This window comes from Mastacembelus armatus, chromosome 9 (genome assembly GCF_900324485.2).
Source record: "Mastacembelus armatus chromosome 9, fMasArm1.2, whole genome shotgun sequence".
Lineage (NCBI taxonomy): Eukaryota > Metazoa > Chordata > Actinopteri > Synbranchiformes > Mastacembelidae > Mastacembelus > Mastacembelus armatus.
In genome coordinates this window covers 3,500,844-3,572,932 of record NC_046641.1, presented here as the reverse complement: position 1 = coordinate 3,572,932, position 72,089 = coordinate 3,500,844, and the positions used below count along the sequence as shown (strand labels likewise).

Here is a 72,089-nt window from a genome sequence, read left to right as displayed (position 1 = left end):
TCCTCTCAGAGAGCTCCTATGTTAGCCTTAAAAGTCCTAGCTGGGAGTCCCAGACCAAAAGTGAATTTAAGACACTTCTCAGAGTAGCTCTGACTAAGGAAAGTACAAAAACCTTTATGTTAGTGAGGAGGTGTGTTTGACCCTGTTGCTAAGGATGACGCAGCATTTCAAGGACTGATTGGTTGATCAAAAACTATCTGTAAAGGTCTTAAAATGTGCTCTTTGTGAAAATAGAATATGATAATAGACAATGAAATCATAAAATGTTTGTATTAAGAAATTGATTAATCATGAATACATGCTATTTTATTCAAAGTTTCTATTAGGCTAAATATCTTAAAGGTAATTAAAACAGCCAAATGTTGAAAATGTGTCTACCAATTTCCACACAGTAGTTACTATATTTAAGTGCTTACATTTATTTACCAGACTGATTTTATTACTTGTAATCCATTTCAGACTGATGGGAGCAAAACGGCTCATCTTTTACCAATTTACATGACTACAGGACAGTCTGTTTAAGTTGCACTTTTGGATGTCATGTAGCCAATAATCCAAGGGAGATGGGAGGAAGTAAAAGAACAAGAAAACCAAATTGGACAGAAGAGACTGGGGAACCAGAAAATGATGTTTCATGAATCATTTTTATCTTTACTAAGATTTAGTCCTAAATTTAAGGGGGAATACTTAGAAAACATCATAATGCTAAGAATTTCCTTAGAATTTCATCACTAGGAGCAACTTTTATGCTTAGGAAGCTTTATAAATACAAGGCCCTGGAGTTTACCCCTTCCTTTTGATGGCACAATGAATATACCTGCCTGAAAGTAACAACGTTACCTCTACATCCACAGCATTTCATGATGAATTACCTTTTCATAAAAATCTGTGCTGCCTGCATATTCCTAGTTCATTTGTCTTGTGACTTCTTGTCTAAGTCTCAGTGGACTTTAAATCAGTTTAGTTCCTAAACCTGTTTGATCCAAGGACCGTAGTAGTGTCAGATAACCAAAAACTACAAAACAGATAACAGCTTTACTTCTCAAGCAATGCATGCTTTCATATTTGCTGTCTTTGTTTCTTTAAATACATTATTAGAAGCTTACGTGTTTGGTGTGCATGTCACCATAAGAGACTGCAAAAGACATTAGCAACTGCAAATTAAATTTTCATAAAAGCTACACATGCACAAATATGCACACATTTGCAAAATGTGCTGTACTACAGTATGTTTACTTGAACGTGCCTGCACTCACTGCAGCTTTAAAACCTTTCTGCTTTCATTAGTTTAATGGACATGTTTATGGCTGAGGAATAGATTTTAACCTTCATAATTCATCCCCACTGTGGAAATAGAAAAAGGGTGGGGTGACACACACATATAAAAAGGTTTGACTGTCAAAATAAATTGCTTCTGAACATCAGCTAAAATACTATTAATTGCTTTTCTTGACTCATTTCAATATATTTCATGCAGGAGAATGAAAGATGATTCATCCCATTTACCTCTCACTGACTCATACCCTGGGTGTCAATGTTTTTGTGAGTCCTATGATCAATAAATATAACATAATTTATCTTGGCTTATATCTAATTTCAACTAACACTGACAGTCTAGAAATAATCTAATCCTTTCATTGAATACATCTCAGTTCCTTCACATATGTATCAAAAGCTGGTTCTCAGGGTCTGATGCAAAATTTTCTGATTAGAAGACATGAGTGCTGAAGCAAATCAGCACTTGATTTGTGGCTGGTAATAATAGACAGACAAAAGGCATTTCAGTGATTCTGAAATCATGAAATCATATTTTGATGTAGCAGGTTGAAGAGAAAATATTCTCATTTACAACGCACAAAGAGGGTTGGCTGCCAGCAACAGGAGTGCTGGTTGAATCCATAAATTAACACATGCCATTACACTGAATATTCCATGTGTGTTGCTCATCAGCTAAGACAGCTATCTTCTGGCTTGGCTGAAAAGGTCAGTCACTTGGGAAATCTCCATAGTGATGGAAAGAACATCCAGTTTAAGATGTCACTTCCTCTCTTTATCAAATAGTCTTTATTTCTGCAGTGTATCGAGAAGATTCATGATCAAACTGTTCACAGAGATCATCCATCTTGATTCAAGACCAGTCATGAAATAAATTCATTTAACAATGTAATTGGGTAAAACTTCATCCTCTTGACAACACAATTTGTGGAAAACACAAATATAATTATGCAACAAATAAGATTTTACACTGTGGGTGAATTTTGCAATTAATAGAAAGGAAGAAAGACAGATACATTGATGTTTTCAAAGCAGTGTCAAATCTGACTGCAGCATTTGGCAAAGCACAAACAGTGGATGTTCAAGAAAATTTGTTTCAAACAAATATTAAAATTATTTGTTTTCAGTAAAGAAAAAAAAAAAAGACGTTAAGTGGCCAGCCTGTGTCACATTTTAGTATAACGAATGTGGGAATGGACCCAAGTTTGCAGGAAACGGACTTCATTACATAAAACAAGAGGATAAACTCAAACTAAGGTATTTACACATAATGAGGGGAATGAGGATCCAGGAATAAACTAGGGAACAGGTGAAAATATGCACAGGGAGGAGAAGTACGAACAGGGAGACAGGAGACTGTAAATCACGAAGAGACAGGTGAGTAATATTTACTGGGTAATAGGAATCCAGGAAACATGGAGGGACAGGTGAGTACCTATAGCTGGACCAGGAACCAGGACACACAGAGTGATAGGAGAGACACTGGAGATCTTGAATACAGGATACCCAGGATGCAGGTGAGTTGACCATACAGGGAACAGGAATCCAGGAAACACAGGGGAAGGAGCCAGGAGGAACGAATGATGACAAAGACAGAGAGCAGGACACCAGGAAGCATGCAAGGCTCAATGAAGTCACAGAAAACTCAGAGAACTTGAGAAAACACAAAGAGTGGTGAGATGACTATAAGCCACAAAGGATGAAGTACAATCTGGTAACTAGGTGAACTAGAGAGCTGATCCACACTTGATGCCTATTGAGAATCAGGTGTAGTTCATCACCTAGTTGCCCAGGAAAAGACATACACACACAGAGGGAGAGAGACAAAGGGGAGAAGAAATCAGAGAACAAAGAACAACACAGGTGAAAGAAATCAAGGCAAAGGCAAAGGCAAATTTATTTGTATAGCACTTTTCATACACTACGCAATTCAAATCAAGGGTAATGAGGGCATAAAGTTGAAGGAAACTAACTACAAGTAACGCGGGAACACAGATCAATAAGTAGTGTATCCCAGGGCTGACACACACACAGACAACCACTCACATTCAGACCTACAGGCAATTTAGAGTCACCAGTTAACCTAACTCCAAACTGCATGTGTTTGCACTGTGGGAGGAACCTGGAGTACCCAGAGACCACCCACCCACACAGAGACAGGGACAACATGCAAACTCCACACAGAAAGACCTGATCACAGACTGATGTCAAATCAGCCAAAAAAAACTGAAAAAAGCTCTGTCCAGGGATGTGAAAAATAAAGAAACATCTCGTTTCTGTTCTCAATATGTCTATTTCAAATCAGAACATGCCGAATGAATACATGAGAAACTGGGTTTTTCTTTTAAAAGAAACTGCAACATTTAGAACAAAATCTATTTCATTGGATTTGAATAGCGTCTTTCTGTTCCCAGGAAAGAACAAAAGTCTATCAGAAACACTAAATATGTCTTTGTTTTAGCAAAATGTTCAAAAGGTAGTAATGTAATGAACTGGCAGGTTGGCTGGGAGATAACAGGAGGGTGCCAAGCAGAGAACCAGCTACCGCTGTGCATTTGTGATGGAAAATAGTAATCATCTGTACTCAAACCATTTTTATATTTACATTATCTGCCTTATGGTGGTATGGAAATCGCTGGACTGAATGGCTGTCCACAGAGGAGGAACATAGACAACAGCAGTGTCCTGTGCCCCTGCAGTTACTAAGGGAAGCTCTTTTTGAATCATTTGGGGAAAAGCCTGTGTCCATCAAAATGTTTAATCACTGTAGTGGAAATGTTACATGAATTAGAAACTACTACATTAATGTGGAAAGAAATAATGATGCCATTCTAATTATTTAAATTACCTTTAAATGTGTCTTCACTGCAAAGCCAACATCCATTTTATGTGTACATGAATTACATGATTTGAAATGAATGTGGTCGATGTCTTAACAACTTCTCTATACCCAATGTTGACATTTGGAGCCAGATATGTGACAAACTGACCTGACCTTATGTTCTCCCAGGTCTGACTTACTCTTTAGCAACGAGACCTGTGCTCTTTCTTTGAATTGTAATAAGATTGAGACATATAAAAGTGAGAACAGAATATTAGAGCAGCTACTTTTTATAATGGGCCAAAGAAGGAAAGACAAAATGGAAGGGATAAAGAAAGATGTGAGCTTATGGGTGAAGAAGGATAGCTGGATGTGGGGAAGGCAAGGGGATGACAAAAGAATGAATGTTGGCTCTAATTTGGCATTCATGTGGCTTCAGTCTCCCTGTCTTTTTATTCTTTTCTTTTTTAAAAATTGGATTTGTGCCCACAACCCCACCAACCCTCCTCCTCTCAACGCCAAAACACGACTGTCACAACTTTAAACAGACCATCAGACAAAACTGAGACCATGAATACATCTCCAGCTCTTTCAGCGTAGAAGAACTACAAGTCATCTCTGGGGGGGTTGTTCGGTCCTATTTGTCATGGATTGTGAACGTCTAGTTGACACATGTTTATTATCCTGTGTATACACACACGCTGTGAGTGCTCTCAAAGTTGCAAATGAAACAGTCCTTTATTTATCTGGCCTGTGAACTTATTACCAAAGAACAAACCTTAAAAAGGTGTCCAACATGTTTTAACGCTCCCATGACTTAGCAGTCCGCTCCACAAATGTGATTGTTTTTATACAAAACAAGTGTAACTCTAATCAATGACTGCTGTAGAACTACTGAAGTGATTCAAACAGAAGAACAAAGATGACAAAGGAATATGCCGACATCCGAAATTGGACATCCACTTATTCCTAATCAGGGTCACAGGGATCTGCTGGAGCCTATCCCAGCTCTCTTTGGGTGAAAGGCAGGGGTACACCCTGGACAGGTCACCAGTCCACCACAGGGCCACACTACTGGTGGAAAATCAGCCACACGTTGGTCGAAATTACTTAACTTGGAACCAAAGCTGATGACTCACTGCAACTCAGGAGAGACTAAAGGGGGTTTAAGACATTTGACGATATTACTTGTTATTGCTTAAGCTCTGTTATTTGTGGTTTGTTATGTTAGCTTTGATGTGGGGATTTTCTTGTTCCCTAGTTTGTCTCATGTTATGACGTATGTTGTGTAATAATAAGTTAACTGCAACAACCATCATGTTGCCAGTTTTTTTATGAAGGTCGTTGCTGTTTTGGTAATGTTTTGTCACCCTGTGCATAATTTTTTAATGTATTTGGCATCAGCGAAGTTTGTAGTTTGTAGTTTGTTAGAGGGACTGTGACACAGAGCCTGTGTGAATATGTGTATTCAGGGCAGTATATGTTTGTTTGCCAGTATGCTCCTTGTGTGTAATATGTACACTATACGGATCCTTTACTTCCAAGCAGTATGTTCTCTATCATGTCTTTGTTTTAATTAATATATAGTCCCATTGTTTGCAACCACAGCCACATGGTTTGGACCACAGTTCCCAGTTAGTCCAGTACAAACAGCAGCTAAGTCTAACAGGGTAGCTGGTAAGATGAAGACAACAGGAAGATATAATGTTATAGGTCTGGTTTCTACAGAAATTCTAATACACAAATTGAAGTACCCAAAGTCTGTGATGAGTTTTCTGATTTAAGAAAGTATAGTAAATGTTAATCTGGTCGGTGCCATATTAAATGTTGTACTGTCTAGACTGGATTCTAATGGCAATCTCAGTTATAGAGCGGGAAGTAAAAAATAATGTAAAAGATCGAAATACAATTTAATGCATTGCAGCCTAAAAAGCAACAGTGGCTCCATTAGTGTGTTTGCCCAGTTATATTCATTTGTACTTTGTTTTTGTAGGTGAGGACATTTATTCAGAGGCTACAGGAACAGAATAACTGAATTGAGTGAATAACATTTAGTCTTCATTGTATCAAAATAATAGAAATATAGTTCACAAATAACCATCTCTATTTCATCTATTGTTGTAGGATGGGTCAGCAGGGGTTGGGGGCCTTTGCATGTTTTTTCACATTTAAGATGGCAACTGTCAGGCCAGGCCGCTGCCAACACAACATTCAATAGACATATCTTAATTTACAAATCTTAAACTTAAGTGGGTTTAGCAAACAGTTAATTACTTTGAAATAATGATACTACATGTTTTATGTCTGGCTTAATATGCAGGTATTTTATTCCTGGATAACTGCAAACTGCAAAACCTCACAAATCTATCCAGCATAAAAAGAAGAAACACAAAAGGGAGAAAGGGAGTTTCAAATATTTAGGGACTTGGCCCCTGATATTTACTGTTGGACTCTTCCCTGCTCACAGTAGCACATTTTCATCAGTGTGGCCAGTGTGTGTTCCAAGGCCAAAGCAAAAACATTTATAAGAGGAGACTGTCAGCATTCTGTTTGTTTGACATTATAGCCTGTCCGACAAATCTCCTATTCTGGCAGTATAACTCACAAACAATGAGAACATTGTTTTTATGAGCGACATACTGAAATGAGTGATGAAGTCTTGGCTATCCTCCACACCCACACTGCCCCCATTTCCCCTTTTCTAGACACCAATTACTGACTTCTTCTCTGTACTTTACTTGTGTATAATGGAGCTGAGATGTGCAGATAGGTGGTGGAGTTAGTGGACTCCATCTGTCCATCCATCCATCCATCCATCCGTTCATCCATCTGTCCATTCATCCGTCCATCCATCTGTCCATCCATTACCTATACCCACTTATTCCTAACCAGGGTCACAGGATCTGCTGGAGCCTATCCCAGCTCTCTTTGGGTGAAATGCAGGGGTACACCCTGGACAGGTCACCAGTCCATCACAGGGTAGTGGACTCATGCATATTTATAAAAATTTAAGTCCATCTACTTTTATATTAAGAAGGCTTCTCATTCATGGGCAGTGGACTGAAAGTAGAGTTGATTCAAAACGGACAATTATAGTCAATTATAGTCACTTTGTATGTTTCAGCTCCAAGCTTCAACTTCAGAACACATCAAAAAGTCATAACAGGTGATATAACTGATATAAACCAGTCTCATTGCTCTATGCCAGTGGTAGCCCCATGTCCTGAAATATTGTGCAAACATACAACTAGTTTGAATTTTCATTTTGTTTTAAACATGCCTTCAAACATCCATCCATCCATCTTCTATACCCACTTATTCCTAACCTGGGTCACAGGGATCTGCTGGAGCCTATCCCGGCTCTCTTTGGGTGAAAGGCAGGGGTCCACCCTGGACAGGTCCCCAGTCCATCACAGGGCCACATAGAGACAAACAACCTCACACACTCACACTCACTCCTATGGGCAATTTAGAGTCACCAATCAACCTGACATACATGTTTTTGTACTGTGGGAGGAAACCACAGGTATTCCCAGGTATTCTCCAAACCCACACAAGCACAGGGAGAACATGCTCCACACAGAAAGGCCGGGTTGCGAACCCACAACCTTCTTGCTAACCACTCAGCCACCATGCTGCCCTGCCTTCACACATGTCATGGACAAATTTATTTACCTGCATTTATGTATAAATTTGTCATAATACATAGCCAGATCTTCTTTTATGAATAGATACAATTTATTTCAACAGGTAAACTAGCACAGGAATTAGTGTTCTTGTCCAAAATGAATAGACCCAGATTGAAATATCTCACCATCTATTGCATTGCCATGAAATGTGTTAAGGTATTCATGTTCTATGATGGCTGTATGGTATGATGATTTTGGTGATCGGGGCCAATGAACAATACGTTTAAACCATGATAAACAGCAGTGCCGTGGCTGAGTACTGACACTCTACAGTCACACCAGAGAGCCTGTCGTAGGAAAGCCAGTAGCTCAGTTACAACACAGGCATCCACATAGTGTCTCTCTCAATGGGACATAAACATGCATGTGACTGTCAGTGCTCCACCAGAATCTGTCTCTCCAGAAGAGAAATGTCCCATGTCCCCTGAAACGTCATGTCACACATTATGTAGCCACAAAGCCATGCATTGTGCTGCACCTCCGCGCTGCTGCATTTTTGGATATGCTGGGAGAGAGGCTTCTAGCAGAATTTGAGGTAGGAGTTACCCCTTTATGGCCCAATCTGTGATTGAAATTAAAACACAATCACAAATCACTGTTGTGTTTACAGCTTGTTTTGCTGCCCCCAAGTAAAAATCAATGAATGCAGTTTTAAGTATTTTAATAGCCTGAACTCAGCAACACCAGTAGGATACCTGACACTAGCTATGGTCTCTCCAAGCAGCATGTTATTAGTATATGAGCATATACCTACAGTGTCAGTGTAATTATAAAAAAAGGCATTTTAAAATAAAATGCAAAGTTAAAGTATGATACTGAATATACTGAATGGTAACTGCCTTGAGATTTAAGATATTCTCGTCTGCTGTGAGTCTCTGTACTTCACAGTTAAATTTGGACACCAGTTGAAAATGTAAATCAGTGCACGTCACAAATATATGACATCAGGAAAATATACAGAGTTTTGTTGTGTGAAGGATCCCAGCTGTTCTGCTGTGAGCTCACTGGTATTAGGATCATGGCCTTCACCTCCTCTGCACTCCTACAACCTGATCACTTGACATCCATCTTCAGCCTCATCTTGTGCTTGTCATTCCCTCACTAAGTCCTCTCATTGAATTGACCTGTGGTGCTGAATTTCTCTGAAACTTGCCACCTTAGCCTTGGCTCTACTAAAAAAATTGCCGTTACTGCAGGAATGTAAGAAGAGATGGGATTAGAGTCATATGTCCTACAGTTATTTATCAATATTTATTATTTATACCATGTGTTTACTCACATAATTCTCCACCATGGTGTTGATCAGGAACTGAGACTTTGAATAATTTCAACATGGACTGGATCCTGTGAAGCTGTTTCATAGGCAGGTTCTGTCAGCTCTGGATTCAGCAAATCTGTTCAGTTGTCACTCTGAAACCAGAGGTCAGGCTGTCAGCGTCACCTCCTCTGGGCTGCTGACTGATTTTTTCAAAGCTATTTTGACTCTGACCATCAGTCTCTCTCACTTGCATTAGTGAAATTCATTCTGTCTTTGAAATGGTGACAAATTCATGTCCTAGCTGTCACAGATTACAGGCTGTTATGACTGACTGTCCTGTTGTGGATATGACTGGCCAAAAGGGAAAACTTAGAGCTCATATTCACAAGATAATGCCTGCAAATACTCAGAGTACAGAAGGTTTTAGGCTCTTCATTCTTTAAGAAAGAAACTTATAAGTTTAAATTATAAGTATAATAGTGTTCATTGTTTGCGTGAAGAAAATGTGGGCAAGTTAAAGCATATTATCACCATCCAACACCTTAGGGTAATGAATAAAGGAGCCCAGGTTGTATTTCACACATATGTTTAAAATTACAGCGTTAAATAGTGAATGCATAGAACCATGCAAAACTAACCCAGACTTTTGAGGTTCTTATGAGGACTTCTTTGTTTTTTTTTTTTCATAAGCTCTGAGCTTGTGAGGTGTGTGCAGTGAGTCCACCTCTGTGTATACAAAGTGCTGACTCTACGCTCCCTCACATCTGTCTTGTTCAGGGCCATGGAGATAGTATTTGTCTTCCTTTGTGGTTCTCCACTGCAAGTTTAGCTGTAGTGTTTTCATGTACTGTATGTACTGTATTCAAGGGTTTATCATGTAAAGGCATATTAAACATGCTGTGCCTGTTCTGAGTAGCCAGGATTTCACTTCCTTCGCTAATTCAAGCAAGTGAGTCATAACACTGTATATGAATAACAGCACACTTTCATACAGGCCTTCTTGTTGTAGGCAATGCTGTACATGAGGAAAGTCAGATGTTGGCCATTGCAGAATGAAAAAAGAGAGTTTGGACACTGTTTGCTTTTACACCTCTGCACACTTGGTCAATTTCGGTCTAAAGGTAGCAAGCTTGTTCATTTATCTGCTTACTCAAAAATATAAAAAATGTCAGGGCTGTCCCATCAGATAAGGGGTGTTAGTTGATGTCAGACACTAATATCTGTCCAAAACTAGGTTGTGCTGCATCCCTTTTGCATACCAGAGGAGTTTATGGGAGAAAATATTTCATAGTTTATGTTTAAAAAAGTAAAATGTAAAACCAATAAAACAGCTGATCATACCACTATAACGACTGTTTTGAATTATCAGTTTTCTCCTGCTTTGAAGGCTACCAGTGTAGGGTTGGACAGTGTCAAATGAAGAGTCTGTATCTGACACTGGAGACAACAGCAACATACATGGGGAGTTGTCTTTGTTGTCCTTTGACTTGTTTTGACAGCACCACTCATCACTTTAAATTACCCAGTGAAATAAACTATACTAGGGTCTCCCTCCCTTATTTACTTATCCACTACATATATGATTCATATTTAAAATCAGTGAGAAATTTAAAACATTTCTCATTTTTTCTGCTCCTCCGAAATAGCCATCAATTTTTTTCACTATGTCATTCTGGTCACTTTCATCTCTTTTTACTCAGATTTTCATATGTCCTTAACAGGTACAAAATGTATCAAAAATGAGCAGATGAGTGGTTTGCACTGTTGCCTCACAGCATGCCTCATGCCTTTCTGTGTGGAGTCTGCATGTTCTCCCTGTGCTTGTGTGGGTTTTCTCCAGGTACTCTGGTTTCCTCCCACAGTCCAAAAACATGTATGTCAGGTTGATTGGTGACTCTAAATTGCCCATAGGAGTGAGTGTGAGTGAGTGAGCTGGGATAGAAGAGAGTTCTAACCCAGAATAGGAATAATGAATGTGTTAAAAATTTGGAGCTAACATGTTAACGTTTTTCAGTTAGAGTCCAAGTCCAGTCTACGGTTATCCAGACATTTAAAAAAAAAGTGGTCTTTTTTAAGAAATTTTATTATGTATACAGTGGGGCAAAAAGTATTTAGTCAGCCACCAATTGTGCAAGTTCTCCCACTTAAAAAGATGAGAGAGGCCTGTAATTTTCATCATAGGTATACCTCAACTATGAGAGACAAAATGAGAAAGAAATCCAGAAAATCACATTGTCTGATTTTTAAAGAATTTATTTGCAAATTATGGTGGAAAATAAGTATTTGGTCAATATCAAACAAGCAAGATTTCTGGCTCTCACAGACCTGTAACTTCTTCTGTAAGAGGCTCCTCTGTCCTCCACTCATTACCAGTATTTATGGCACCTGTTTGAACTCATTATCAGTATAAATGACACCTGTCCACAACCTCAAACAGTCACATTCTAAACTTCACTATGGCCAAAACCAGAGAGCTGTCAAAGGACACCAGAAACAAAATTGTAGACCTGCACCAGGCTGGGAAGACTGAATCTGCAATAGGTAAGCAGCTTGGTGTGAAGAAATCAACTGTGGGAGCAATTATTAGAAAAAGGAAGACATACAAGACCACTGATAATCTCCTTCGATCTGGGGCTCCACGCATGATCTCACCCCGTGGGGTCATAATGATCACAAGAACGGTGAGCAAAAATCCCAGAAACACACGGGGGGGACCTAGTGAATGACCTGCAGAGAGCTGGGACCAAAGTAACAAAAGCTACCATCAATAACACAGTACGCCGCCAGGGACTCAAATCCTGCAGTGCCAGACGTGTCCCCCTGCTTAAGCCAGTACATGTCCAGGCCCGTCTGAAGTTTGCTAGAGAGCATTTGGATGATCCAGAAGAGGATTGGGAGACTGTCATATGGTCAGATGAAACCAAAATAGAACTTTTTGGTAAAAACTGTACTCTTCATGTTTGGAGGAGAAAGAATGCTGAGTTGCATCCTAAGAACACCATACCTCCTGTGAAGCATGGGGGTGGAAACATCATGCTTTGGGGCTGTTTTTCTGCAAAGGGACCAGGACGACTGATCCATGTAAAGGAAAGAATGAATGGGGCCATGTATCGTCAGATTTTGAGTGAAAACCTCCTTCCATCAGCAAGGGCCTTGAAGATGAAACGTGGCTGGGTCTTTCAGCATGACAATGATCCCAAACACACCGCCCAGGGAACGAAGGAGTGGCTTCGTAAGAAGCATTTCAAGGTCCTGGAGTGGCCTAGTCAGTCTCCAGATCTCAACCCCATAGAAAATCTTTGGAGGGAGTTATAAGTCCGTGTTGCAAAGGGTAACAACAAAGGGTATATAACAAAGTATTGAGATGAACTTTTGTTATTGACCAAATACTTATTTTCCACCATAATTTGCAAATAAATTCTTTAAAAATCAGACAATGTGATTTTCTGGATTTTCTTTCTCATTTTGTCTCTCATAGTTGAGGTATACCTATGATGAAAATTACAGGCCTCTCTCATCTTTTTAAGTGATTATGTTGTAACCTTTTAACATTTTCAGTTCAATTCAATTTTATTTGTATAGTGCCAAATCACAATACAATCATCTCAAGGCACTTGAGGCAGACAAAAAACAAAAAACCCAGAAACCTAACAAATTCCTTATGAGCAGCACTTGATGACAGTGGAGAGGAAAAACTTTTAACAGAAGAAACCTCCAGCAGAACCAGGGTCATGGGAGGGGAGCTCAGTGCACCGATGGAGAGTCCTCAGGCAGTCTAGGCCTATAGCAGCATATCTAAGAGATGGTTCAGGGTTACCTGAACCAGTCCTAACTATAAGTTTTGTCAAAGAGGAAGGTTTGTACTTTTAAGTACTTTGTACTTTTAAGGTAATCTTAAAAGTACAAAAAAAGTCTGCCTCCTGAACCCAGACTGGGAGCTGGTTCCACAGGAGAGGAGCTTGATAGCTAAAGGCTCTGCCTCCCAGTCTGCGTCTGGAAACTCTGGGAACCACAAGTAGACCTGCACTCTGAGAGCGAAGTGGTCTATTGGGATAATATGGTACTATGAGGTCTTTAAGGTATGAAGGAGCTTGATCATGAAGGGTTTTGTACGTGAGAAGAAGGATTTTAAATTCTATTCTATATTTTACAGGGAGCCAAAGAAGAGAAGCCAATATAGGAGAAATATGGTCTCTCTTGCTAGTTCCTGTCAGGACTCTGGCTGCAGCATTCTGGATTAACTGGAGGCTTTTTATGGAGATATTGGGACATCCAGATAGTAATGAGTTGCAGTAATCTAGCTCATTACTATCAGGATGTCCCAGTAACAACGTTATCAAATGTTTTTGCAGAATTGCATATTTTCTTGCATCCCCTTCCTATGAATCGATAATTTCATTAGAACAAAATAGTATCATTAGCTTGAATGATAAATGGGCAACAAACATAAGCTGACCAGTTAATGGTGGAAAAGGAGTCTGTCAGAAGAATAATGCATAGATCATCTCACAGTGCTTAGGGTCAAAAGGTGTCTCTGAATTTTGCTCTTTTTGCACATGAATTGTGAACACACTGAAATCTATGAGTCCAATGAGTACAGTGTATCGTGCCGATCACATGGAGGCCCAGTAGAGATCGACAGCTTAATTTAGTCTGCATCAAGTCTGCAATATCTGTTTAATCATTTAAACACATATTTTTTTGACATTTGAGATGCCAGTTTTGAGCAAACCTGCGTTTTAATTAGTCTGTACAGATCTGTTTCCATTAAAGGGAACCTTCTTCTTACACTGCCCCTGGTAATTTTAGTGAAATCTTTAAAATCATCAAAAATGTTTAAGATAGCACAGTAACTGAAAGACTTACACAAATATATACAGCAGTGGAATAACATTATATGTATAAGAAAGGAAAACTGTTCTGAAAACTGGAGAGGTCCTACCAGACTTCAGTACTAGAAGTAAATAGTCAGGTTGACTACACAACTCAAAGATATCACAACTCAAAATATGCACCACCAGATAATACAGACAAAACATTAAATGTTAAGTACAATATGAATGAAGGGCTTGTATTTTTATTCTGTTGGACTGGTACTTTTACTGATTATTTATTTTGTTCACCATTCTAATCTCTAAATAAAATATTAAATTCACACAATAGGCCACTGCTGTTACAGTTGCCATGTTTTATCCCTTTTACAGGTCCCAGTTAATGCAACAGATTTGATCTTTACCTTCCTGCTGTAGCAGCACACACTCTTCCTCCTTTATGATTTGCACAAGAAGTCTGAATTGTGAAAAGCATTACAAGCAAAAAGACCCCAGACCCTGACTCTTTAAGCGGTGCTCCTGCTGAGCACCTCATAAACTCAGGCCTGCATGTTTTTCTCATCCTATATCAGTGCACTGTGTAGTCCCTGAAATTCCAATGCAAAAGAAAAATCACCACATTAGGAGGAGCTGTGGCCTTCACCTGACAGCAGCAGGAGATGCTCTCCTCTCTGGCAGTTTCTGCTCAGGTAAGTGCTGTAAGGCATTAATATCAGTGGTATCTGACAGCAGGTATGATACAGAATTTATAATTGTATTATGGAGGCAGCTGCTTGTTTGCTTCATTCCTTCAGCAACTTTTATTATGGATTACTTGTGTACACAGTTGTTTCTCTGATTAAGTATTTAATGCTTTTCTGTGGAATGCACAAACAGAGTAGTAAGTAAGATGGGGGAAAAATAGACTTCATGAGTGTTAACAGAAGTTTCATATCACTGTCATAACTAAATATGAAGCTGTATTTCCATCCTAGCATCAATTATGTGGGGGCATAATTAAAAAAAAATGTTACTAACTAATCCTTCAAAGCATTGTAACAGTAAATATTAAATATGAGCCTCCGCCTACTACAAGATGGGTCCTGTCTAGCCATCTACAGCTGTGGGTTTTAAAATACTGTATTTGTGATGACTTTCCAACCTCCATTTTCAACCTTGTTAAAAATAAGAAATAAAAGTGGACATACAAAGTTTTGCTCAGCAGCTAAGGTAACTATCTTAGATAACGCCTCTGCAGGTCCATTTTGTTAATCACAATTTCTTCCTCAGTGTCACTGAGCACATGATATTTTGTCTTCCTGACATGTAGCTCATTCGGTAACCCTTCCTGTTACAGTCCCCTAATTACTAAGAATTTACTTGATAAATAAAGGGAGAACGTACATGGTAAACGTTTGTGTTGAATGCACGGAAAAGAGGAAAACATATTACAAAGGATGTGGGAAGAACGCGGTAATTTCTGGAAAACAGATGAGACTTTCTTTTACAGTCCAGTTTCAGCTCACTTACCTAAATTGTTGTGTTTTACTTAGTATAAATATATCTGAGTTATTACCAATATAATGCAGTTACAACTGAAAGGTACATGATGGGTAACAATGGAGGTTTTTCGTAGTATTTCATCAGTAGTTATACTGTATTTACCTACTTCCTACAGATGGTAGTTACCCATCACATACTGTAAGTTTCCTTTTATTTACCAGGTAAATTCTTAGTAATTAGGGGACTGTAAAAGGAAGGGTTACCGCTCATTCTCTATCAGCCACACCATCTCTGCAGGGAGTTCTTTAAGGTGTTTGTCACTATTATGTACGCCGAGCCAAAACCACTGCCAAAGAAATTTGACCATGACGTTGTTGTTTTTCTTATTCTTTCTTCTTCTTCTACAAATTCCAGTTAAATGCACACATACTTGGCAGTTTAGGATCTCAATCATGTTAACACCAGTGCCAGACACATGTCAGGATGAAGTTATCTATTTTAAGGTGAGACAGATCCTACAGGAAAATTCCATGTAATACCAAAAAATACACATTCATAACAGTACTATGGTTTTATGGATGGCAGTGTTGGTCACCATTCACACCATTTCAGTACAGACTGGAATATCTCAGTAAGCCTTAGATCGATTGCCATTCAAGACATTCAGGGTTCCCAGAAGACGGATGTCACTGACTTTGCCACTCCCTTTACTTTTACGGTAGCTAATGCAGCCATCAGTTTCACATTTTTTATGTTCCAGAAACTAATAGATGGCTTGGCGCAAAATGTACTGATGGTCCCCAGAGTATACATTCTAGGACTTTGTGGTGTTTTCACTTTTCCTTGAGCAACATCATGAGACTGACATTTGTGATTTTGGGCAAAAACATTTTGACAACTAGGCATAGTTTGTGATTAAAGTTAGATCAGACATTTATGTTACCTACAGGACACATTGCAGTGGCTTTAGTGATCCCTTGTTTTCATGCAGTGCCATCATCAGGTTAGTTTTGCAGACATTATAACCTAATGTCTGTAACAACAGACTAACTAAAACTCAGCAAACATATGACATTCCCATCAGCCTCAGCTGTTTAGTGAAAATTAGCAAATGTAACCATGCTGACACACTAAACTGATGGTGAATACTGTGAACATTACTTGCTACATACATCAACATATTTGTATTGTCGTTAAGGTCATGTTGGCATAATGATATTAACATTTAATTTAGATGGGCACTTAGTTTAAATGGGCCCTTGTTCAGCCTCACAGAGTTGCTACCATGACTTTGGACTATATACTGAGGAACTGCTCAAATCTAAACATAATGACGTCAATTGGGGACTGATGCGTATTCTTTCTGGGCTGCTCTGTTCAGCAGCAGATTTCCCACAGGGTTATATGTTTTACTACTCACATATATTTCATATAAGGTATGCCACAGTGATTCTTATGAGAGGCAGTTCAAGGATGGTTTGGCTTTTTAATCTTGCTGCTGTGGAGTTATACACAAACATGTCATTTGTAGTTGTGTGTCTTAGTCTTCAAATGTTCAGCAAAAGGACAATTGGACAAATGATAAGTTTTGTATTACATGTTGTCACGTCTGTGGAATTGTTGTTCACACACTGATGAAAAAATGCAGGTGAAAAGCTGAAGTTGTTGTAGTTTATTTTACTTACCTAGCTTTAATTACTAGTACTTATTGCAGATTCAATTTAGAAACTGAAACAAGAAAAAAGACAAGAAGAGTGGAACAGTAAAGATAGGTGCAGGAGAAACAAATAAATATTGAGTCTGACAGAGGGGGGTAACTCCTATCTGGACAGCTTTTCAATGTAGTCTGTCACGTTCCAAAGTCTCCCCAGTGTTGGAAACATCTGCATTTGTCCCACCCAAAAAGTTATACAACTGTACACCTGAAACTTTCATTTTGAAAGTATAACACAGACAAATCAGATAACCAGCAGCTTCAGCTCAACAGGGCCAGTCAGTACTCACTCGACTTTGGACCAGACACATCAGGCTCTCCATCATGCGACTGAAGTCGCAAGCATTATCAGATTAAACAACGGAAGAAGATTAATCAACATATGAATTGGGAATGGCAATACCACCAAACAAAAAGCCATCAAAGGACATTACATTACTAAAGATTTTTTATGAATAATGTAATTTATATGCAACCGATTTTACAGATAAGGACAATACAACATGATGACCATTAGGTCCACTATTATTTTAAATGTCATGAATTATCTCATCAGGATAATGTCATGAGTCCCCTTGGAACTTCCTGTCAGAGGACCTTTATTTTGTATTGACTTCCTGTTTTCCCCCCCGTTCTGGTCTCTGGCAGCTTTATGTGTAATTTGTGTTCATGAGTTTCACCTGTCCCCGTTATGTTCACCTGAGTTCAATCACCTGTTGTGTTCCTCCCTATTTATACCTCCTGTCTTCCTTTGTTCCCCGCAGAAGCATTATAGTTATAGTTGCATTTAGTTGGTGTGGTTCACAAGTAGAAGTGTGTTTTTGTGATGACCGTCTCACCCGGTCTTTCATAGTTCTTACCGTTTCATCCGGTTCTCTGGTTTTTGTGTTGTCTTGAGCCCTGGAAGTTCCCAGGTGAAATAAAACCCTTTGTTGTCCTGCATTTGGATCCTTACCTCTCCTCCTTCACACCACACCACCCGCATCTCGTGACAGATAATGCTGCTCAAACAGGGAAGAGGCAGGTGGAGGGATGGAGGTGAGGTCTGTTTGCTTTAAATGAACAGAACTGAAATATCATGCCACTGTGTTCAGAGGTTTGGGGTCAGCTCCCTTTCCTTAGGTTTTATTGACATGAAAACAGTTGAAGTCCAGTGATGAAGCCTAAATGGTGGAAAGCAAAGTGGTAAACTGCCAAAAGTAAAAACAGAAAGTGAATCTAAATGTCAGAGATGAAGAAAAGGCTTTCTTCCATCTTTTCTGCAGCAGTAGAAGTAGATGAAGCCTTGAAAATGGATGATGTTCCTATGGATGTCTGTTGAGTCCTTCCAACAAACTATGTGTCTATAAAGGCTGTGTTGGAAAAGACTGTGTGTTTTGTGTTATGTTTCAATGTCAGAAACATGTCAAATTTACCCTCAAGGGTAGATTCACTTCACACCTGGTCTGAATAGGCTCGTTAGGTGAACAACAGACGTGAGCTCAGGTGAGGGTCATTAGGATCTAATGGTGGACTCATGTGACCCCACTGATTCGCCAAGAGTGTGTGCCCCCTGTAAGGCATGTGATTTGTTCCTTAATTTCCTGGGAACACATGAAAGAGCAGCCTGGTAGATTGAGGATAGATTATGTCTTAGTCCTCCACCCATGTTGAGAGAGGGTTTCTCCACTTGGACATATATAGCTTCTCTGACCCCTCTCTCAAACCATCTATCTTCTCTGTCCAAAATATGTACATCACTGTCTTCAAATGAGTGTCCTAGAGGTGCACAGCTGACTGTGATCCTGAGAAGCTCCTCCTCCTGTGCTGGGCCATCCTCTTGTAAAGTGGTTGTTTGGTTTCTCCAATGTAGAGTTCTGAGCACTGGACTGGACTCTTTTGTTTTGGGGTGAACTAATCTCAGTCTTTCCAATAGATCTACTGTTAGTTTTGTGATATTAGCTCTCTTCATTTGTTTTGACTTTATGGGCCTGAAGTATAATATAATTAATGTATGATAACCTGAATAATAATGTGAGCAGTTTACAGCCTCCCACATTAATTAATCATTGGTCATCACCGTTCAGGAGGATACTCCATCCTGCTGGAGGCAGGTAACACTGGGTGGCTGATTTCTAATAAAAACATTCATATTGGCCTGAGATATCAGTAAATCTGAATACAAACTGCTGTACACCGACCCAATGTGGGAACAGTGTGTGTGGAAGCGTAGGGGTGGTGGTGCTCCTGGTTAGCATGTGATTACGTCTTTGATCGCCTTTCAGGATCCAACACCCATGAACCCCTGGACCTTTTGCCTTTCCTTACCCTGTTATACACTCATTCACTTACTCATTGATATTTACGTAATGCACAGACTCTCATGTGAGTCTTGTGAGGACCTTCTTTACCTGCATGCTATTCTTCAGGCCGAGTCACTGCAGCATTTAAAATTAAGAATTTTAAGAAATTGAAAAAATCAGTCAGTTTACTTGCAGTGGTTGGGCAAGAAAATAAACATTTTTCTTGTCAAGCTCAGCTTTCTACTGTGAACTAACCAACAGCAGGACATTTTGACCGTGCTCACCTTTCAGGGAACAAAATGCAGGACACTATAATAGATTACACTTCTACTTGAACTCCTTTTCTGAACTTCCTTTTCCTTTTTCTGAGTATAAATTGCTCCACAGATGAGAAAAAGTTGGCAAAAGTCATTTATATGGGAAATGAATCCATTTATTCATGCTTTCTTTTATCAGCTAGCAAATTTTCTAGGTCTGAGAGCTCTTTTCTCCCTCCAGTATCTTTTTAGTAATGAAAGCTGGAGTAAACAGCCCACTATAGATGAAAATGAAAGAGCTCAGAGACGTGAAATAGAGGGAGGTGAGAAACTTCAGTCAAATTCCCACCAATCATTTTAATGACAAACTGAAGAATTAATTATAAAATCAGTCTTACTAACTAGTATATAACAGTGTACATTGGCTACGTTCACCAGGCACGTGTGTTGGGCCTGTTGTTCTCAATTGTATGAAATACACAGTGGTGTGAGAAAGTGTTGGCCCCTTCCTGATTTCTTATTTTTTTGCATGTTTGTCACACTTCAATGTTTCAGATCATCAAACAAATTTAAATATTAGTCAACGATAACACAAGTAAACACATCATGCAGTTTTTAAATGAAGGTTTTTATTATTAAATGAAAACAAAATCCAAAACTACATGGTCCTGTGATAACTTGCAATGAGTCTGTTACAGCACTGTGGAGGAACTTTGGCCCACTCATCTTTGCAGAATTGTTGTAATTCAGCCACATTGGAGGGTTTTCGAGCATGAACCGCCTTTTTAAGGTCACAGCATCTCAATCGGATTCAGGTCAGGACTTTGACTAGGCCACTCCAAAGTCTTAATTTTGTTTTTCTTCAGCCATTCAGAGGTGGACTTGCTGGTGTGTTTTGGATCATTGTCCTGCTGCAGAACCCAAGTTCGCTTCAGCTTGAGGTCACAAACAGATGGCCGGACATTCTCCTTCAGGATTTTTTTGGTAGACAGAAGAATTCATGGTTCCATTTGTCACAGCAAGTCTTCCAGGTCCTGAAGCAGCAAAACAGTTCCAGACCATCACACTACCACCACCATATTTTACTGTTGGTATGATGTTCTTTTTACTGCGGTGTTACTTTTACCCCAGACATAATGGGACACACACCTTCCAAAAAGTTCAACTTTTTGTTCAAAGTTCAACAAAAGTCTTTGTGATCATCAAGATGTTTTCTGGCAAAACTGAGACGAGCCTTTATGTCCTTTTTGTTTAGCAGTGGTTTTCGTCTTGGAACTCTGCCATGCAGACCATTTTTGCCCAGTCTCTTTCTTGTGGTGGAGTCAGGAACAGTGACCTTAACTGAGGCAAGTGACGTCTGCAGTTCTTTGGATGTTGTTATGGGGTCTTTTGTGACCTCTTGGATGAGTCGTTGCTGCGCTCTTGGGGTAATTTTGGTCGGCCGGCCACTCCTGGGAAGGTTCTCCACTGTTCCATGTTTTCGCCCTTTGTAGATAATGGCTCTCACTGTGGTTTGCTGCAGTCCCAAAGCTTTAGAAATGGCTTCATAACCTTTTCCAGATTGATAGATCTCAGTCACATTCTTTCTCATTTGTTTTTGAATTTCTTATATCGGCATGATGTCTAGCTTTTGAGGATCTTTTGGTCTACTTCACTTTGTCAGGCAGGTCCTATTTAAGTGATTTCTTGATTGCGAACAGGTGTGGCAGTAATCAGGCCTAGGTGTGGCTAGAGGAATTGAACTCAGGTGTGATAAACCACAGTTAAGTTATAACAGCGGGGCCAAACACTTTTTCACACAGGGCCATGTAGTTTTGCATTTTGTTTTCCCTTAATAATAAAAACCTTCATTTAAAAACTGCATGATGTGTTTACTTGTGTTATCTTTGACTAATATTTAAATTTGTTTGATGATCTGAAACATTGAAGTGTGACAAACATGCAAAAAAATAAGAAATCAGGAAGGGGCCAACACTTTTTCACACCACTGTAGATTCAGGTTTTAATTTGGCTACTTGACAGTGCACATCCTGCAATGCTTGAGCTTATAGTGATGAAGATGCTGCCTCAATATATTTCTAATCTATAATCTCATTTACTGTAGCTATGAACTTCATTGAGGACTGAGGACATAAGTGACACAAATGTCACTGTGGTGGGTTTTCTCCATGTCTCCACCCATCTGGTACTCAGGTGTGCAACAAAACATACAGGCAAAACTGAGGCAGCAGTTGTCAGCCCTCACCACATGTGTGGGGTTAGGGTGACTTAAGATGTAATTTTGAGAGCTAAAAAGCTGCAGGTGCTATCCAGAGACTGATGGAGGACCTGAGATGTGATATTCAGCCACCAGTGGAAGCTCCTGCCTCTTTCATTACCCCACCCCCACATCTAAAACATGCGCACACAGTATTTGTCCTGTATGTCCTTTCACAAACTTCCCTCTCTTTCTCTTCTCAGCACCCCCATTTCTCTGCCCTGTCAATTCTTTAACCTCCTGTAGAGTTTGTCATCATTAATAGATTGTCATTCTCCAGGCATCATCTCATTTAGCTCTTCCCTCTATTTTAAGAGGCAACTGCAGTGTGCACTTGTGTCTTACCTGAGAAGGGGTAGTTAACACATTAAATAAATAAGTTAGCTAACTTACATGGAACAGGTCATTATCAAAATACTGAATATGTTTAGGATGAGCCTCCCTGGCTAACACCCCATAAAGACCAAATGCTGCACAGCAGGGAGTGAAGAGTGCTGATAGTGCTGATAACCTTCCAACTTCCTCTCTAACACACTGGTTTAACATTGTCTCCCATAACATTATCAGACTCTCTACAGAAAGTGTTTTAAAGAAAGGGTCACGACTGATGCAACAGCTTTTGTGTATTGCATACTTAATTTTCTTGGACAAAACATCATGCAATTCAACTCTGTAGATTTGCATGTGTCATGCAAGTAGTGACTGATTTACACTCAAGCACTAGCTTCAAACAGGAACAGATGAGGAGCAGGCTACAGGGGTCCAGTAAGCTCACTTCTTTCCCACAAACACAGACAAATTTTCTGTCTTCAGTGCCAACTAAACACTGACACCAGCGACTCCACATGAAGAAATTTATCAGCTCCCTCTGGAGACACATAATGCAGTATTCAGCTCTTTTTGCACATATGCAGTCTTAGCCTACACCTGTAAACTGACTTTAAGACTTAGAAGAGTCGTGACATCTCATTTCATTCTGCCAAGCACATTTTACTTTACTATGAACCTTTATCTGCAAAAATCTGTTACTCGGATTTGTTTTGTTCTCTGTTCAATAATTCCCACCTCCTGAGTAACGTGGTACATACGGAATAAGGGTAAAAGGTGGGAGACATGAAGAAAAGCACAGATGGTGCTACCTGGTGGTTCTGGTTCCTCTGACAAACTTTAGACGTTTGCATGCTGAATTTCTCTCTACTGCTTGACAGTAACCAGATGCAGAGCAGTCCTGAGCTTCCCAAAGGCTGACAGCAGCATTATTATTATGACCTTTTTTTAAAAATCACACATTTGGCTGTGGTCCATCTCTCATATGATTGCAATTCCTCCCTGACCACAGCCACTGGTCAGAAAGGGTAATTTCTCTGACATGTGTCTGATCATTTCAGTCTCTCACCTGCATTATAACATCCCTCACCATGTCTGAAGGTGGTCTGGTCTCTTTTATTTTTTATTCTATTCTGACAAAAACATTGTTCCATCCTAAATATTGAGTAATTAGGAGAAAGACAATATCTTAAATGAAACTATGCTGCTGCTTCCTTTTTAAATGTTTTAATATAATCTGTCTTCCCAGGCAGCCAATTGGATTCATTCATTTCATTATCATTTAGCAGATGTTCAAAGTGAACCTCAAGTACATCATCATATTTATTTTTGCAAAAGGTACATTAAAGCAACAACTTTATTCTCCTTATTCCCATCAGCTAGATGAGACAATCACAAAATCAGGCCAGATTCCCTACAAACTCATGCTAATATTATTTGGTAAGTATAATAAATTATATATGAGAAAGGTCATCAAACAAGTCACCTTAAACATCTGATTCTAACTAGGTTTTTCAAATAACAACACTGACTTATGGAATTGTTGCGTTTCCATTTCATTTTGTAAAGTACAAGATTAAATTGAATCATGCAGTCATAGACTGTACCTACTGTATACTGTACTGTATTCACACTGATGGTAGCCGCAGGCCCATAAAGACAGCTCAGCTGTAGTTTATTATGAATGCAGTGTACTCTAGCTGAAGGTCCAGTGCAGCACACGACATGTTTTTATCTGACACCAGCAACACAGTCAGCCTCTGTTGTTTTTCACATATTTAACCAGCCTCCTGTCATACCCCCTCTTTCTCAGCTCTGTGCATTGGTAGTGCAGGTCAGGATTCACAAAGGCAGAGGGTGAGCCGTGGCACACAGATCTACAAAGTGGATGGGTTTTTGGCGTGTTCTCTCTTACAAGACAACATTACAGAAGCTGTATGGCACTTTCAGTGCCAGGTGCTTTTTCTCCATCTCTTTGTCACAACTGATGTTTGATCTGGAGAAAAGAATAAAAATAAAAATCCACTAATACACTTGTACAACTTGAAATCAACACAAACCCAAAGTGAATTAGAAACTAATAATGCAATTAATCTTTTCTTTAATAGAAGACATTAAACTTAGAACTCCGATTATGTCTAAGAACACATAAAAACACTCACTGTACTGTAAATGTGACTCCACAAATAAGCAACAGAGACAGAAACATACACAGTTACCTCAGAGCAGTACTTGAAAGCAGCATTAAAAAGATACACAAGATAATTTTTTTTTTTCAAATGGCAAAATCATGACTGAACATTTATTGAAACAAGATATTTAAAATTCTATCTCAATCTAATTCTCTTTCAGGAGTAAGTAAGCATGATTCAAACAAGCAAAATAATGCTATGGTGCAGAACTCAAACTGGCATACATGGCTGTGTCTGAAAAGTCTGTATCACATACATGTCATATACATATACGTATGTACAGTATATATGCTCGGTCACATACATGCTTAGATTTGTTCCTTTGCACACACTGTGCAGTATCAGGATGTCAGTTCAGTATATTTCAGTAACTGGCTTTCAAATGAAACACTGACTGATGTTAAAGTGCTGACTTTCATCTTACGGTTATTTGATGGATTAAAAAAAATTGGGGGAACAGTAGTAATTGTTCAATACCCTGGGGCTGTAAGTTCTAGATGGTTGATTGGATGTGATCACCCTCAAATAAACACAGAGTCAGCATCTTAAAGGATATGACTGTGGTATTTTTATTGCTAACAAATTTTGAAAAGGCCAGAATCAACAATGCATTAATCTTTTTTGCAGTACATTCTGACTTTCTGGGCCACTTAGGCCTATTTATTGTCCCTGTTCCTATAATCTTTAAAAATGAGTTAAATACATATAATTTAGTATTTTAAAATTACACAGTAATTTCATCAAATACCTGGGTAGAGTAGTATTTAGCCACCCTTCAAACAGTATAAACTGTACTTGTTAACAGTACTTGCTGTTAGTATCAATTTATGGTATATTTTGGTCTTTTTATGGGATCTGTCTAATGTCACACCTCTGAATTATGAAATGCTTATAGAATATGTTGACTGAACATTGATGAGATAAATATATCACCTTGTGCTGACTGGTTAGGGTGAGACAAAACATGAAACAATGATCATTCAGCCTGATTATCAAAAAAGTGACAATTAAAGGCAGTGATATCTAATTTTCAGACACAGCCCACTGCATGGCAAGGGTGAGGTATATGACCATTTGTACTGTAACAGGCACTAGCACTGTGAGAAGATGTCTCTTCATGGCACAGAGTTGGCATCTTTCCCCAGAGTCCAGTCTCCGAGGACACACAATCCAAAGTCCCATGTGCTGTGACAGGGCACTGTGCATCTTTTCATGGATTAATCAAGTTTACAACACAGATACAGATATTTCTGTCACGGTTCACTGAGTTCTAATTTCAGCTCATAATCAAAATATCACATTCAGAAGTATATTCACAAAAGAGACCACGGAAAAGGTTGGTATTTGTACATGATGAGGAAAACTGCACAGTATTCTAGGTAAAGTATTTTCACCAAGCAACAACACTGAGCCTGACTACAGCAAAGCACACCTCTACATAATATACTGCAGAGGCTGTTCTTCAGCTAAGTAGCTAAGTTAGTTCATATTTGCTGTGTGCTGTGTGCTGTGTGCTGTGGCTTGCAACTTAGAGAATGTCATTTTATATACTGATGCACATGAAGCTGTTTATGTTTATTTATATTAAGTGTATTCATGTATACACATTCTTGTAAATAACATTTTGCTCAAGATGTGCTGTGGACGATGCTTCATTCAGTGTATGGACACTGAATGACTATCTGCATTGTGTGTAGCACTCTCAAAACTACTTAGATCACTGTAGCAGATAAGTACACAAATGTAATTACACTTTTGCACACAAATACACACACACACACTTGAGCATGCACCCATGTCAGCAATATGGCACTCTTCATATTTTCATCCAATTTAATGCTGAGGCGCCCTCATGCAGTGTATGTGTGCATGATCTTGTGTGAGAGGTGCTTCTGCATGTTGGGCTGGTTGCCCTCTCCACTTCTCTGTTGTAATTAGCATGATTGGAGAGCTTGGGATGGTAGAAACACAGGAAGAGATGGTGCTGATGAGGCTATTCACCCTGCTGTGTATCCTGCCTGGCGCCTCTCCTCATCAACAAGCTGGCATCTTTTGTCTCTATTTCTACAGCTCTCATCAGTGACAGCAATGTGTGAGAGGCAGTGAGTGAGAGAGCCTGCCGTATGCTCATTTAAAGGAGTATGCATTGAGCAAAGTTGATTAGACATTCATTAAAGCTCCAGCCTCTTATACAATTGAATTTACTGGACTGGCTTGAGATTCAAATTCAATATGATTTTTAAATCTAAAAAAATCCTCAAGATGCATTGTACTTTGACTATAAGGATAGAATTTATTACAGGGATTTTTACAGAGTTATTTTATCCTCTTTTGTTTTACTCTTCAATTATTAAGATCAGACCAGAAACCTTCTTTGCAAAGCTTCATTCTTAGTCATACACCCTGCCATTATGTGCCTTATTTTCATTTCAGAAATTCTTGGTCTTGACTAAAACTAAGAGGTTAACATTTGTGTCTAATAATCTCTCACATTTGTATTTAAGGGATATTTATGTTTTCCTTGACTAAAGATAACATTAAAATATTAACCCTTAAACTAAACATGACATGCACTTTCCATCTCAGGAGAAATAAAAATAACATGATAATAATGAACAAAAATGAACATTACTGTTATGGTTACCAAGGCTGTGACGCATTCAGTTTTAACTGAACTAACCTCATGCAGCGAGCTGATATGGCTCCTTTGGCTGAAAAAGCAATTTCTAGAATATATTTCTAGAATCTGTGATTAGATGTCGACCAGCATCGATTTTTCTGTGGCCCATGCCAATATTTAAAAATCAGAGCAGCTGATGGCCACAGGACTCACAAAACTTTCTCTTGGTGACATAGAAACTAAGTATGAACAGGGGGCCAAAATAAATCAGCAGCTAATTCATCTGTGGGGCTGATTTAGTTTTACTGGGTATTCACATTTTCTGTCTAAAAGTCAGGGGTGATTCTAGGATCAGACTTTTACAATGTGACATTTATACAGGGCCCTATGCCAAGTGGTATTTCTGCCAACTCCATCCTGCTCTCTCCCTTTCTATTCTCCTCTCTCTCCTCTGTGCCGTCAAACAAATAACAAATATAACATCCAATTACAGAATCTATGATTTAATAAGAGGTATAAATTGATCCATATCAATTTATGACATTTTTCTAATTGAATACAGGGATGCTATGGGCAATGCAGTCAGGTAATGTCATTCTGACCGTACTTTCGCACCTGAACCTGCTTGTTATCTTTGAGAAAAAAATTGTATATCCTGACAAATATATTTCCAAACCAACATAATGCACCCCAACACACAAACCACATAAAATCATATTTGCAAAATTATGTTTTTAACACGAACTTGGTCAGTAAAGCATTTTATATTTAAACACAAGCTTCAAATGTGGAAATATAATGCTAAACTCAAGTTATATATGATATCCATGATTTTTATATCAAATTTAAATGATTTTTTTTCCGAAACTTGGTTTATCCTCATCAAACAAAAGCTAGCATAGCGTTTCAAGCCTTCACTTCCAACAGGAGTTGACAATAATGCTCAACATAACTTTGGAATTACATGCAAGGCCCAAATCAGTTTCCTTCCTCCAGATGTCTGATCTGATCTTTTCACATATTCACATATTAGATCTGGGGAACCTGCCATCTGCAACTTACGGACTAATAAAAAACAAAACACAGAGGAGAACAACGACAGCAACATGGGTTAGTGGAGAGACCTGGATGTTGCTGACCTCTATTCAAGTCACTGTAACAGAGCAGGTTTTGAGAAAAATGTGCAATTGGATGTTGTTATCCTCGTCCAAACAGGACTCAGGACTTCAACAGCTTTTACATGGAGCCAGATACATCCATCCATCCATCCATTTTCTATACCCGCTTCTTCCTGAATCAGGGTCACAGGGATCTGCTGGAGCCTATCCCAGCTCTCTCTCGGGTGGAAGGCAGGGGTCCACCCTGGACAGGTCACCAGTCCATCGCAGGGAGCCAGATACATGCACAGAAAAATCCCTAGCATTAAATTAACACCAAAGAGTGTTTATATTTGAATAGTGATTATATGTAAAAACCTTTTAGTGTTAAATTAACACTCAGAGTTGATTTAACACTGGTGATTTTGCTATGTGTCACTTACATACTTGAATGTGAAGCATCAACACAAAAAGATCACGTCAGGTTAAAAAAATATGATGTGAACATAGCCTTGGTCTTCATAAGGAAAGAAAGTAGAAAAAAGGAATCAGTCAGGCACTCCTGTACCCCAATCAGGGTCTAAGGAAAGAGGGTGCAATGGAAGAGCTACACAGCTTGTAAAGCAGTGTGATATTGGGTTATGTAGATATGATTTTTATCCAAGTCTTTACAGCATTTGCAGTTTTTACTATCCCAAAGTATATGGCGAGCCAGTCAATTGTTTAATAGCACATGCAGACAGTCTTCATCAAGACCCGGGTCCAGATGAGAGATTTCAAGGATTAAAGTCATAATATTATAAGAAAAATGTCAGATTTTGAAAAAAATTTCAAGAATTATGTGAAGGTGAGATTTGTGTTTTAGCAGAAGAATTTTAAAACTGTTTGTTTTAATTTTAATTAGGACAATTTCTTTCATGATTTCTTTATTCCCCATTAGTTATTACCATAACAACAATTATTCTTCCTGGAGTCCACAAATCAGTTTCCTGTTAACTTCCCCATAATCAGTAAAAATCAGTACACAGTCGCTTTCTGGAACTTTTCTCATAAAGAGAAAGTCATAAATGGGGTGATACATGTATGTGTCATTTCACTGTGTGCGACTAAATGAGTAGAGAGTGTTGAGTGATAATGACAGATTCTGGCTCCTTTTTGTGTCGTCTGAACGAAGCCCACTGAGCTTTAATCACTTTCCAATGCCATTACTGCACTCTTTGGCTGTGTCCCCGCTGTGCTCCAGCCTTGCTGTGCTTAGAAACTGGTCGGGTTATTTATTTACATAATTAAATTGGTTTCATTTTCATTTTAGTGTCTTAAAGTCTCCTGTGATAAGGTGCCTACCTGCAACTTTATTCTAGTAGCATTTAGATTTTATCACCATATAATTTTGTGCTAACACTGTACCAATACTTAGTAGATGTTTATCTACACATTGTCGCTGGTAAATACTTGGACCAATAAAAAAACCACAGCAGGGTGTAAACAATATGAAGCAGCCATAATCCCACCTGTCTGCTCTTGATCTCAGCATGTCATAGGTTAAACGTTGCAATAGAGGAATTATATGTATTTGAATTTGGTACATTATTGCCAGCTGTCCACTTATGTTGATAAAGTTAATACAAAGTACATTTGTTCCACTTTACCGCTGCTATTCACCACTTTGTTTACATATTGAATGTCCTCAGGACTTTACAAGTTGACAATGACATATGTCCTTCATTCTCCCTCTGCACCATATGTGACCTCCTGTTAGTTTCCATGTCAGCAACACAAAGTTTTGTGAGTTCTGTATGTAGTGAACAAAGTGATATAACATGGGTCATCATTGTGTTTTCACTACAGTCATGCTGCTCCGCATCTGCTTCTCAGTTTCATGCCAGCTGACAGTGGCATTCATAACAACAGGCTTTGTGTGCCGAGAATAGACCAGGCTGGGGACTGTGGGGCGCATGTGTGTGAAAGTAGAATGATGGGTGTCAACAGGTGATCTGTCTGTGTGTGTGTGCTTGTGTGTGCATTTGTTGTGTATGCACACTGCAAATAATATCAGTCTTGAAATGTGATTTAATCTAGGAATAAGTCAAATATATTTCACCAAAGACAGCAAACGATGATGTGAGACAACTGAACTGTGCAATAGACTAAACCTGTTCTGTAGAAATTTAGGCTTGAATAATAGCGTATGTACCATATGCAGCTCAGCCTGTGTTTTTGGTCTCTAATCACTGAGCTCACTGCAGGATGATTTTTTTGTTAACTAACTTGACTTAGATTAAATTATTTTTAAATGTACATGAAATGGAACAAACAGAACCTTTTTCTTAATGACACAATTGTGACAAGTGACTGTTTGTTTAAAAAGTACTTCCCACAGTATTAAGACAGCTGGACTATCAATTTAGTGCCACTACCTTAAACTCAAATCTTATGTCAAGCTTGTTACTTTTTACAGTGGTTTAATTTCCTGTGTGTCTGTGTGTGTGTGTGTGTGTGTGTGTGTGTGTGTGTGTGTGTGTTTACCACTTTAACAGATGAAGAAGGTTTGTCCCAGTGGGCCTGTGAACTCCATTACCTTCCTGGACCTGAGCAGAGTGATGTGCTTCTCTGCTCCCATCGCCCTTTTGCAGACACTATGCTAAGCAGCAAGGCACATCACTCCATGTCAGACAGGCTGCCTGTGCACATTCCAGGCTGAACCTCCACAAAGCCCTTTAAACCTGACACTAACATACATCTTCCATGGCTGGAGGACATTAAGATGAACAAATAGCTTATAAAATTTGAATATATAAAAGGAGTTAAGCTCTTATCACTTTCACTACCAACTGAAAACAGTGAAAAAGCAAAGTGAATGCACACAAATAAAACAGCATGTTGGAGATGCATTCTTGTGAGTTATAAATGTAATCCAGCCAGGTCGCACTAAGTCAGTGTCCATGTTACTGCCAGGTAGAGAGGCAGAGCAGCTAATGAGAGTAACATAAATATTTCACATTCTGAAAGTGGTGCTGTGCATTTAGATCCTAACCTAAATTAAAGTGAGTGGGCTACACAGACTGTTGGTCTGCTTGTACTTTGCAGATGAAATGTTTCAGAGCTGAGAGCTACACACAAATGTTTAAATTTAGTAGTGGAGAACTGAATATGGCAGTTTGGTTTTTCTGTAAGATAGTTTAGTTTTAATAGGCTTCACTTGAGGTCTGCCGTAGCTTCTTCAGCATTTGAAGCACCTCTGCGTATTAGAGATGATGCTCCCAGCTGTCAATGTTTAGGCAGATTAAAGCTGAGCCAGACACCACCAGCATTTCAGGTGATTGCCAGAACTTTTCAGCAATGCCTGCAGGGGATCCTTAGAGCAACACTTTCAGCCTGACAGCTGCTCATTTTACACATTTGATTGCTGAAGAAGTCCAGCGTGGGGAGAAAGAGCTGGCAATCTGATCAGCTTGCACATACACGTGCATGAATGTAGACAATCACAGAGACAAAGTTCAGGGTTTACACTGCTGTTTTACATCTCCAGTCACCTCTTCTGGGACAGCCTTCCAGCTGAAACCACATGTCTGCCTCGGTTTTCAACATGTATCTTCTGGGGAGAGAGTTCCTTTGAAAAGCAGGTTTTCTCCTATACAGGTGCAAAGAGTTTTCTCAAGAGGTCTCAGAGCTCTGTCTTGTCGCAGAGAACACCCCTGTTAAAAGCGAGGAGCTGCTGTGTTTCACAGCATGCTGGTCTCATGTTATAGCTCCCCTCCAAAATAGACAGTGTGAAGTCACACAGCTTGTGTGATTGAGGATGTGTGAACCTTCCCTCTACATTGAGGGAAAGCTGGTGTGAGAAGCAGTAACTGTGAATTTAGGAGTTGCCAGTGTCTGCTTCAGTTTAGCTTTTGAACTGGAATGTGCTCATGCTGTCAAAGTCCTCATCATCACTTTTTGGCACTCAACAAACCTTTCCAACACAAGTTGATCATGAACTGTGAGTAGCATTATACATTATACAAGGGCGCTGTGGGCGAAGATGGCACTCAGTGAACCGGGTCTTGGTCTCACAGTGTGTTTCTCACTGGAAATGTATTTATCAAAAATAGTCACTACCACGCAAATTCACACATTCGCCCTGTATTTCTGCATGAACACACAAGAAAGCAGCAATGTGAGCAGTCAATTCCCTCCTTGTTGTCACACAAAGTGCCACCTGTGTTGGTGGTTTATTCCTGCGTGTTGTTACTGGAGTAGAAACTGGATGTTTCCGATACTGTTTTGGAGACGCTCCGGGATGATGATCCATTTGAGGTCAGGTCTAGGGAGGAGTTTGCCCCGACCACAGCCACACTACTCCCTGGGCACTTTATCGCCTTAATCTTGGGCTGCTCCATGTCGTCTGCAACCTGGAAAACAGTTGACACGGTGCTTTCCATCCGGCTGGTCTTATATACACTGGTCTGGGTCTGAAGGTAGCGAGTGGACTTGAGTTCCAAGCCTTCATAAGAGCCTTGAGGGACACAGGGGCAGCAGCGGAAGGCTTGTTTAAAACCTGCACGAAACCTGTTCAAGAAAAGCACAGATTAGTCTTGTTTACTTTGATTTGAGTGCACATTTCTATTTTTTGTTTATGACTGGCTTTGTCTAAAAAAGATTTGCCACAGCTCACATGTATGAAGGCTTCCCCTTATACTGATTAACTTCTTTTACATTTGTCAGTATGTTATTTTAAATGTTTTATCTGCTATTTTGAAAGTGGGCAACATGATTTCAGAAAATGTAACGAGCTCCACTAGAAAACATGATTAAATCTTCAATAAGGATTACTGGAAATGGTGACACACTCAATGCAAGGGTCATTCTTTATTAGTTAAATGATGCAAAGTCACTCTAGTTAATGAGAAGTCAATAAAAGTGTAGTGTAATAAAAGTGTACCTACATAACATATGCCATATAGGTGAGGCTCCAAAGAGCAGTTACAGATCTGAGTTTTCAGGGTAAAGGCTGAAAAAGACACACTGCATGCTGCTCCAGCAGCAAAAATATGATTAGCTGGAAAATGACTAAATGCTGAGCAGACATCAGAAAGAACTTTCCAAAAAAGAAACAAACCACTAAAAAGGTCTTTCACTGGGGACAGCAGGAACAAATTGTGAACACAAGCTGACATGGTGAACCTTTTAGAAAATAGCCTGAAATGTACATCCAGCATTATGCAGCATCATTTGGAGTCATGTTTCTGGACACCTACATATTCACTTTTCTTTGCCTCTGTGTTTGGATCTTTGTTATCTAAGAAAACTATCTGGCTTTTCCAAATGTGTAGCTGCTAAATGCCCCACTGTGTTCATCAGCTAGTTTCTAATTGTGTCTTCTGTTTGCTGCAGAGCAGGCAGTGTACAATGGGTTTATTTGAGGTTTCCTCTGAAAACAGCTGCCTGCTGTGGCTGAAAGAGCAGTTTGCGTGAACCAGAACAGTAAAGCTGTGGGCTGAACAGCTAAACAATGAGCTGAAACTCGCTATAAAGCTCAGTAAAGCCAATGGGAACAGCAGAGTTGATAAGTCTCTGCAGTTCCATCACTGCAAGTAATGTAAATGTAAATGTGACGGTTATTGGTGTAAAGTTATTTTGCTAGTTTATCACGAAATGCAGTTTTTATAAATCACAGATCAATAAAAGCCAACAGCAGTAATCCTAAACCATATCAGTACTAAAATATTCAGATGATAACATTTTTTCCACTTGTGAATGCAGCCAATCTGGAAATCTTCCCAAAGACTGTTTACTACAAGCTACAGTGTGACAGAGCCGCAGCAACACATGATGGAGATGACTCACTGACACAGTTCTGAGGTTAATTAACACAAAATGTTGCACATGACATTTACTGATGACCTTTCCTGAAAGACTCAGTTTGTCAATGGTAAAAATAATTTCTTCAGAAAAATCAAAAACCACAGAAAGAAAACGACAGAAAAAAAAAACATTTGCATCCCCTCATGATCTCTTCACAAGGAGCTGGCACACACACGCGCACACACACACACACACACACACACACATTGAGAGAGTGAGGGAGGGAAGAAGTGGGGAAAGTGGTAAATGTCAATCACAAAACGCAGGAGAGAGACGAGAAAAGACTGATGGAAAGTGAGAGGAGAGGGGCACCATTGGTCACACATTTGAATTTAAATCGGCCGAAGTGACAGAGACAAAAGCACATCAACCCACATATTTTCATTCATAGGACTTAATGAATTTCAGAGGCAAAAACACCCAAGTGTGAAATCTCATTTCGCCAACAGCACAAAGACAATTAACAGGTGGCTGTGATGGAGGACAGTAGGAGATGATTGATTAAAGACAACAAACAGAGTGCACCATCTGTCTTTATTTTGCCAACCATCTTTAAATTCATTTACATATTTGTTGACAGACTGAACACCACATTGTGAGAGCGAGCAGTTGACGTTCACAGTGGGATTCAGTCAGTTTCTGAAATGCACTTTAATATCTGAAGTTTATTCTAACTTCACTTCATGTGTGGAAGTCTTTGAGGTGCGAACACAGTGATCTCTCCCGCTCCACTGTCTCGGATTTTTGTATTTTCCAACTGCTTGTCTCTGAGGCTGCAGGAGGGGATGGGATATTGCTATGTAATGAGTGTCTCTTTGTGTGTGTGTGTGTTTATTATTTATTTATTTATTTATTTTGGGTGTTTCAAAACTGTTGTTAAATTTATCTTAAATTGTCAGAGCAACAGGTTCTGAGCCCAAACTTCCAAAGGTAAAGGCTTTTTTTTTAAGTTGGCTCAGGACATTTTATGGTGCATTTTCAGGCTCACAGTCTTAGACAGCCTATTTAAAGAAAGAATGTTTAATTATCATTGTAGATGAGTATAATATAATGATCACAGTTTATGTGTACTCATACATTATACAATAAAACAAAAGTATGGACACAATAAAAGAAGAAATCCAGATTTTGAGTTTTGAGTAAACAAAAAGACCTTAGCTGAATAACAACTCCAGTTCCAAAAAAGGCTGTGTAAAATCTACATAATAACAGAATGTGATGATTTGCAAACCTCATAAACCATATTTTATTCACAACAGAACATAGAAAACATGTCAAATGTTAAAAAAGAGAAAATGTACCATTTTAAGAAAAATATCAGGTCATTTTGAAATTGATGGCAGCAACACGTCTCAAAAAGTTGGGACAGAAGCAACAAAAGGCTGGAAAAGTAAGTGGTGCTAACAAGGAAGAGCTGGGAGAACATCTTGCAACTAATTAGGTTCATTGGCAACAGGTCAGTAACATGACTGGGTATAAAAAATGAACATCTCAGAGAGTCAGAGTCTCTCAGAAGTAAAGATCTGTGAAAAGCTGCATCTATAAATTGTTGAACAATTTCAGAATAATGTTCCTCAATGTAAAATTGCAAAGACTTGAAATATATAATCACCTACAGTACATAATATCATCTAAAGATTCAGAGAATCTGGGGAAATCTCTGTGCACAAGGGACAAGGCTGAAACACAACACTGGATGCCTGTGATCTCAGATGACACCGCAATAAAAACAGGCCTGATTCTGTGATGGACATCACCACATGGGCTCAGGAATACTTCCAAAAATCACTGCCTGTGAACACAGTCACCGTGCCATCCAAAAATGCATGTTCAAGCTCTATCATGCAAAGAAGAAGCTATATATGAACATGATCCAGAACGGCCATGGCTATCATGTTAGCCTGGAACACAGTCTTTTATGAAATTTTAATTTTATCCACATCAGAACAAGATCAGTTTCATCAGCATAAAAAGTATATATGTATATATATATATATATATATATATATATATATATATATATATATATATATATATATATATATATATATATATACACACACATCAGCCTTGTAGGCAAAGCAGCTAAAAATGCACGGTGTCCAAGAGCTTTCATTTGCTGTGTCTCTGCTGTCTCACTGAGGCATTCAGATGGTTTGCTGCCTTAATTAGAAACAAAAATGAAATGAGAGACAGACAGATGCAACAAGGACCGGAGTTCAACACCAGCTGTGGTTCATTGTTGATCTTTTTAGCCCCAAGCTATGCGGGTGACCTGCAGCCACAGTTAGCAAGGAGAATAATAATTGAGGATGAGTGTGCAGCTTTGGGTAGAACATGTCCACAATGTCATAATATGATAGCTTATTACAGACACTCCTTTTTCTCCACACTATTTTGGAATAGAGGAGCTTGGAAACCAGTGTAAGAAAAATGTTTAAAAACAATTAATAAAACAAAACAACAAATAGAATACAAACAATACAAAGTGCAGTTTTGTGACAATGCGAAGTATTTAAAATACTTTGCTAACATTTTAATAACAATGTAAATGTCATTTTTCTAAAGAGAACTGTTATACCATATTGCAGTAATTTTGGTGGAAAACCAACAGGTCCCATATGCACTTGGTATAAGAGAAAAATGAAAAATTAAGCTGGGGCACAAACATGGTAAAATGTACAGCCACTAAAGCAGGAGTGCCCAACCCACAGTCTTTGAAGTCCACTGTCCTGCTTTTTTCCAACTGAAAGGTTTGCTGAAGGGTGTTCAGCTACTCAGTTGTGTTCAGCCTCATCTCAGTTTCTGATTGGCTGAACACACCAGATCCAGGTAATCAGCAGTGGGTAGTGCAGGGATGGACTTGGAAAACAAGCAGGGCAGTAGCCCTCAAGGAGCCAGAGGTGGAGAACCCTGCACTAAAGTAATCCAATAATACACCACTAACTGAATGTTAATGTGGGAAAAACTGAAGTACGTATTTAAAGCCCTTAGACACTGAAGAGAAGCTAAAGCTGGTTTTATTCTGGAATTACTTAAAATTCTAGTTGCAGGGCATGGCTAAAGCTCAAATTGAAACGGCAACAGTCAGAGATATTTAGATTTTTTACATTTAAAATTCATTTGAACTTTTTATTATATCTTCCAAGCATTTTAAAGCAACAGTCTTTGTTGTGTATAATTTTCATGATTACAGATGGTGAATAAAAGACTCAAATTTAAATGCTGGGTAAATTATTTCACTCACCACCATCTTGTATTGTACATTTAAGTCCAAAGGTTTGGCTACATGTAACTATTCACTCATTCCTAAATTCCATTTATATACAGTAACACCACGTTATCTCCAAATATCTCCATAACCTTCACCACGGTGCATCAGTTTTCAGGGATTTTCTGATAACATGAATCAAAACATATGAGCGACCTAATGATCCAGACTTCTTCTTCTCCTTTCGGCTGCTCCCTTCAGGGGTCACCACAGCGAATCATCTGCCTCCATTTAACCCTATCCTCTGTATCCTCCTCACCCACACCAACTATCCTCATGTCCTCCTTCACTACATCCAAGAACCTCCTCTTTGGTCTTCCTCTAGGCCTCCTTCCTGGCAGCTCTAACCTCAGCATCCTTTTACCAATGTATTCACTGTCCCTCCTCTGAACATGTCCAAACCATCTCAATCTGGCTTCCCTGGCTTTTTCTCCAAAACATCTAACATGAGCTGTCCCTCTAATGTCCTCATTCCTGATCCTATCCATCCTTGTCACTCCCAGAGAGAACCTCAACATCTTCAGCTCTGCTACCTCCAGCTCTGCCTCCTGTCTTTTTCTCAATGCCACTGTCTCTAAACCAGACAACATTGCTGGTCTCACCACTGTCTTGTCCACCTTTCCTTTCATTCTTGCTGACACTCTTTTGTCACACATCACACCTGACACTTTCCTCCACCCGTTCCAACCTGCTTGCACACGTCTCTTCACTTCTTTTCCACACTCTCCGTTGCTCTGGACTGTTGACCCTAGGTACTTAAAATCCTCCACCTTCTTCACCTCTACTCCCTGTAACCTCACCGTTCTACTTGAGTCCCTCTCATTTACACACATGTAATCTGTTTTACTGCGGCTAACCTTCATTCCTCTCCTTTCCAGAGCAAACCTGCACCTCTCTAGATTTTCCTCCACCTGCTCCTGCTCTCACTACAGATGACAATGTCATCAGCAAACATCATGGTCCACGGAGACTCATAAAATACAGATCTAGATTTCACATCAGGCAAAGCAGCCTGAGAGGCCTTGGCTGAGATGACCTCTATTGAATGCTCCTTCTTCCTTAAACTCATTCCTTCATGTTGATGTATAGCTTTCACAGATAACCCTTTTCTTGCATTTTCTTTCTGCCTGCCTGTCTTTTGAATCTTTCAGCTTCTCTTTCAACAAAATTGTTATAGCTGGTTGAAATGAAATTTTCCACCCTTCATCATTTTCTCCTGGGCATTTATAATTACTATAATAAACTCAGATGAAGACATCGTAATAAGATCCAGAACATTTGAAGACAGGAGGCTTGAAATGTCATTTGTGACCTCAGGTATCAGGAAATGCTTAGTAGGAGGACCCAGATACAGACAGAACACAGAGAAACCGGATAAACAACATCACATAGTTTATTAATGAAATGGGAGACATGGGAAAAACCCTACACACAAGGAAACAATATACTAACAATGAAAAAACAAAACACCAACCCAGCACAAGAGTCCATACAGTTCCAGAAACAATAATCCAAATGACCAGGCAAGACAGCAACCAGAGAACACACCGAACACACAGGAATACGACAACACAAGCTGACAACTGAGGACGAGTTGATTGGGTTTTAAATAGTCAGTGAATATGGGACAAGAAGAAAGGTGAAATCTATCAGGGCTGAGGGAAAACTCATGGGTTACTTGCTTGACCTCAGGTTTACTGGGGCTTGGTCCATTCCGTTCTGGGCCGGTCCGATTGCAGTCTGCTAGTGGGTTTCCAGGAGAGATATATGTGTTTCACAAAGTCCTCAGATGCAGGCCTGGAGATCGTTCGTCGCCTTTCCATGCTGTCCGTCTGGTCATTGCAGGGTTGTCCCATGGAGTTTTGTTGATGTAAGATGGTCAGCTGGCGGTGAGCTGTTTGCTACAGTACAGCCACACGCAGGGAGGATGTCTCTGGGTCTCTCCTCTGCATGGGCAGTAAAAGCAGTCTCTACCTCACTGTTCTGTAGGTGCTCTCTTTCTGCGGGATTTTCTCCTCAGAGCAAAAGGGTCTTGAGGAGTCTGCAGATCTGGAGATCTCTGTATCTCTGAAAAACTGAAAATCTGGAAAAAATCTTTGGGTGTGTCTTTTTGTGTACTGTCTTTTTGTGTCTTGCCGAGCTGGGCAGGGAATCCATCTGGTTAGTCATTCATTGTGCTTGACACGATGTGGTTGGTCCAGGATGTACCCCATGCTCGCTGGTGATTGGTTCACAGTCCCGACTGTGTTGGTGCAGTCTCACTGGTCTGTGTGAATCAAGAGACTAATTTTTCCTTTAAATGTTGTAAGTTTTTAAGAATGTTTTTTATTAAAATGGGAACAATAATTTCTTTTCCCACCCAGCAGTTCAAACACATGACAAACTTAGTACCTGACCAGAGGTAATAGTTCATCAACAGCATAAATGAACACCATAGTCTGACAGCGATGCTCTGTGGGTCTGGCCACACATGCTACATATTCAACAATTAAAGCAGGAATATAACAAGAACAATTCATAAATCATTGTATAGGTTTCAGGTCCTTTCTGGAAGGGAATAGTTTTACGGTATTTATGGCCAGGTGTGAGCAGGGAAAGTCTGTTTGTTAAGAGGTGTTCTCTCAGTAAGAGGCAGTGGTCTGCTCTTTGTCAAATGGAGTCTTGACAGTGCAGTATTTGGTGGAGAGGGTTTTGCCACTTCCTGTTGTTTACCTTAGTAGGTCACTAAAAGTTTTAGAGCCACAAATTTCCTAAGTGTAAAACTGATAACCTCAGTCTTGGAATGTGAACATATTCCTGACTTAGGTCCGCTACACAGTGTAGACAGTGTTTAGAGAGGAGGCAGCTGCCAGCAGAGCCATGACATGACTCAACCTAGATCAACAGAGAAGCTGAGGCTGTCTTCTGCCTCTAAACCTGCAGGTGCTGGTGAAAATAAGCATTTCCAAATAACTTGTGAGGTCCACCTTATCCTCCTCCTTAGTGGAACATTATGGCTTATGAGAATACAAGCAATGAGAGACCACATTAGTGGTTAAAGACAGTCTGAAGACTGAAGTCTGACTAAGCAAAGCTGGAGGATGTGGAGGACCTTTAGTCACTTAGTCTTTAATTTTTACAGACTTTGGTAAATTCAGGGTAAAAAAGTTTTTGACACACTTCTATTGATGGTTCTTGTCAAACTAATTATGAATATTGGTCAAACTTCTCCTTTCCAACAACCACCAATCCTGGAGAGACCGTCTGTGTAGAAGATTTCATTCTTTTTCAGATCACTGATATTTTTCTCCAAAGAGAAAGGAGATGGTTCTGTGAAATGTTTTTCCAAACAGTTCTTTGTTTTGTTTTTGTTTTTTTTTTAACATTTCACAAGCAAAATGTTGTAAACACTAGTAAATTTTTTGATTGCTTTGTATAAAGCTTTATATTTCTATGTACATTCTGGATGTAAAATGCATACTCGCTTTGCTTACCTTGATGACTTTCTTGCCACCTTTGGCAAATACCTCCAGAAACTAACATGTTACATACTCCAGTAAGAAACCACAGCTAGTACCAGTGAGAAAGCCAAATGAAGCTATGCACAGTCAGCTCCAGAGAACTGTGTGTGTCCAAAAACATCAGCTGTCAGCATGATTTCAACTTAGAGGCATCCAAAGCTGCTATCACTATCACTTCCCAAACCGACACTTTAAAACCAACCACAGCCTCCAGAAAATCCATGAACTGACCAGACCACTGGAGCTAAGAGCTAATTTTGCACACTGAGATAACAACAGGTTTATTTCAGATAAATTTTCCACTTATTACTTTTACTTTTCTTGGCATAACAACATATCGATCTCCTCAAAAGGTTTCTTTTATTTCGGCTTGTTTTCTACCCCATGCCTGCGTCTCACTGATGTTATGTTGCTCAGAAACCTGTTTCTAAGGCTGGTTTGCTCCTAGGGCTTGCAATAGGTCAGTTAGGCAGTGCACGTCTCCAGCTCCCTGCCTGAGTACCAAGTGCAATGATGTACTGAAGAAGAGTTGTGTGAAGTGTTTTAATTTTGATTAACTGCACTAAAGTTCACACCTGCTGTGTCAGTGTACTCAGAGTTAAAGCTGCATAGAGATTATGCCTTTAGAGGACGCTCTATACGTGAAATATTTGTGCTTAATGTGTTTATTTGACAGTAGCTTATCACAGGAAAAAGAAAGTGGGAATTAGTAAGAACTTGGAACAGACAAAGTTGGGATTGTTGAATGACTATTACTGTAAAATGTACACTTTATTAATTTAACAGGGAGACAACAGGAAGATATAATGTAATTGCATTAACTGTAAACTGCAGCAATAGCAAACAAAAATACATAACATATTGTCTCTAGCATTGTTTTTGGGAGCAGCAGCTTCAGTGCTCCATTTGTATCTCCATAGGATGGTTTCAGGCACAGTTTTGAGTGTAAATCTCCATTACAACAAAAGCACATCTGTCTCAGGCATGCATCAGACAGATGACTACAAATTCAGCTAAAAGCCTCCTGTGTGGATATGCCATAAGCCAGTTTCAAATAAAGACCACGGGCCATATTACAGAAAGTAGAAGAATCTATCTAGCTGTTTGGTAACTGTAATAATTAAGAAAAATCCATTACAGATAAACATTTTCTAAGTTCCCATCCTTACTAAAAATAGGCAATAACCCAAAGATAGTCTTAAATAGACTCTTCTAACTTTAGGATAACTGTTCAGCTGTCTTAATGTTGACTTTTCTACCACATAGTGTTAGCTTGTTTAGTCCAGATTGCCCCAGGCTATGATCCTGCAGTTAGCCCAGCAGCTTCCAGCTTCAAAGAGGCCAACCTGGTGGCATTAGTATGCCACCAGGTATGAAGTAATAAGACATAAAAGTTAATAATCAATGTTGGACTGAGCATTTAGGATTTTCCTGAGATAAGACAGGATAGGAAGACAGCTAATTAGAATTGGCTTCTGTAATACCAAATTGTGAAAAATCTTATACTTTTCGTATCTTAACTCAAGTGTTAAAAGGTTTCTGTAATATGGCGCCAGGGCCATGTAGTTTAGGAAGTGCATATGTGAATAATGTATCAGTATATTTCGGTATGCAGATGGGTGTTGACTAACCTGTCATTGAGGCAGCAGTAGATGATGGGGTTGTACATGGTGGAGCTCATGGCCAACCACATGATGGCCAGGTAGACCTGCTGGATGAACCTTTCCTCAAACATGTCAGGGAAGAACTGGTGCAGCAAGAAGTAGACGTGGTAGGGCAGCCAGCAGATGGCAAACGTGCACACAACCACGATCATCATCTTCACCACCTGTCGGACACATGACAGCACCATTGCTCTCTTATTTATGCTGTTTGTGTTTTTTATTTTATTCTGGATTTGACCAATAACTGTGTATTTTTCACCCTATATCAGCAAGAGTGAAGGCCGAGCAAATGACAAATTGACATTTCTTTGGCTTTATGTTGCAGGAGATGCTACAGATGGCTATTGTCAAAACAGCAGACCTGTCAGAAAGTATAACAGTACTTGCTCTGTAAATAATTTATATGCTTAAAAAAATTCCAGGAAAACCAACGATTACAACAATGTTAAACCAGGCATTGTCAGTTTTCTGCTTGTTTCGTTCTGCTGACAATGACACATACTGCGCTGAACCTTCCTTTTCCTTTAACAAGCCTGCCTGTTGGCTAAACTAGTGGCAACACACCTGTCTATCCAGAAAAACCTCAGCTCTCTTAAAGTTTCCTGTCAAAATGGAAACCTAATGCACATAGACACATCATTAGCCCTGCCAATAACAGACACTGTTCACTGACAACGGACAGAAACTAATGTTTATGGCAGACTGACAGGGTGAGGCTGCCTCATTACAGTAAGAAGTAGACCTGCAACAGTAACATGATCAATACAGAAGACTGAAAAAAAAAACCCACAGTTATCCAGTAGTTTTTTTTTCCGAAATCCACTTCAGCTTTCTACAAATGTCATAAAGTCTTCATTGGTAAAACAAAATCATGTTAATGATTTGTAGTTTTTTAGTGAAAGAATTTAGACAGATATATAATGTGACTGAACTGTGAGAAATATAAAGTGATCTAATAACTGAGGGAGCTTGTGTGCGCTTTAAGCTAAATGCCAACATCAGTATGCTAACATGCTCAGAGGAACAACACTAACATACTGATTAGCAGATTTATTCTCTACCATGTTTTCTATCAGAGCAGCAAAACATAAATGTCTGTGCCACGTTTCATAACAACACATCTGGCATTCACTGAGATCTTGCACTAAAGATCTCAAATCAGTATTGTCATTGGGATGCATCCTCTGGAGACTATGAGTGTCGGTACACATATTTATTGGGATATCAGCTTGGAGCAAAGACTTTCTGCTAAGAATAGTTTAATAAATACAGAAACTCATTAAAGAACGATAAAAAAATGAAGTGGCAACATTAAGCACAGAAAGTACTTAATACAATAGAAAGTAAAATATAAAAACATATAGAAAGCAGAGTCAGTGCTACAATGAGTCTCTCAAACAAAGCATTTAGATATTGATCTGCAGGGCTTGATCTCATTAGTCCAGAGGCACCTTAACAACCCTCATAGTATTTTCATTTTATGTTCTGTGTCACAAGTCTCTGCCATTGCCGTTACTTGGAAATGGAACTGTAGCACTGAAACTGTGAGCACATCTGACCAGCAAACCATGACTGGAAAAGTCAGAGATAGGTAGAGGAGGATAACTGAGAGCCAAATCAAACTGTGGTGGTGTGAAAAAACAACAGGTGGGCTGGAAAAGCAAAGAAGAGTGGATGAAAGGAAAGAGGGATTGGACTCAGGCTCATTGAGCTGTGATGATTATTCCATCACTGGAGGCGAAACCACAGAGAACACTGCAGCCACGTACTCTTCAGGGCTGCAGTGTTCATAACTGCAAGAGACAAAGTTGGAGTGATCTGATTGGTAATCTAAAAGCTGTTGCCTGCCATGAGAGGTCCATGTTACCTTGCGTTTGGCGGTCAGCTGCTCCTTGTAGCGATCAGAAGAGTCTCCAGGGATCTCACTTGCCCAGAGGGTTAGTCCCACCACCAGATAAGCACAACCCATCACCATCAGAGGGAGGAAGTAGATTAGGATGGCTACACACACATAGTACCTACAAGAAAAGAAAATTGTGAGGTATATTATTACCTCATTAAATTACTGTAGCAAACCTTTTTGCACACTTAGCAAACATTAACCAATAGCATTCATTCATTTGGAGTCATGTCTCTGGCTTTCTATATATTTAAGCCCAATGTTCAATGTCCTTTCAGCTCTGTTTCAGTCTTTGCAAACCCCTGTGAATATCACCAGCTAGTCTGCAACTTTGTCAGGCTCCCATTTGCTGCTGGACAGGCATTGAGTTAGGGTGCTAATTCTCTTTCACATTACATACAGTCCTGTCATTGATTATAACAGCTAAGGGTGTGGACATATGGTGGATACACCAAATATAAGTGTTGTTCGAGCAGTGTCCACCACAAAGTGTATATAAATTTTATGGGAAATTCAGTGGCAATTAATAAAAAGCGTATTAATCTATTTTCCAGCCTTCCAGTGCCCCAACCCTGAAGCAATGATGCAGCAAACTGTAAAATAAAAAGTTAGTAATTTAAGTCATGGGCTAAATCAATCATCATTACTGTGTTTGCTCCATGCATTTAGAAATGGTTCTGGTTTTCTGAGAATTGAGCGGCAACATTTAGACCTTTGCTCCAAGAACCGTCCAGTGAATTTAAACCCTTTATGAAGTAATTAAATATGGCAGTTTTAGCATTTTGCTAATGAGTTAGTAATCTCCCTGCAAAGTGTGTGCACTGTAATATTCCCGTTAATATGCAGCAGTCAGTACATGTGTGTGCATTGTGGTCTGCATGCATGGGAGTGTGCACTAATGTCTGTTAAAATGTGGAAAATTATATTATCTCAGCTGGGCCGGGTAGAGGGGTGTGTATATGATGTTTGACTGTGTGTTCAGAGAGGTGAGACCCCCTGACTACATCCACACAGGGACAATCTGTTTTCCCCTCTGCAAATGCTGCAAATGAGCCTTACAGGCCATTTCCTTGGCAATTAAGTACAATTATGTTAATTCCACTGAATACCCGGGAGCTCTCATCAGCGTAAAAATGACCACACACTGAGAAACTCACACCCCGATGCACTGCAAAGGTGTATTGCCCAGTCAAGAGCGAACATGGTATGGACAGCTGATATCATAGCTTCACAGCTTCATCTAGATCAGTCTTTAGTCTCAAGGGATCTCATGTTCAGGTAAAACTTATGACACAGACACACATCTGCCTTCTAGGCATTTTAAGATTAAATCTGTTACTGCAGTTTAAGCCAAAGAAAAATAAAGGTGTTATAAGGTGGTTTCATATACAGCATTTTACAATGACCATCTGTGGTGTGATTTGTACTGGTTGCAGGGAGTTAGACGCAGTGCAATAAAATGGATTTTATTTTCACACAAAATGAAACAATAAATATGCCTCGTACACCCTCTCTGTGGGTAAGGAGTCTTTACCAGTGTTTTTATCTTTTGAATGCTGTCACCCAAATTCAACGATTACAGCTGGCCTGCCGTTGACACTAAGTGGATGGAAAATAATGAAAATCAATTAAGTCAATGCTCTTAAGGTTGTAATGTAGGAGATTTTCTTTTGTTGTTTACAGACATTGGCCTGAAAATGTGCCCCACCAAAACTAGGTTTTAGTCTTTGCTGGGAAATGTATGGACTCAAAAAGAAAAAGAAAAAAGAGCAGACTGTGAAAAATGACCTCATCTTCTTAGATCGTAAATAGTCTTATAAGCCCACACAGGGGTTTTCAGCTACTGTGGCGGATTAGACCTGTGCCGATCTTGATGTTGGGTACTAGTGTGTTGAGGATAACATATCCATGTACTACTAAGGCTCCATCACACCAAAACGGTAACATTTTCACATTAGAATCTGGTACTTTGAGCGGATTTGGTTGTGCAAGAAAGGAAATGTGGGCCAAGTTAAACTCTGACACGCAGATTTCACAGGCAAATTTGGCCTCTGACAAGCAAATTTGTGCTGTTGACCAGAAGCATCAGCCATGTGGACAGTGCTGACCTTTCAGAGAATGAATAGCTATAGGCTCCAAATCAGAGCAAGCAACTGTATCTCATTAACTGTGTTGTGCCTTTCCACTTTTATTTGATCCTCCTGTCAAGAGCATAATTGTTGAGACAGGAGTTAGTGGTACAAACAAATCTTTAGACCAACTACATGAACAAAAAAGTAGTGTCCCTGACATGTACACCCCTTTCTACAATGCATTGTGGGATTTTCACATTTTATAGATGTGAAAACTCAAATGAATGTGGTGGTTGAGGGGGTGAAAATAGTCATATCTTGGGGGCAAACTATATTTGTTTAACCAAATCTTTAATGACATGAACAAAATTCAAACATCTAAGAGTTTTAATATGCATTCTGATATTTTGTCACTTTGCCATTACATAATCAAAACCTGCATAAAATTATTATATCAGTGGAACCCAACTATGTTTGTGTGCTCACAGCTAAATGCAACAGACATCCTTAATGTTATTAGTGACACCTGTGCTCTCTGCACTCTCATCTCACATGGTTAGAGAAGAGAACATGAGTAAAATCTAATCTCGTCTTTAATTAAACCAAGAAGTCAAGCATTTTGCCACACCGGCAGGATGAAGCACTGCCTAAAGTGTTAACCAAAGCCAAACACACACAGGAGCAGGCCACACAAACAACAGTGAGTGTTTACTGTGAGGCCGAGGAAAATCAATTCAGAAAAAAAGGGAAGTTGCTGGAATCCACTTACTAGCAGAAATGTAATTTGTATGCAAACAGGCTTGTAAGAGTAATGAGGATAGAGGAAATTTCTTAAGTAAATCCTTTTGTCTTTTTGAATATTTGTGTGGGTGTGTTTTTCAAGAGTTAAATCTCATGAAGATAGACAGCATACTGTGTATCACATCTGTTATTTGCTGAATGTAATTTAATTTGGAGGAGAAAAGCAACCACATTAATTAGATCTTTTGCTCTTACTTTGCCACCATTCAGTGGATCTGTTGTCCAAGAGATGTGATATCAGTTGTGTATGAACAGCTTGCTAATTCCCATACATAAAGAGAGCAGGTGAAACGGTTCATATAAAGGAGAACAGGTAACCAACATCTGGGATGAAGCTGTGGGCAAAAATGTCAGGATCAAATCTCTGACAGAGGTCCCCAAAAACGCTGCAGAACTAAATTTTGAACACTTTGAGTGTCCATACTGGACAGCCACATCTCTATCCCCAAATGTAACCAAATGCGTGTCCATCTATATGTTACATGCACTCTCTCGAAACTGCTGTTTCCTTCTAAATCCTCGAGACAGTCAGTCATTTAGCAGATGTGTAAATCACGTAGAGGGACTCCATGGATTAATTTACTGATCCTACTGATTTGCATAATTAAAGTGGTTTTGTAGGTGGTCTGATGGCTGGCATTAGATCCAGCATCTCAAAAAAAAAAAAAAAAAAAAAAAAGGATTTTGGCTCCAAATGAACAGAAATGTAAATGCTTTTGAAAGCATTTACTTACTAGCATTTAGTAGGTGTACTCAAAAAGTTAAATTTGCTAAAATAACAGCAGTGCAGGAGACAATTTGCGCAAAAATACATAATACAAAATACAAAATACATCCCAAAGTGGAGAGTTTTCATCTTAACATTAAAAGGGCCTTTTCTATTGATCACTCTCAAGAAGTCACCTTGGATCTAAACTACCAGACAAACCTTTGGAGAGGCTGTCCCATTGAATTGATGAGAAAGTGTCTCGAAACGAGTACACTTTGATTTAAGTTTGTAGTTTTTTTTACAGTGACACAGAAGGGATGGTGAACACTTTACTGTGCAGTTCTAACACCATCTAATAAACTCACAGGGCCAAGGCTGCTGAAACTGGAGAGGTATTTGGAGAGTCACGTTGAAGTTTGCAAAATATGGCCAATACTGTGAGCATAAGTCATTATCCGATGCAGCTGAATTTGTGCAGTGTGTTTCTAAGATCCTGGACCAGAGGAAGGCCTGCAGGTTTAAATGTCACTTTCCCCTGACCATTAGAAGCAGATATGTGATTGCACCAGCTGACCACACTGTCCTGCAAGTGCCTGATCCTGTCAGCTCTTGTAAGCTAAACAGCATTGGCTGTGGTTAGTACTTGGATAGGAGACTACCTTGCAAGACAAGGGTTTACTAGACACAGCCACTGAAGTCGCATAACCTAGTGTGGTCTTAGTGTCAGTTCCATGGCAAGTAAATGTGATAGTTGTCAGGAAGGGCATGTGATGTAAAACCTGTGCCAGATCAATCATGGGTATCAGTTAATTTGCTGTGGTGACTGCTGAATGAACACAAAATTATTGTGGCCACTCTATTTATTTGTTTGGTGTAGGAATGTTTTAAAAAAAACAAGAATGGTGTCATCTAATCTGTTTTATAGTTCAAAATTTCTACAAATAAAATATTTGGCCTACAAATGTAATTATGCTTGTTTAGTCTACAGTTCAACCTATATGACCAAACCCTGCACAAACATGAAGTAATCAGAGTGAGTTCTACATTTCTGTCCAAACCCAAAGTATCTACTTAGCTATGAAAAATATTATAATATACAGTATATATATAATATATAATATGAATATTTACTTTTGTGAAATATACTGTGAAATACAGCGTCAGTGCTCATTTTAACTAAATTTCAAATGGAAATACTAATATATAAATTTGTACTAAAGTACATTCCACCATTCAAAGTCTCCTATAACCCAACGGTAGATCTTGGCAGTGGTCTCAAACCACCAGTGTTTTTGTCCTTACAACGTGTAAGTTTTATTATCAGAGAGAAGGGACTCCATGACAGAGCCTGTCTCTCATAAATGTCCATGCAGAGCATTAGGGAACTGAAGCTGTAATATATTGCATGACAGCAAGCTGAGTCAATAAAACCTTACTCAGCAAAGGCCCTAGACACGCCAACGAATTACACGCTGTAAGTCATTTCAAGATGGTTCAATATCAATGAATAATCAATTAAAAAATCTAATCAAATCAAAAATCATTTTATTTATCTGTTAGCACCAGTGCAGATGCAGAAACATTCAAAACAACAATCTCAACAACACACCACGTGACACTGAGCATAAACATATAAACAACATAAACATTGCAGCAGGCAAAACACATCAATACAATAACATGAAACTTTTATCTGTATTATGTATTGAGATCCTTGTAAACACTTGCAAAAACAAAATTTGTGAGCAGAAATTCCAGTTAGTGGACAAGTATCAGTTTCAAGTTTCAAGTATCAGCTGATGAAATTGCTTTATTGCGGTGATTTCGTTAAAGTGAATAATTCAGTATCAATCTTCATCATGGTTTGGATTATTACTATCAAAGGAAAAAGGCATGACAAAATGTAATAATGTAATAATTATTAGCCTCAATGCATATTGGGAGGTCTACTCCTGCAGATAACTGAAGGACCTGAGTGAACTCTCAATAGTTAATTTATTCAAGTAATCATTGCAAGTCAGAATTCATGCTTATAAGTTTGGAGGCAGTCTGAAAATAAAAATATTTTAAGTTGATTAACTTGAAATTAACAGCACATATTTACCTAAAGGTATTAAGAAAAGAGGGATTTCACTATACTTCTTGAGTATTTATTCTTCTGCTGTATACACAGTAAATTATGTTGTTTTCATTTCTGGGGCTGCCACCTCTTCTCTTCCCTCTGTGGATAAATGTGCTTCTATATGTCTTGGTGGCTGGTGTGTGTGTGTAAATGCAAAACTTTGAACATCAATGCAAACACGCCAAGCAAATATTTAATGCATGGCAAGAGAGATATCATACAGTATACGAACATTAAAATGCAGGTTATGTGAAGGCAATACATGTTTACATCCATAATAGTAATTGTGCATGTCCCTGGTTATTTAAACATGTGGGTGTTTGAATCAGTATACATAATTAATGAATATGTGCTTTGAGAGAAGCGACAGCTGTTCCTTTGACTTAGTCTGCCAGCAGAGGCTAAAGAACCCTGGTAGTAACAGGACATCTCCTGCCATGCTGCCTTACTGCCACTAATCACAGGCTCATGTAGTTTAGTGGCAAGAAACACAGAGGGACAAGGTTTGCTCAGTCTGCACTTGAGTATGTGTCTAATACTGCATACATGTATGTATATCCATGCAGTATATATGTGTGTGTCTTTCTATAGTGCAACCTCACTATTCTCTGTTGTGCTCTTACTTTTCTTTTCTTACAATAATCAAACAATAAACAGAAAAATAATAAAGGTTAATTCTTAGTGCCTTCCTGGAGTAACTTATTTTGGCTTTACTGTTACATTTCAAACTTGGATCAGGAGTTATTATAGCTTGAAGGTTTAAGGCATGGGTAGAGAGTACACATTAAGACTAAGGTATTGTAGTGAGTCAGTGAAAACCCCACTGAATTATTTGCAAGATATTATTGCAACGACTCCACTACGGACCTATAACATCCTGGTATTAAAGCTTCAATTGCACAAGCTTGGGCTGCTGCTCCTTTCTTGAGAGAAATTGAGTTTTTATTGATACTGAGACGTTAGCCCTCATTTGGCATTATCTACCTGAATGTTCTCATGTAAGTAAGTAAATGTAGTGACGTATTTATGGCAACGTATACTGGTAGTATTTAAAGTAGTAATAATGTAAAATTTGCACAATTCAGTGCCATCCATCCATCCATCCATCCATTGTCTATACCCAGTTATTCCTAACCAGGATCACAGGGATCAGCTGGAGCCTATCCCAGCTCTCTTTGGGTGAAAGGCAGGGGTCCACCCTGGACAGGTCACCAGTCCATCACAGGGCCACATAGAGACAAACAACCTCACACACTCACACTCACTCCTATGGGCAATTTAGAGTCACCAATCAACCTGACATACATGTTTTTGGACTGTGGGAGGAAACCAGAGTACCTGGAGAAAACCCACACAAGCACAGGGAGAACATGCAAACTCCACACAGAAAGGCGAAGACCCAGTGCCATTCATATTTGGAATATTATTATGTGTGCAATGAAACACAAGCATCATTTTAATAATGCTAAGTGAAGCTACTGTACATTTTAACAACTTTACACTGTGCCCTACTAAGCAGTTTGATCAGTAACAGTGCATCATAGTCATCTGATCATCATGAAAATATTATATATAGTATTAATCTAACCATTAACCAATACGTCTAATTGAAAAAAATGTAGTTCGGTAGAAAATATAATGTTTGCCTCTGAAATGTAAAAGATTTTAAGTAGTAAAATAATAATAAAAAGAAAATGTAAATCTAAAGCACAGTTGTGTATATACACTATAGACTACTATAGAGGCTTGAAATGTGCATTGTGTGGTCTGGAATTAGCTGCGGTGGCTCACAGTGCGACTGTGATTTGTGGATTGGTGATTACATGTTACAGCTTCTCATTGTCTCACATGCTTGTCTGACAAGAGCTGCCTCCCACATAGCAATATTTTGCGAGTCTTCTTGCCTTCAGAAAGCTTAGCCACTCTTCAGCTATAATGACACTCAAGACTCAAGTGAATTGGTGCCCGTGATTATGTCATTTTCAGAGTTTGTTACATCAGTCTTAGTTTACATGAAAGCAAGTGAGGAAATTAAGCTACTGCTGCAGACAGCAGCAGTCTGGAGACACAAGGCAAATGTGCTGTAAAAGAGGGTACAGCAGGGTTTCTGTCGTTCAGCTTTTCTGCTATCTGGTGTGATTTGTGTGCTGGGTTTGTATGATTAATTATGTAAGTGTGCATTCACAAACAGTGCAATCCATTAATCTATTCATATTGTGAAACCTTGCTTTCGAAGTGTCTGTGAAGGCAGCAGACAGGCAGAAGACACCGTGTAAAGATTTATGGTGGCAACAGAGCAACATCCGTGAAAAAAGGCACATGTGAAGTGACCCGGGGTCAGACTTAATCAGAAGTGTCATTTACAGCTTCAGCAACTGAGCTTAATGCCTACTGCATTCTCACTCGGCCCCTGTGTACCGCTGATTACAGTTTCATTAAAAAAACTAACACATACAGCAGGCATCCCATCACAAACAAGGTCACACTATTCATAATAAACTATATTTCCATGGAGAAATGTGATGAAGGCAGCAGAAGAGGAAGCAATAGCAGGCCGCCAGCAAAAGAAACACTTTTGCTGATGAGCTAAGAGGCTGCCATCAGCAGTGCTGTGACGAGAGCCGTGTTGCTGTGTGTCTCGGTGCCTGCACACCGCATGTGCGTCATCGCGTGGGTGTTTTTCTCTATTTGCCAAACCAGTAGTATGTGTGCATTTAAGGATCTATACTGTGTTAGTGCGTCATATATATATATATGTATGTCAGCTAGTAATAAATCTTAGAGGGCTGTCTGGCACAGCAAGGTTTCAGGGTGTGCAATGGGAAAAAATAGTACATGCATTTCCTCATCTTTTCTTTGATCATAGGGCGAGAGGAGATGAAATTGATGCATTTCGGCAGCAGTGACACCTTTTGCTATTTCCTCTCCACACATAATGCATGAATACAGTGTTAAAATACCTATATGGACATTCTCAGTCATCCAGGCCATGGTATTTCCAAAAGTACTGCACAGTGGTAGACTTGAGCAAACATTACACATGACATGTACATTGTAGAAACAAACCAAATGTTTGCATGAACAACAAAGGACAGACAACTCCATCAATGTGGACCTGAAGGACAACAGTTGTCATTGGATAGCACTTTAGGACAGAGTGTTAAAATGATTTCCCCATTCAACTGCATGGGAAAGTGTGTCCAAATCTGTGACTGGAAGGTTACATTAATGTTTAGTCATTGGTATGATATGAAAGGTCTTTGGTTCTATTTTAGCAGGCCACAGAAAGCTGATATCTGGAACAAAGGTGACTACTCACCCATGACCGTCACTGAGCTTGTTGCTGACCAGATTCACATATCGACTGTAAATCTTACAAACTCCTTGTTTTAGCCTTCATTTACCCTGCTGCACCACAATAATTCAAATAGCTGACAAACATCGTGTCAACTCTCTGTGGCACTCAGAGGTTATAATTATGTGCAAAGGATGCTTCAACCTGCCAACGAGAAATGTTTCACTGAGAAGAGTGATACATGTGCTCAGCTTGACATTCTCCAGATTAAGTTTCTCGGTACTTACGTTTCACTTCAGCCCATGCATGTACAAGCATGATCTGTGCTATCATGACCAGTGTGTAAGAAAGTCACGGTCTGATAAGAAATTTACAAAATATGATATATATATATATATATATATATATATATATATAAAGTTGAATCTTTCACGTCACAATGGCAAAGAACTTTACAGTGAAGCGTCCAGTAGTTAAACTTCGGAAATAATAATATTTGCATATTCATAGATGCTGAATTTGTCAGTGCGAGAGAGGGGGATGTTACTTAAAACCTTTAACTAATTAAACTAAGCTAATTTTAAACCATATCAGATACAAATTATAGTGTATTTTTAGAGTTTGTTTAGCTAAACATTTATTAGGGATCTCTAAATATCTGTAATGTCCGTAATCTTTTCTCATAAGTCCCTCTTTTATTTCCTGAGAAGATGAAGGAAAGCAAAAATAAAAAGAAGAAGGAGAAATGAGAAATGCTATGAATATACAGTAAGACACCAGACTGTGACTCTGCATGGCTCTGAATCAGAAAAAGACTCTGTATGCCTCAGCAGTAAAATCCCCTGAACGTTGGTTACAGTTTAGAAACATGCATACTGTGAACTCTCTAAATCTGACGCTACTCCAGTGAGTAAAAATGTAACACTAGCTATGTATTTGGCCACTTAAGGGGATGATTCAACAGGCTCTTGAATTTATGGAATCAAAGCAAAATTGCAAAGTCAGACGGCTGGCTTTTAGAAAAGTTGGAATCAATATCACAGATAAACATGATTCAAAAACACACTGCATGCCCTCCATCTGTTGTGGTTTGATAAACAGCTAAAGCAGGCCAGGTCTCTATTCACCATAGGCTTTTTATACAAATCATATTCTGTTTTGGTGTTGGAGGGAGGTTTGGCTGAGTGTTTGGTTTTTTTGTTGTTGTTGTTTTCAGCTTGTAAATTGAGGGCAAAAGCCATGAACACATGTTAGTGAGAAAACATGAGTGTGAAAAACTAAGTGGGACTCACTGTTAACTTCAACCCAAAGAACAGAGATTTACAAAGAAGTGAATACACGAGGAGTCGTGGACCTGAATAGGCCAAGGAAGTGCTGATATCAATCTAACATAAAAAGCTAAAAACTAAAGAGTTTAGAAAAATAAAACAAAGGCTTGGATAATGGAAAACTATATTTTTATTGTTGACATACCTTTTTATAACGGATTTTTCAAAACCTATTCTTCAGTAGATAATTGTGTATAAAGCTGGATGATTTCTACACAGATCTCTAGTGCCCGGGTTCTATGTGTTGCTAGTTTTTGCTCTGTTAAGAGTTTGGTAAACCATTGTTGAAAAGTGTTCATGGTTTTTTCGTCACCGTAGTTGAAGTAGTCACATTTATTTTTCCCTTTCTCTTGTGCAACATGTTTCCTTTTTAGAGGAAGAGGAACACAAATCCCTTATGATTTGCCTTCAATTTGTTCACTATAAAGCACAAAAAGCTTCCTTGACATTGACATTTTCTGTCAATTCCACAGAAAGAGACTCACATCTTTTTGAAGTCACACATGGTGTATTCAGGCCAGTCAATGTAGCACACGACCCTGCCAGGCAGCTCGTCGGTGTTGGAGTAGTAGTACTGAGGGAAGGCCAGGAGCAGTGCCAACACCCAGATCACACCCACCACCACTTTGGTCTCTGTGGAGGACATGCGCTGCTGCAGAGGGTGGATAATGGCCATGTACCTGCAGAGGGTTGAAGAAGAGAGGATTCAGTGATTTTGTAAAACACACCACTTCATTTGTTCACATAGTTATGAATGTAAAACAACAGTGGATGTTTTTGGAAACACCAAACTGAACTGATTCTGATGGCATTCAGCTCAGAATGACCAAAGGTGAGCATCATTAGACTATTTACCTGCATGATTTTCAAAACAAACATAGCATTAGATAGTAGTACAGTGTATCTATCACGCTCCAGCAGAACATGTCCAGTAAATATTTACCTAAAACTGCAGGCAATGAGCTTAGCTTAGCATAATGACTGTAAGCAGATGAAAACAGCTAGCCTGGCTCTGTCTAAATTTAGTACACATCTTATTTGTTTAAGCCAGGCAAGAACTGTCCTGCAAAGCCTGATGGAGACATGCAGGGTTGAGTGTTATTTTTTTTTGTTTTTGCTAAATTAAGGTAATGATTGTTCTAAAGTATCGGGCAGCATGGTGGCTGAGTGGTTAGCACTGTTGCCTCACAGCAAGAAGGTCGTGGGTTCGCATCCCGGCCTTTCTGTGTGGAGTTTGCATGTTCTCCCTGTGCTTGCGTGGGTTTACTCTGGGTACTCCGGTTTCCTCCCACAGTCCAAAAACATGCATGTTAGGTTGATTGGTGACTCTAAAATTGCCCGTAGGAGTGAGTGTGAGTGTGTGAGGTTGTCTGTCTTTGTGTGTCTATATGTGGCCCTGCGACAGACTGGTGACCTGTCCAGGGTGTACCCCTGCCTTCCACCCGAGAGAGAGCTGGGATAGGCTCCAGCAGATCCCCGTGACCCTGAGCCAGGAAAAGCGGGTATAGAAGATGGATGGATGGATGGATTGTTCTAAAGTAGACAAACTATTCCTTTAAAGTGCTGACTTTCTCGTATCAGCAGTGTTTGAGGGGGTTCATGTCTTGTGTATGACTTGTAACTTGAAACTGAAAAGAGACCAAAGACTTTTCTACAAAAACCTATACATGGGAATCAGGATGCAAATTTCTGTTTTATTTCAAAGTCTCAGACATTAGTTTTGTTTTCTTTAACACATAATTGGCAAATCAATAGTTGTCATTTCTATGGGGTTGCCAGAAGAGAGATCAGAACGTTAACCTCAGTCAGATTTCTGTGCTGCAGCACAAAATGGTCGCCTGTCTAAATATTACAAGCAGCTTTTCTGTCACCTGAAATCTAATTTGTTTTTGATCAGGTGTAGTTTTGGCTATATAGTTGCTGCTAGGCAATCCACTGTGCACTTAACAAGGTTAAACGCTGTTCCATTCATAAGGATTTTATTGATTTGATTTGCAATTACTTATATCTGTTACATTAACTGTTAGACATAAACTAACTAGATTGCAACACTTACACTGCTCAGGAACAAAGATTATGCTGTTAAAAGAAGCATCACACTGTAAACTACCTAATAAACTAGATTTGTATATCAGGGTACTTGATTATTGTTTAAAGACTGGAGAAGAGACCAAAGAGCTGCTCAGACAAAATAATTTCACTGTTCACTGTGTGATCACAGGGTACTGTACTGTAATGCCCTTGATGCAAGAAAAGTGCAAACAACACAACCTCACCCACATAGCACGTTTTTAAAAAAATGTTCAATATGAAAGTCTGCAGGTCAAACTGGTACTCTTTGGTTTGCCAAAAGTCCTAAATAATAAAGAAATGTATTTTTGTTTTCCATATTCTTGTTCTTTTAAGAGGATGGGTTCATAAAACACTCTATAAGAACCCAACGCTACAGTTACATTAGCAAGAGTGTCTGTCATGGAGAAGAGTTCTGGCCCAATCATTCCCCTCAGCATTTTATTAATCATTTCACATGCTCCTAATCAGAGCTATGACGGAGTGCATGAATAACTTACACTGACCTTGTACATCATTAACACTGAGCCTCATCAAGAAATTGGATGAAACGTTTTTTGCTGATAGAACTCCCCTCAAAAATACAGCAGTCCAGGACGTGAGATGAAAATCACACTTATACTTTACCTCAGTTCTTTTTTTTGTTTCTGCATAGATGTTTAAGTTTATCTGAGATCAGTGTTAATTTTGACAGCAGATTTTAATTTAGTTTTAGTCATAGTCTTTTGACTAAAATTCAATTTTAGTTTTAGTCATATTTTAGTCATCTGCTTTGTTTTAGTTTTAGTCTAGTTTTAGTCGACTAAATAGCATAAGATTTCAGTCGACTAAATCTACTGTGGATTTAGTCGACTGAAATCTATTGGGTTTAAGTTTAATTTAGTAAAGCTATTGTAATATACAAAATATTCTAAATTAAAATTAAATGAAAAACAAGTTTCATTAAACATATATGGAATATGGCCTTTCCATAAAAGACCAAAAATTAGATATGTATAGTTTATAACCTGCATATGACATTCTTCATTCTTTAAAGCAAAAGAGCAACTCCAAAATATTTAAGAGAAAAACTGTATTTAGCAGTAATACCATTGTATCAAACATGAAACTGACCCATATATCTTCTCTTTGTTTTCTCCAGCTGTTTCCATTTCATTATAGTTTAAGTCAGACACAAACCCAGTGTAGGCTATGATGATGATGATGATGTGTACTCGCGCATCCCGCGTCACTAGGTGGATCAGTTACTTTTCAAATGTGTGTCTAAGAAGATTAATTCTGATTGGATCTTGTCGTTGATGAAAATTATAACGAAAATACTTCATCAATGAAATTAACACTGTCTGAGATGCAGTTGTTCAATTTATTTAACATCCCTTCACACACACATATACATAAGAGAAGAGACAGCGACCCTGTCTGTCTGTCATCATTACAGCAAAACAGTGAACTATACAGTGATCGATGCAGGAGCTGAGTCCAAGAGAAGAAAGCAGTTACTGAACTCACAAACTGAAGCGACACCTGAATGCATGCCATTGAATTGACTGTATTGGTTGTTTTGTATAACTGATGCTCTCTTAACCTAAGGTGTATTCAGGAACCTGGGCGCTCATCTATATTGCATCTGTCAAATGTATTGATTTGTTACTGCAGAACTGTAAGTAAGACACAACCTATGAAGGGGTGTGACAGCACTGAGACTGGAAAAAACGTCTGGAAAAGCAAAGCACTAACTGCAAAGAGTAAGACAGAGACAGAGCTGTGGTGTCTTCTGTGGTTGAGATCAGGTTCATAATTTGACTTGGTAAGACCCTATTTTCTACTTTTGTACTGTGAGTAATAACATGTTAATAATAAAATCATCATCCTTTACATGTGCACAATGTGGCAGGTGTTTTTGTGCATCTAATTATTTGTGCAATCTGAGCTTGGACTTGAGCTTCATTTCTATAAAGTGAATATTTTAGGTTAGCTGAGATTCAGCAGGGGGTGTGTATTGTATACTGTATAGTAATGAACATAAAATATTAACATGAGTGATAATATTTTCCTGCTCCATTTTAAGCAAAGCTCTCCATGGAAATGCTGTTCAGAGCCAAAGAGGTCTAATTAAAGGCTTAATCCCACTAATAACCAAATGAATCTGTTAAATGGACGTTCCACCCCTAATTATATCAGACACAAGAGAAGGCCTCTAAAATCATGGACTGATGTAAATGAGGGATCACAGCCTCAGCTTTAGTTTGGCTCTGCTTCACACGGACCTGGCCCTGTGGTGTTTTTTTGGTGTATGTGAGCCATAGTCGGGCTGTTGATGACAGACATGCAGAGCAAACTCCATCCATCCATCCATCATCTCTACCTGCTTATTCCTAATCAGGGTCACAGGGATCAGCTGGAGCCTATCCCAGCTCTCTCTGGGTGAAAGGCAGGGGGACACCCTGGACAGGTCACCAGTCCATCACAGGACCACATAGAGACAAACAACCTCACACACTCACACTCACTCCTATGGGCAATTTAGAGTCACCAATCAACCTGACATACATGTTTTTGGACTGTGGGAGGAAACCAGAGTACCTGGAGAAAACCCACACAAGCACAGGGAGAACATGCAAACTCCACACAGAAAGGTCCCTGATGGGTTTGAAACCAGGAACCTTCTTGCTGTGAGGAAACAGTGCTACCACTCCCCCACCGTGCTGGCAGAGCAAACTTATCTCAGCAAATTATTGAGTTTCCCAAAATGTCAAACAGCTACTTTAAATATTCATCAAAAGCATAAAAATGTCTGTTACATTATGTTTCCACAGACTCTGTTTGTTTCCTTGAACTACACAAACATTCAGTCATTGAGCGTTTTCAGATATATGATTAGATTGTGACGGGTGCAATGGAGTGCTGTTTCTTTTCATACACAAATCATTCCTATGTATAGACGGCGATTTTCAGAGAGCACCATAACAGTTTCGATTCAGTAGTAAAAAATCAGGATTCTTTAGCTTCAGCTGAAATTTCTGCTGCCAGTAATGTTGATCCACACAACAAAAGGTCAGTGCTGGCTCCAAAAAACCTTCTAATGTCCCTTGGAAGTTCAGCACAGTAGGCTCCTTTATGCTGATAGAGAAGAATGAGTAAAGATCTAAAGTTCAATAAGACATTAATCTAACCAAACTGTGTCTATAGTGGCAGATGAGACTCAGGAAGGGTTGCCAGTTTGATTCCTTGCTCCTCCTGTCTACATATCAAACCCTCTGAACCAATGAAGCCATGGCTGAAAAGAAATATCTTAAAAATTTCTTAAGCCATTTTCTGACTTTGTTATAGATGTGAAAGATGTTCATATATACAAGACACAGTTGGTTATGGAATATCAATTGATTTTAAAAATGTCTCTTAACCAGAATACTACAGAGAAAAAAGAGTATATTTTACAACACATTCAGTTAGAGAAGAAGATTATTGTTTGAACAGCTGGCATGAATCAAAGTGTAACAAAGATTTTTTCCCAATAAGTGTGGCAAATTGAATTGATGAAAAATGGAATAATAGAAAATTTAGAAAATAGCTGTGAATGCCACAAGGCAGCAATGAGGACCTAATTTGAAAGCCAGCCTGAAAAAATAAGACTTAGCTGTAACAAATCCAAAGCATTTTGTAATTGACAAACAGAGAATAATCTATAATCTTAATGTCTCCAACATAACTCTTTTTTATTCACCTATTACATTGTGCTACTGCTGAGAGGTATTTCTTTTTGTATGGGTTTGCTGGTAAAGATTGTCAGTTCCAAGCCCTTTCATTTCATAATTTGGAAAACACACCTCTAAGTCTTTGCACCTCAAATGTAGGTCTGTGGGCAATATGTGATTCCTCTCAATAGGGTACCTTGTCAGAAGGTGGCAGGCAGCATGTTAAGCCGCTGCTAGATTGTATAGGTGACGTACGCTTCCAATTATCCACAAATAGCAGCTAAACTGCCATGGCAATGCTCTTTTCCTAAAGAGATGTAAGTGATTAAGAAGCAGCTTGATAAAATTGCCTGCCTTCAAACATGTCTATGATTTTTTCAGGTGTCTTTTTTCACGTTGTATTTGATCATAGACTGTAGTAATATTATTATGAATTTATATTTTTTTTTAGGTAAAACTCATATCCACAGTTCGTATTATCCATTATTGTCCACATGCATACATACGACTCCTTCGGCTACTGCTGTCTCATCAATAACCAGAAGACACTCCCATGCAAGCCAATATTCATCTGCACACCACAGCATCGCCTCTTCCATGACAGTGTGTGTGTGTGCACAGAAATTATATTGTAACTGGAAACACTTACTGTGAAAATCATTTCCATTGTTATTTGTTTAACTTTTTTTTTTTTTTTCCTTAATGGTGCACATTTACTGTCAGGATTTTTTATTATGTGTTTGTGTCCTATCTATTGCCCCTTTACATGCTTTTTAGCACCTACTTAATTAAACATACAGAATCTGTACTTAACACGCTACAAACAGGTAAAATAACAGTCAATTGCCCTGAAGTAAGTCACATGCAGCCATTTTTTAAGGCTTTAATTGAAGTGGATTTTTCAATGACAGGAAATGACAAGTGTTGATTGGAGCCCTGTTTCTTCATTCAGAGGGGACATGGCTCTGAGGCAGATGTACAAAATGACCTCCATGTGTGACACTGACTGATGGATGTAGATGTATACATAATCTGACACTGTGTGAAATTAACACTGAAGGTTTAATGTCTTTCTGCTCACTTAGGGCAAATGTATATAAAGGAAATGACTGAATGTAATGTTACAGTGAATGCCTATTACAGGACATGTGCAGACCACATATATTATCAAAAATCTTAAGCATTATCATTAGAACAGTTGGCATGAATCAAACTTTAACAAACAAAGATTTTTTTCCTGTTGTCATATTCAGCAGCTTTCTCCATAACAGCTTGCCAGGCTTTGAGTAGTACTGGTTTATATAGCTGTGAATATGTCAGTGTATTTAATTGGTTCTGCTTTTTTTGTAGAATCATGCAAGTGGCAGGAGCTGTGTATCACAACCTTCTCTTTTCTGTGCTGTCAGAACTGCAGCACTTCACACAGCTTAGCTCCACCAAAATGCCATCAAAACAAAATGGCAGGTGCAATTGGAAATATCTCCAAATTGGAGCTGCAATCTGATGACATCTATTACTATTATTATTTGGAAGATTCCTGCTCTGTGATCTCATTTAGGGGTCACTGATTTTAATAGCAGCATCTGAGTCTCCATGACAGCCATGGAAAGCACATTTCCTGGCTTACCCAGGAGCTGTTTCTACTCTCAGACCCATTGATGACAGCATACATGCACCCATTGCATGAATGTCTCACTTCTCCTGTCCTTTGCTACACAAAAAGGCACATAAAAGTGACCACTTATGCCTCCCCGCTCTCTAGTCTGAATGATCAGCATCTGCAATTATCTCCACAGATCAAACTATGAATTGATCAACTCGAGCGTTACTAAAACAGCAAACATCACTGATTCATACAAAGGACCAAGAGAAGTTATCAGTGGCAGCCACACAGAAGACCAAAACTAAGAGGAGGAAGAATTAGTCTAATGGGACAATAATGAATTTTACTCACACCTTCCATGTTGCACTGGGCACATTGATACATGGTCAGTAACATAGCAAATTTTCAGTTTCAAGATTTAGTTCATAAAAGATTAATTACCTCAGGAGCACCACAAACAAATACAATTAATGTAGACCATTATTCCTAAATTACTGATTGTTGGTTACATATTGTAACCCAAGATTCTGTGAACTGGGCACAGCTAACCCATTAGCAAGGGTCTGTTGCCAATCACGTCCGCAGCTCTCAGATGTAAGCGATGGTTCAGACGAGCTCTTCCCTAAGAATCAAACCCACCTTTTCTTCAGCCAGCTGCGCCCAATTCACAGAATCTTTGGTTACATTATGTAACCAACGCTCTGTGTCATTGGTGTGCAGCCCTCTAGGCTATCGCTATGGGTCAAAGTGATAGCCAGAAATGCTCCATACCTCACTGGTCCTGGCATCCCAGGAGAAGAGTCAGGTACAAAAGTACTTGCAACAGACCACCTGACCCCTGTCACTTCCATGTTGGAGTGAAGCAAGCGCCAGGTGGCATGGATAAGTACAGGAATAATTAAGAACTGAGAACTAAACCAAATCACTCTTCTAACGAAGATAAAAGACGGATGCCTGCCCAGCATCCATGTAATAAAAAGCGCACATGCCCAGGACTTGGCAGTGGGATTACAACTGAGAAGCTACTGCTATTTTTGAACAATGTGAGACAGAGATGAACTCGCAATATCCTGCAAGTAGAAACACACAAAGGAACACAAGGAGGCTCATAAATGTCTTATACTGACAAGAACAGCCGCCGAGCATGACACTCCCCTAGTGCAGTGTGCATTAATGCTGGCCAATGGCTCCCTGCCCAAGCAAAGTAAGCCTGCTCAATAGTGTCGCATAGCCAGTGAGACAGATGTACCATGGAGGTGTGAGCTCAGCAAGCACTCGCTGTAGGAAACAAAATCCATAACTCTGCCGTATTCCATATAACATGTCAGAGAAGATGCGATTTTGTTTCCTCTGCAGACACATGGGGAGGACAAAAGAAACCTTCCAGTGTAATCACTCTAGATCCAAATGAGCTAGGTATGCATTTAGGCATGTATGCTGGATTGAGTCGCTGAGTAACATTTTTTCATTAGCAGGTACTTTTTTAGTAGCTGAAGTTCAAAGCATGCTGAGCTGATACTAAAATGTCAACAGACTGCGGGCCACAATTTGGACAGAGAATGACTGGAGGAGTCATGAGAGCGACGTCCGACATGATAATCAAAGAACTGGCAACAGCAACCATTTGTTTTTACATTTTTATAGTCTTTAGCAAGGCACATGGCTAACACTACTCACAAAACAACACCGAGGTCCTATGAAGAAAATTACCTCAACCGAGTCGAGTCGAGTGGAGCACTGTGCACAGTGCTAAAATTGTGTAATGCGTAGTGCTAAACTGTGGGCATTAGTGAGCGTGTGGCACCGTTCTATCACTGAACCCCTCGTGGCATGGGGAAATAGCTGTGGCAACGTTTTTATAGTGCAAAAAGCCAAATTTCTCTCCAGTAGTAATTGGAGAAAAGACAAAACCATAGGGAGAGGCAGAAAAAAATGGTTTCCCTGCACCATTGCCTAAAAGCAGCCCATATTTTCCCATAAAATGCCACAGTAGACCATGCGCGCGAATCCTGTATAGTAACAGTGACACTGGGGGAAAATCCCAAGCCCTCTAAGCTTTCACTCAGCAGCCAGGCTCACAGGGGCTGCCCTATTACTGGGGGGCTGAGGATCACTCCCCTCGCCTGCGACAAACCATCCTATCTCTTCATGGAATCTTGTACAGAGGAGATACCAGCATGCACTGCAGCAATGGAAACCACAAGGCTACAGGCTGCTCCAGAGCTATCAAAATAACTTCCAGAACCTCCTCCTGAACCCTAGCCAGCAGCATAGGGATCAGGGAGATCGGAGCGAACACATAAAGAATGCAATGAGGCCATGGCCAATGAGCGAGGACATCTACCCACAGCGGTGGGTTGTCCTTCACCCGCAGAAAGAACCAGCGGTTGCGAGCCATGGAAAGATCCACTGCCACCTGTCTGAACCTGCTCCATATCTGAGCTCTCTGCTGATTGGCTCAGTGGTCGCCATGGGAATGTTCTCTGGACACTGCCTGGTTGCCCAAGTAGTTCTGGCTCCACAAAAGCAACATAGTAATGTCCATAATGGCCAAAAATGTGGAATGAACTGCCTTCATTCTTGCAGTGCATAACGTTATGGGTGATGTCACATCGTATAGGTCTACCCCCTATACGTAGTCTCGACACACCTGAAGAAGGTACAGGGAGCCAGCGAGTACCTGAATGGCAGGCAGTTGTACTGCAAGCGGATCCCCTGAAAACAGAAGCACAAGAATTCCGTGTTGGGGAATATTGGCTATATGAAAATAAGTGTGCTTCAGGTCCATTGACATGAACCGGTCACCCCAGTGAACGCACTGCAGGAGCTGAGCCGTTGCGAGCATGTGAAAGCTTATGACCTGCATCGATTTGTTGAGCTGTGTCAGATTGAGAACAGCTTTTTCCCCTTAATAAATGAAATCATCATTTATAAACTGCATTTTGTATTTATGTGGCTTATCGTTGTGTAATATTAAAATTTGTTTAATGATCTGGATCATTCAAGTGTGACAAACATGCAAAATGTGCTTGAGGGGCAAATATTTTTTCAAAGCTCTGTATATTTTTAAGTGTTGTGCTTTTAGAATTCCTTGGCTCTGGAGTGATAAAGGTGTCCATGATTTACTGTTAAAAGGAACAGACCCTTCTTGTAGAGAAGACTTTCAGATTCCTCTCCCAGAGTCTGCTGTTTGTTTGCTACACTGTCAAACAATATCCATCAATCCATTCTCCATACCATCTACTCCCTGATTTGATTTCACTAGAGAGCATTTCTGTGGACCATCTGGGGGGACCCATATAAGCACAGGAAGAGCTCCAGGATCTGGTTGTTCCAGCCCTTCATGAATCTATTACAACGTTTGTTTGTAAATGCCCTAATTTTACTGGCTGGCACATTTAATATCTTTTGGCTGTTTGGGCTGAATAAACACAAGTTGTCCAGTGTTTGGATATGCGTGGATGGCACAAAATTCTCTTTTTGCCTGAACACACCACAAGTGTCTATGGCCAGGCTAGCTGCTCTGTCCAGCTGTACTCATGCATGACACAAACTAGATCTAATGTAGTTGGTATGAAATTTTTATTAGCCGGTTATAATGCAAACTATAAAACCTCTAATACAACTGACATTGGCTTGTTATTACAAAAACATTTTGACAGAATACTCAAATTAATAACTCTGAAACACTTATTTCTCAGTACAAAGGATTTGGGTTTGATAGTTAAACACACTTTTACACAACCACTAAATAGATTGCCATAAAACTAGGTGCAGCGCTATTAAAATGTGATGAATCTGTTTTTAATGAAATTTGTTTTACAAATTTAGTTCATGGTTTCCATGAGTATTCATCAATACAATCATCATACAATCCATACAGATCAATGATCTGCTGACCTTTTCCCCATTGCCACTGGCAGGTCAAAATTTTAACTTTGCCTATTAATTATCACAGCAGTTGCCTGATAGATCTGCACTAAAATCAGTCCAGACATTCATAGTTCCCAGATGATAAATCCTACTGACTAAATCCAGTGTTTCTCCAGCACCACTATTAAGTTGATACATATAGTTTGGAGTGAAATGCCTTGCCAAGCACTGAATATGTTAGCAAGACATTTTAGACATACATTCATGTTCTCTCGAGGACAAACAACTTTAGTAATCATTGCACTTTTCATATAGAACCATAAACAAAAATGACCTGCAAATACCTGCAATGCTACTGTTAACTAGCACTTAAACATAAAGTAATGATGGTTATGGCCATCATGATAATTATCAGCATTATGAAGCTTTAATTATTAGTTTAACTTAAGCACAAATCACAACTGCTTAAAACGCTTTTAACTTGGCTATGTTTGAACGTGAGACAGGTAACCCTAAAACCGAAGATATGATCATTGTAATTAGCAAAGTTTTGCTATTATTGTTCCATCAAATCCCCACCCGACTCCCAGCTACATTTAATAGGGATAACCAAGTAGTGCCACTCCACTTCCAGTAGAACAGAATACCAAAAGGAAAATAATGTTTCTAATGAAAACTGTTGTGTGGAATGGGTTGAAGATTACATTACAATAAAAATATTTCCTCAATATTCTCAATACACCCAATGTCAGGCCCAACACACTGGCATCAGTACTCAGCTGTACTGGTGATCTATGGGTTTTGTGGTACGAGAACACCACAAGAATCATTGCAGCAATAATGGAGATAAAGAAAATGTCTTATCCGCTGCTGCACAGTATTTTAGCTCCCTAAAGGAAAACTTAAATAGCAGTGAGAGATCGCTCCAAGTGAAGGCCTACAGTGGGTGAATATTCTGCCACCAAAAAAAATCTGAAATATCTTTTTGTGCCGCAGCCATAAAAGTATAATGCCATCAATGTGAACTGAATGTTTCTCTACTAGGTTGGTGCTAAATATTTTTGTTACATGGACAGGGGGTGAGGGAAAGATAACCATTTTTCTCCTGAATGCCAATTCCGGCTGAATGGAAACTAGCAGAACTGACTGCATACACTCTGTGCAGCTTGTTGCCATCTTAATCTGCCTTTTCACTCTCACTCTTCGTCTTGCTCTGAAGGCTTAACTTCATTTGAGAAAAGGTCAAGTTCATTGCTCTCATGTTCAAAAAGAAGATGCAGAAGAATTACACCCTTTTATTACCCAAGATGTAGACGTATAAAAAAACTGATGTAGGCATGATAAGCTTCAGGCAGGATGCATACAGCTTTAAGTGTGATTATGGTAGGAACCAGTGGTCTAAATCAGTCACACAGATGCACGTACACACACACACACGCACACACGCACGCACACACACACACACACACACACACACAAAAGCCCCCTTTATTCCTAATAGGGACCTGAGGGACTACACTAAACCTTAGCTTAACCCTAACCTCACTCTAACTTTAAAACAAGTCATCACCCTAAGATTCAATGATTTACATGATCGGGACCAGCAAGAAGAGGCCAATTGCCCACAGTGTGTGTGTGAAAATGTTTCAGTTCCCACACTGTCAGTAATACGTCAGACACATACATGGGGAGCAATCCCATTGATGAATAGGGCCCCTACACACACGAATGAATGAAGCTCCTTAGACATAAAGACATAAATCTTGTAAACACCCCATTTTCTCAGCAGTCACTATTGCTTAGAAAAACATACTGTATCCTACCATATACACTCACTAGCCACTTTATTAGGCACGCCCGTTCAATTGTTTGTTAACACAAAATAGCAAATCAGTCAATCACATGGCAGCAACTCAATGCATTTAGTCATGTAGACGTGGTCAAGATGACTTGCTGAAGTTCAAACCAGGCATCGGTATGGGAGAATGGGAGCAGAAGACCACACTGGTGCTTCTCCTGTCAGCTAAGAACAGGAAACTGAGGCTACAATTTGCACAGGCTCACCAAAACTAAACAATAGAAGATTAGAAAAATGTTGCCTGGTCTGAGTCTCGATTTCAGCTGCGACATTCCGATCATAGGGGCAGAATTTGGCGTAAACAACATGAAAGCATGGATCCATCCTGCCTTGTAATAGTGGTTTAGTCTGCTGGTGGTAGTGTAATGGTTTGGGGGATATTTTCTTGGCACACTTTGGGCCGCTTAGTACCAAGTGAGCAAGAATTAAGGCAGTTCTGAAGGCAAAAGGGGGTCCAAACCGATACTATCAAGGTGTGCGTAATAAAGTGGCTGGTGAGTGTATATAATTATTGGCTGCTTTTAGCAAAGGCTTAAATGTAGCACTAACTGAGCTACATGCAACATCTAAGGACTTATTAAGGAGTCCTCTCACAATCAGAGAGAAAAGGCAGAAAAGAAAGTTGTACATTAGTGCAAATTGTACGGCTGCACTTCTACAGTCATTTACAGTTATAAGGAAGCAAAGGAAATGCAGATTTCTCATTCATTTTAGAAACCTTTTTTCATTCCAGCAGTACTCAGCCTTAACAATATCCAGTAGAAGAAGCAAAGCAATATCACAGCAGCAGAGAATTAAGGATTAAGGCAAATCCTCTTAGATATCAGTAGTTTTTCTAAAAAATTACTGTAAGCCATTAGGGCTGGGCAATGGGGAATTCGGCAATTAATTTTTCCTGTTATATCATGATATGGTAGCATGGATTTGCATACTAACGTCAGTATTTCATTTGGCATCTCTGTTTGCATTTACACAAAAGCCCACTCATGTTATTAAATTTCTTCCTCTTATTTGTGTCATAAATGTGATGTAGATTGGAGGATTGTGCCAGTCATTTGCCAGTTCTCAGACACTATTATAACAGATCCAGAGTGGAAGCCCCAGCTTACCTGTCTAGAGCGATCGCAGTCATTGAGTAGATGCTGGCAAAGACAGCCGCGATCGGGAAGAAGTTGTGGAAGCGGCAGTAGACCAGTCCGAAGTACCACTCGTTGTGCACGGCGTAGGTGAAGTTTATGACTGTGTTGAAAGCGGACATGGAGGCTTCGGCGAACGCCAGGTTTAGCAGAAAATAGTTGGTGACGGTCCTCATGCGTTTATGCGCCATAATAATCCAGATCACTGTGACATTACCTACAACGGACACGATAACTATACAGCTGTACGCAATGGCCCAGAGGACGATTCTCCAGACTGGCTGCACAAACTGGTTCCAGTATACCGTCCCGTTACCAGTATTGTTGGAGCTGTTGGTCCAATCTGGTATATCGGTGGAATTGAATAAAGGATCCATTTTGCAGTTTAAGAAAGATGGTCAGACAGTGTTTATTAACCTAAATCAGTATGTAACGTAAAGTGAACAGGCGAAAGTTTCAGAAAGCTTCGTCGACGCACACTCACTTGAGTACATAACTGTAGTCCGCGAAATGCTCACTTGAAAACCTCACTGTCGTGGAAATAATCAATGAAGGGACCCAGAACAAGCATTTAAGTGAAAATTTCAGCAGCAATCTAACTATCTTTTTAACTTTTCTCCGTGCGTAAAAACGAAAATGCGTCTTTTACGCACATTACAGCGCAAAGACAAGTATGTGTTACCCTAACTGGTCACAGTTAGAGCAGAGCTCTGTTCCTTCCTCTCTCCCTCGGCGGCTGTGCGCTCTCCTCCTGCCTCTCTGCTCAAAGTGAGCGGCTGCTTATGGAGCGAGTCGCTGCACACCCGACCAATAGGCAGCCTCGGTAATTATGATTATGGATGAGCCTTGTTACGTTATTCATTCCTCCTGGTTCTGACCGCATGAAGAAGCCAACTGGATTATCATTTTTAAATAGCTCTTAAACCTACTTAGAATTTCTTCTTTTGACAGTAAGAAAGAGCGTACAAGCAGGATAAGGGATGGGCAAAATCAGACAGGTACATAAGAATAAGAAAAAGAAAAAGAACACACACAAACACACACATACACACATACACACACACACACATATATATATATATATATATATTATAATGGTAACAGGAGTAGCAGCACTGATGCCATTCATCTCAAAAGTGTAAACTACAAATACAGCTAATGAAATCCATTTCCTCTGAACATGATGTGTATTGTGGTGAGGTATCACACACTGACTGAATATCTTCTCCACTCACTGCCCCCTCTTGTGGTCTGAAGAGTCTGTATTCTGAGCTCAGCTGCATAAATTGCAGCCATGTAACATACAGTTAAATTTCTGTTATTATAACACTCTCTAGCATCCAGCAGTAAGTTCATAATAATAGCTTTGCTCAAGAGGAAATTGCATAGGGTAAATACGCAATTAATAATTTATGTGTTCATAGTGGGACGGACTGGAGCACTGCAACAGACAGTATAAAAGGGGACAGTCTAGGATATTTGCCCCAATAGACTGTACTCATTTATTGTTTCAGTTACCAAGCTTTATATATTTTATCAGAGCGACATTTCTGGGCCCATTTTTCATGTCTGTATTCACAGGGATCCACACAGAACAGCAATCCCAGAGGATGAATGTGCTCATTAGGAGTGCTACTTTCAGGCTCGCCATTGGACTCTTGACAACACTAAAAGACTGCAGAGTAAAAAGTTGACTGAACTCTAACTCACATTCTCTTCTCTGTGAGACTGTGGAGTAGAAGTACTTTTTCAACCACATGTTTTGGTGTTGTGATGCTGATAGATTTGACATTATTGGCATGGATCTTTGATATATTAAAATATAGTCATAGTCATAAACTATTTGTGCTTTGGTTAATGAAACCAGAAAACCTAGACTTAGTTGGTAAATTTAGAAGCTGCAAGCTCAGATAAGTATTGAGAAAAACTAGACCTGAGAAAAACTAGACCTATGAAAAACTCTGAAAACAAGAGAAGGACTGAAAGGAGCCTCCCTAAAATAAAAAGCCAATCAGAGGTAAAAAATAATTGTAAGAGAAAGAAGTAACAACAGGTCCACTCTACAACAGTAGAACAGGAGCACCGAAGGATGAAAAAAAGGCCAATGTAATAGTGGAGCCATCTGTGTGATGGGAGTGTTGGTTAGTTACACTGGAGTGGCTGCATCAGGTGTGTGACAGACTGGGTGTCAGATTGTCACAGTTGGGACTAATAGAACAATTAGTATCACCACATTCAGATGGAGGAGAGCAAACGAGGCTGTCTTCCGCTGGAATCAGCGAGATGGCATGAAGTGCCAGCCAGAGCGATGACTAGCTGGAGGAGAGGGCGGAGCTGTGAGCCTGAGTGGGAGAGTTACAGGACACCAGGCTGGATGACTGAACAAGGAAGACATCAAGCAATTAAGAACTGTGTCTGTATAGAGACAATGAATAAAGACATCATAAATTCATCAACCATGTCTGAGTATATGTCAAAATGGGCAGACGATCCCCTAATAACTGAGGAGGTTTTACAGTCACCAGGAGAAAAGCAGTGAGAGAAGATGGAGTTTGGATAGAAAATTGATGTTGGAAACTTAAGAAGCAACATATGAGCATACAAAATTGTTAATCATAAGCAATTATATTAAGTTATGGTTAGAGAGAAATGCAATTATTCATGTGATTTTTATGGTTAAATGTATTCATTACAGCCCTGTGATGGACTGGTGACCTGTTTCACCCAAAGAGAGCTGGGATAGGCTCCAGCAGTTCCCTGTGACTCTGGTTAGAAATAAGTGGGTACAGATAATGAATGGATGGATGTATTCATTACTGAGGTAAGTGACTGTTTTGGTAATATGATGACTTTAAAAAAAATATAACTGGTGCAAAGTACCGGAAAGACCAACATGCCAATGGCTCGGCATAAGGGAAGTGTCATATTGAAAAAAAAAAACTAAAATGCCAGTGACACAGGATCATGACTGAGGTACAAGGATGTCATGTTTAAATTGAGCATAGAAATTGCTAAACACATAAAAACCTTCCACATGCTTACATGCAAGCTGATCATGCCACATAGGCCTCTCCAGTTCTTGACAATTACCAAATAAGATGTCTATTTTAAGAAACTAAAGGGGATTGTACACAGTAAAAATAGTATAACAACCTCTGATTTTGCTGGTAAGCATGAAATTCTCAACTGTTTGGGAAACCTGCAGCACTCTGAATCAGAAAACAAGAAGTAGAGGACCCTGG

General features: G+C 39.4%; 1 protein-coding gene across 1 annotated transcript; it reads right to left on the bottom strand.

Moving 5' to 3' along the window:
• Positions 1 to 24,601: 24,601 nt before the first annotated feature.
• tacr1a (tachykinin receptor 1a) lies at positions 24,602 to 69,570 on the bottom strand. Its single transcript, XM_026322392.1, has 5 exons — positions 68,821 to 69,570; positions 55,098 to 55,292; positions 44,253 to 44,403; positions 42,353 to 42,549; positions 24,602 to 32,654 (listed from the first exon to the last, which is right to left on the bottom strand). Exons 1-5 carry the CDS (start codon positions 69,222 to 69,224, stop codon positions 32,318 to 32,320), a joined length of 1,284 nt encoding a protein of 427 aa, XP_026178177.1. The 5' UTR covers positions 69,225 to 69,570; the 3' UTR covers positions 24,602 to 32,317.
• Positions 69,571 to 72,089: the final 2,519 nt, after the last annotated feature.

Excerpts from the sequence above, each read along its gene's own strand:
- tacr1a (XM_026322392.1), bottom strand. The coding sequence starts at position 69,224 with ATGGATCCTTTATTCAATTCCACCGATATACCAGATTGGACCAACAGC. Across the intron at positions 44,404-55,097 it reads ATGTGTGACTTCAAAAAGAT|GTACTATGTGTGTGTAGCCA; the intron begins GTGAGTCTCTTT and ends CTTTTCTTGTAG. Across the intron at positions 42,550-44,252 it reads AGCTGACCGCCAAACGCAAG|GTGGTGAAGATGATGATCGT; the intron begins GTAACATGGACC and ends TGTGTCCGACAG.